The 54,746-nt window shown below is 39.5% G+C and overlaps 1 long non-coding RNA gene across 1 annotated transcript; it reads left to right on the top strand.

The window, feature by feature from the left end:
* The first annotated feature begins 15,568 nt into the window (after positions 1–15,568).
* LOC111609358 lies at positions 15,569–45,832 on the top strand. Its single transcript, XR_002753085.1, has 4 exons — positions 15,569–15,614; positions 16,456–16,545; positions 43,778–44,002; positions 44,344–45,832. It is a non-coding gene; the product is annotated as an uncharacterized LOC111609358 (long non-coding RNA).
* The last annotated feature ends 8,914 nt before the right edge of the window (positions 45,833–54,746 follow it).

The following is a 54,746-nucleotide window of genomic DNA, read 5'->3' as shown; positions in this document are numbered from 1 at the left end:
TGGGTAGAAAGAATGCGTGATGACTGAAGAGGAGACACGTTGGCTGCCGTCCAGCTTATTGTACGCCAGTCTGAAGCTGGCTGCCACGGCGGCTTTAACTCGCTGCATGGCAGACAGATGACAACTGCCGGCACGCCACTCAAGACCTCAGACGCATCCCTTCACCATGTCTGATGAATTAGGAATAGAATTATTGTTCTCAGTTTCCTTTGTTGCAAAGTCAAAGAATTGCCTTCTTCCCTGAATACAAAATTGTCCTCCTTTATTTTTATTTATGTATTTCTTTTAGTAGCGTTTTGGTTTCATACATGAGCACATGTGCATGCACGTGTGGATAAGTGTGAGGCACATACGTTAAGTTAGGAAGAGGCAGTGGTTTGGTGTGGTTGGATAACTCAGTCGCCATCAGACTGCAGCATCTGCCATCAGATGTCTTCTCACCGGGGATCCTGAATGGTGCTAGAGACGCGAGAATATCTGCTTTCACACTGCTGAACATGACATTTGATCGTGCATGTACACGCAAGAAGAAAGATGGTGGAACATGTGTGCACGTATGTTTACAGCGTGCAGACGTACATAGGCACACAGCTACACACTTCACAGAGGCTGTGTGAGAGCCAGAACGCGGAGCCCGAGGGGGCTGTTGTGTCTCAGTTGTTTGTGTTGTGTGCGCCGCCGTCCCGGTACATGTACGAGCGCACATTAAGCCACGCTCTCCCCTTTGCATTATTTGCTTTGACTGCTGTGGACAGTGGGTTACTGTCCAGGAGAGCAGAACAGCCGAGCAAAGAGAGGAAGTGCGAGCGGAAGAAAGGAAGCAGAGATCGAAGGAGACAGAAAGGGGATCATTGGTTCCATTTTTTCCCCTCCTTGTATTTATTCACACACCACTTTCGCTCTCCTTTCTGCTTCCTCTTTGATCCCTCTCTCCTCAAAACCTCTGCCCCCATGGGTCGCCAGCTGACAGACAGCGAGAGCAGGGTGCCGCCTCTCCTCTTATCCAGTCTGCTCTCACTTTTTTTTTTTTGTCCTGCCAATTGGGATAAGCACAGTTTTTGCAGCCGGGGGAGTCATTTGGGAACACCAGGTAAGTGAACAGAAGCCACACAGATGTTAATCTCACCTTGGCACCCCTTAGACAAGCAGCACACTCCCCCACCTCCTTCTAGATCTCTTTTTCCATCCTTCCTGCTCTAAGTCCCTGAAATCTTGTTGAAGACGGCCAAGCAGGAGTTGAGGTCTCTTGATTAAGTTTTTTTTTTTTTTATAATGTTGGAAGGGGGGCATTTTGTGGATGTGGTGCACCTTATTCTGGGCATGCAGGCGGGCAGGTGAGCTTCTCATCTCACGTTGCTCCTCACCTTCCCTTCTTGTCCAGAAATCCAGTTATCTGTGTCTATTACAGAAGAGTGTCTGACAGGCTGGATAAATCCTCACACTTCCAGACACGTTCTCAGGCCCTATCAGCTGGGGACAGGACCTCGAGCTCTGATGAGAAAACTGGTCCAGGGAAATTGAATTAGCTATTGTAGCAGGAGCCTTCATTGATTGCTATTAGAGTTGACCTGGAGCTAGGTGAAGGAGAGATGAGGAAGTGTTAAGCCTGTCTGAGAGAACAACCCTGGTCGGCCTGAAAACGGAGAGCTTAAATCGGGATAGATTTTTATTTTATTTTTTTTACAGTAAAATAACGTTCGGGATTTGATCATATTTTCCAGATGCAACAATAAAGCACCAAAAGAAAAATAGAAGGGCTGAAAATTTAGGGAGAAAAATAACAACAAAATGTAATCATCATCAGCACATTTTAATTTTTTTACTTTTTTTTACTTGTCATAAGTCATGTATCTCCTGTCCAAGTCAAGTTTCAAATCACTGTTAACGGAGATACAAATAAGTTAATCAAATTTATAACACCTATGACACTGCATTGCAGTAAGGTACAAATGAAGAATTATCTGTAATCCTGCTAAACATTTAAGTCAACATGGAAAACAGAAATAAAATGCAATAGATTATTTTGGAAACTTATAAAGCATGATATAAAATAGATTAAAGATCATAATGTGTATTTATCCTCGTACAACTGATAGAAGGACAATAACACGATGATGAATTTCTAAAAGAATCAAGTGCTTTTTCATTAAAACAACTCTACATACATTAAGAATGATTTTGCTCTCCTGTGTCTGAGTGAGAATTTTATGACTTTGGGAAATATTGTCCTCATTCTAAAATTGAAACTGTTGTTTTAAATGGTTAATCCTCTAAACACTAACCATGTAGCACAATAAACTACCTAAAATGAGGAAGGCTTAGTATTGTTAAACTTTGAAATTACCAGGGCGTTCTTTTATTCTGAAGAACTAGGCCACTTTGTTGTGACACACCCAGCTTAACAGTGAAAGTATATCAGAGTTAAGTTGAAAAAATATTTTGTTCTGAACTGAACAAAAGTCATTTCCTTTAAGATGGAGTTCAGGAGACATCAATGTGTTTATTTTTGTAGAATATACATCTAACATGAAGAATTGTTATTCGCTACCAATCTAAGAATGTCGCTGGCTAATTTCCATCATCCAGAAGCAGTCACAGATTGTTGAGTCTTTCTGCAGCAGTCCCTCCCAGCTGCAGTGAGAACATGACCCATCTACATCCAAATTGCAAATGAATCGTACATGCACGGAAGTATAGCTGGCTGATCTCAGCCTGGTTCACAGTCAGTTTGGGATTTAAATGTCAAATTCATTTTATCTAAAATAAATTACTGCATTGGATATTGACACTTTTTTTTACTGTCATTTAATGACTTCTAGCAACTTATGGGAGTGCCGATTTTTAATTTTTGTGGTTGGGAGTTGGCAAGGCTGAGTGTATGAAGGTGATTTAGAAAAAAAAAACTTAATACATTTTGAGAAGTCTGCGTAAAAGCATAAATAAACAATAAACTCCATGTCCCATGTGAACAATCTTCTCTGCTATGACATATCGTAACACATCATCTAATCCCTCCCCATCCGACATTGTCGCATCGCCCACACTATGCATGTAACTAAAATCTGTGTATTCAGATTACAATGGCCTTTCTTTTCCACAAGTGGCTTTGAGACGCAGCGGTGTTAGAAGTGGATAACAATGAGAGTCAAAAAGTCTATAAATGTGACAGGTCTTTTAGCTGCAGATGATGGATGGAGTCTGTGATGCCGACACTTCCTGTTTCTCTAGCTGCAGAAGCGCGGATGAAAGAGCTGCGGTGTGTTTTCAAACTGAGGAAGAACAATAGGTCAGAGGAAGAAAGCGTTCCCCCTGACCTGACCCCCTCCTTCTCCGGCTTCTGTTCAGTCTGAGGCCTGATGGTTCTGACACCACTGATCTGTTTCTGTCTCTGACTGACTTACACAAAGAAACAGATACCTGTGGGCATAATGGGCTACAGCAAGGATGCTGCATAAACACCTGCTTCATTTAGTCATCGGAGTATTTCAGAAGTACAGACAAGAAGACCAGCGTCATCGTAAGAGTCAAGAACGAATCAGGCGAGCCATCTGAATGACTCTTGAATCCGTACGTGACCACTTTCATGTAAGGTGTTGCCCATAAATAGACATAAAGGGAATTTATTTAAATGTGTTTTTAAATCTTATTTCCACATCCGATGTTTTAAACAAGATCGTGAACACAGAGGGGAACAAAGGCTAAACTACTGAGACAACCTCCGGAGATTAAATCATTTGTACAAACTTGTAGCTCTTGATGCCTTGTTTTTCTTGCTGCTTGAAGACGCAAATGTCTTCGCTACCAACGGCAACCACTGTGAAAGTCAGGAATCAAACACATACGGTGTTACTGTTATTGAAAAAAGACAATTAAAATATAATTGAAAACCCCTGTCTTTGTTGCACCTTTGTGTCACACCTCTTTGTAGCAAAACAAAACACATAATGTGAACCAGAGGAGCTCGAATGCTAACAAAAGCAGCTGGTAATATATTAGCTGAAAATTGATTTTGAATTAGTTTTTAACCTTGACTTAATAGCCACCAACAGAGTCACATATGGTGGGATTCTTTTTTAAATTTAGTTAATTAAGCATATCACAATCAACATTTTGTTTTTAAAAGAGATGCAAAACATTCTATAGAGTATTTCTCTAGAGAATGGATAAATGATGCCACTTTTTATTATTATTTAATTCACACTTAAGTTTGAAGAAACATTTTTGTTTGTATGAAAGCTAAATGTGTGTCTTTCTGCTTTTTAGCCTTAGAGGTCCATGATATTTTTTATTTTATTTTTCTTTCTGAGCAGAGGTGATTGATGACTTGATGGCTCCATTTTTTTTCCAACTATGACATGTCAGTCTTTCAAGAAAGGCTGTGAACATGTTCACGGCAGCATCTCTTCCTCCAGGAGAAGGACGTTTATTTTTGGCGCCATGTGCGACAATGCAGGGGAGTCGATGCTCCATGAGGACAACCTTTGATCATGTCTGAAAATAATAGACAGCTTGTTATGGAGGAGAAGCTGCACGGCACACAAGCATTGTGGTGTGCTTGAAGACAAAGAATCTTGCGTACGCCTGGCCACCCTCCAGAGTATAATTTCATGATTTGGCAGCTTTGAGTTCACTTCCGGAAGTTACTTGTTGGATCTGCGAGGCTCTGGAATGCTCTCCCAATTTTTGTTAATTGATTTGCCAAATCTCAGCTCACCCACTGAATTTTTGCTAATGGATTTGGCTGCCTTCGACTCGCCCTGTACTGACTGTTGGTGCTGTGGACCTCAAGGCCTGTGGATCATTTTCCAGAGCTTTGTTGCTAGACCTCCTGATCTACAGGCAGCCATCTGATCTACATCCCTGACCTCTGTAGCCTTCTGGCTTCCAGAACTTTCTGTTTCATTGGTCTGTGCTTCACCGTAACAGTCCATCTGTCCATGATCCCCTCTGTCTTTAAGTCTTCAGTATGGCTCTTCCCTTTCTGCCTTAAAACTGTGGACTTTTAACACTAGTTCCCAGGCGGGGAAAGTCTGCTACAGCCTTTACTAGACAGTCAATCAAAAACTCAAGGTGGGACAAGACATCGGCTGTGAGTGTTTCGTTTTTTAAATTTTTCTTGCAAACGTTTTTTGTAATTACACAACACTATAAACAGAAATGAAAGACAGCAGTGGCCATCATACATATTAACAACTAACTACTGTCACATAGAGAAACAGTTATGACTACTTAAAAATAGTCCTAAATGATGAAGTCAAATATTTTTAGATGAAAGCCAACGTTGGAAGTAATCCTAAAGCCAACAAACAATCTCAGATAAAGAAACTTTAAAAAAAGAAAAACAATTGCATCTTATTCATTTCATGTGAAAGTTTAACAGAAGTGTAATCTCTCCAAATACTGAGAATATCTTCCGTTACCGCTACCTGCTGGCGTGTTTTGTTCCTTCAGTCTGTCACCCTTGCATGATTTTCCACCATATGTTTGGTGCATTCAGGTGCCTTTAGTTGGTCTGATAAATCCTGCAGGCTGTGATCTCTCTGCAGGTCCAGTTGTTAAATGTGTGATACTCAATCTCTCAGTTGTAAAACAAAAATCTGCTGAAACATGTATGAGTGTGAACTCCAACTCTTTTCAAAATCTGTTGAGAATGAGAAAGTTTTGTTGTGGGTCCCGAGCTTTAGTGCATCAACCCACTTCTTCCTGTTGTTCATCGCAAATTCACCTGTTACCAACACTGTTGTGTGAAGATCCTGCTGCCTTCAATTTCTGTTCTTGTCAGTGCTGCCTTCGCCGATCTCTGTTCTAGTCGGTGGTAAGCTGGACTTAGAGTTCTGCATTAAAACCTGCTCTGTGAAAATCTCCCCACCTCCCTTCATTTGACACCATATTTTAATGCGGTGGAGCATGTCTGACTTAAAATCTGACGCAGTGATGAAAGTAGCGTAGATTACAACCACCCATCGACCAGTAGAGCATGTGGTTACCAGGGAGACTGAACGTAAGCTGAAAGATGACCAAGGAGTCAAACTGATTTCTTAGGCAAGTCCTCCTGCTGCTTGGGATTCAAGAGATGTGACAGGTGCTGCTGCCTTCCCAAGAATCTCCTACATCTAAAGGAAGATGTTAACTCATCAAACATCCTCACAAGAGTAAAGCTATTTTGTCTCATCGAAAATTATAACATACATGAAATGGAAAATAATAATAAGTTAGAGTTTGAGCCCTTCTTATGTTTAAAAATTGAGAAGATATGGAGAAAAATAAGAATTATATTGACATGAAGTCTGTTAGCATACAAAGAACAGTGCTGTTCTATTTACATTCCCATGTGATCACAAAATAAAAATTAAAGACACAGAAATGTTTTTCTTTCTTTGTGTTGGCAACGGCTGACCCTTGTTCTCATTGACGCTGTAACACTTACACTAACTAGGTTTGTTTAAAGACGGTAAGCTTTTCCAATTGGTTTACCAAATCCTTAGGTTTCCCAAAAATGGAAATCTACTTTTTACCCTTTTGACAACAACCTGTAGATTAATTGTGACTGCACAACCCCAGCCTCCTTGTTTTCCAGCGTGGAACCTCACATTTGCTCCGACACGTTCAGCGGCGGCTTTACACCCTCCATAGGTGTGGCCCAAGAAATATCCCATACTGTTATAGCCTCAAGCTCTTCGAGTGAGACTTTCTGTGTGCACGTTAGTGTACACCGGCAACCTCGCTCTTTTATTCAACGATAGCGCTTTCATCCTCTGTGAGACGGCCGCAGGATCTTGCCCTGTGAGCCCCAGAGATGGAGTCTGGTGTTTACGTGCGTTAGGCTTCCCACCCTCTGAGCTGACCCTCCCCTTGTACACACATTGAAGAGGAGGTGTGGATCTGGTGGGTGGTTCACTTTTTTGTAATTATTACTTATACAGGCAAAGGGGTTTAGGAGAGAATTACTATTTATATTTGTAGCCGTGTCATAATAAGTCCATTTACAGCAGTCTGTCTTACTTTTTTGTTGCTAGGTTTAAAGGAAAATGGTGTTGAAAAGATCCCTATTGATGTTTTTTTTTTTTTTTAAGAATGAAAGGGCTCAGACCAGTCAATACAAACAAAGCAGCAAGAAACAGATACAGATAATGTATAAACAGTAACAGATATTACAGTAACAGGAAATACTCATTCTTTAAAGAAAGATTACAAATGTCAATTATTTAAATAATGTATGTGATTAAAATTATTTTTTATGGCTTAAGATCTACAATCTATGAATTATTTATCAGAAAGAAATATTTAAAAGCACAAAAGCAAATGCAAAAATAATTTTGGACCCCTCGCTTAAAGCTGTGATTTGTTAAAACACTCATTATATCCTGACAGTGTAATGTGAGACCGATGATGTGTGAAAAAATCTAGCCACTCTGGCTCCACTCAGTGATACTTCTGCTACCTGCAGAAATGCACAGCTCCCGCTCAGGAACAATCAATCAGAGCCTGTGTCAATCATGCTCATGTACACGCTGCTCACATCCTCCCCCACACAGAGCTTTACGTAACTCTTGAGTTGACTCATTCCATCATGACGCTGCCACCATCATGTATGTGGTATGCCAGTATATCAGGGTTTACAATTTACAATCACAAATTCCTTTTCTTGCAATCCACAAATATGCACTGGCCTATTATCAAAAAATAAACAAAAAAACTACCGCTTCCTCTGCAAAAAAAAAAAAAAAAACTGTTTAAGTTTGAGGTCTTAACATGAGAAAAGTCTGTGTAAAGGGGTGTGAATATTTTTGGAATCTAGTTTTATTCATTCATTATGATTTTTTTCCATGTGTTCATGTATGGACACCTCAACCACACACGCACATGTTCTATGTCTGCTAGGTGGACATGCACGTGCCTTAAAGAGTGGTGGGTCGTATCGGTAGCAGAGGCCGGAGTTGACCTCTAGTGAGTGTGTAGATTTATTCTAATCAGTACTCTGCTTCTGACAGGTTAACTGCAGCCCTCTGACCCGGGGAGCTCTCCGGGTGTCACCGTCCTTGTGTTCCCTGTCTGCTTTTATCGGCAGCAAAAGAAAATGTAAATTAAACGCAGCATAAAAATAGATGATGGGAGCTTGTTCCTCTCATCTCTTTATTCACCCCCCTCCCCATCTCATCTCTCCCTCCTTCCTCTACTGCTTTCTTTTTTTTCCTCTTTGCAGCTGCATACTCAAAATGAGATAAATAAGATTTGCATTTTGTGTTACATGGTGCCATACTGCTCAAACAACGGCAACTGTGGATGCACAAGGATCAAGGAGATTCCAAAATCCAAAATCTTTCATCCGCACATCACAATGGAGATCAACAGAAAAAGCTCTGTTTTTCTTTAAACCTGTTTCTCCTGGTTATAAAAGGTAGCGGTGCGTCTGTTGTTGTGCCTTTCCGAGATGAGCGGAGGGGCATACTTGAATTAGACAGCACTGTTATGCCTCCATCAGTGCAATTTTCCAGCAATGCCCCTAAAAGCCCTCACACACTTCATCAGTATTATTGTAATTCTTTAGCTCTAGGTTATTTGGCAGCTGCTGAGCCCCACTGGTAAATCCCATTCGTGATGCCGTCCCTTTCACCGCAGCCAGAGCTCCATTGATTTTTTTTTCCTTTTCTCTCCTCTCGGCTCGCCCAATTCATTTCGGATTGCTCGATACGAAACATTTTAATTTCTGCTCGCACCTCCACTCGGATAACAGTCAGAGGTTTCCTGCTTTCTTCATTTCTGTGAAACATCTCTCTTTTTTCCTTTAACCAGTCAGTATCAGAAGAGCTTGAGTTTCCCCCCCCCCTTTCAGTTGCCTAAATTTGGCTACCTTATTGATTTCTTAAAAGTTGCAGAGAAAACAGTGCCAACAGAAAATCAGGAAAAACTGGCCATTTATGTAGTCCTAGAGTTTTAGAAAAATAAAAGTGTAAAACAAAATTTGGCATTGACGTCTTGTGTTTAGTCCAATTTTTCTGTTTAAATGTGTGCATATATGCAGGTGTATAATCAGCTCTATTCCCTCTATGGTTGGGCACGGGCCATTATAGGAGCTATGTGCAGTCTGATGGAACCTATTGACGTCTGAGTACAGAGGCCCTGCTTAATTAGTATAATACACCCACTGCTTTGGTCTCTGCAGGATCCTGAAAATGGTGCTTCTTTGCATTTGCCATGCAATTTCTTTGGGAAGTTTCTTGTTATAGAATCAACATCAGATTCGTCATTGGGGATAAGACTTGTTTGCTTTGAGAATCTTCATAACGAACTGAATTTTACTCCTTATGCTTGCAAAAGTTTTGTCTCGTGTGTGTCTTACTGAATCTGTGTCACTTTGTGGTTTCCACACACATCTGGCACCCTCACAGTTTGGCATGACAGACATTTTGGACTGTGTCATTGATTTGGAATCGAGCTCTGCACTCCTTGTCCTTCACTTAGTGTCAAAATCGATGATGCCTGCCTCTGACCATGCATTAAAATCTGCTCACCCCTCCTTCCCGACATGGACACACACCCACATCCAATATGTCTTTCTATCTTCACAAGGACTTTGCACTGACTTCCACTTATTTTTCATTTGCTTCTATAGCCTAGTCCCAACCTTTACTATAAATCTGGCTATTATCAGTACATTTCCAATAATAAACTTCATCACAGTCCTAAAACTAACCCTAAACCCAAAAACAGGCTCAGCCAAAAGACTTGTGGGAGAGACTAGAGCAAGGCACTGCTATAACAATAGTCGATAATAATTACAACATTGAAAGCAAAGTACTTAGTCTATAAACTCAGAGCAGGGTATACTTCTTGACAAAGGTTAAGTCTCTCATTGTTTATAGAGTAAAAGCTTGCACAACCTTTACTGCCATCTGTTGTGGAAGCAGCGTCAGAGAACGTGACTTAAAAAGTTAAACAAACTGAAGACTGGTTCTGTTCTGTGGGTTACTTTGATGCTTCTGGAAATAATCATGTGGAGAAGGATGCTTCATAAAATGACAAATATAATGGATCAAAACCCTGTAACCTACTGTATGTTTACTCCATCACAGACTTATTCAGTTCTTTGTAAGATCTATTGTAAAACTTCTACAGAAGATTCTTCCTGCCCACAGTCATCACTCATGCAATCATGCAATGACACTTTGAAGAAACTTGGATAGTTTGAGTTACTTTTACTTTGGAATCAATGAAATGAATTGGACTGGATCACACCACTAAATACCAAGGTTTCTGACCTTCGGTCGATGAATCAGTGACCATATTTTAAATATTCCAATGTTAACCAGACAGAATAATCAACCTACAACCTTAATTTTCTACCGCCACGTAAGACTTGGTTGTCTCTGTGGTGAAAGCAGGCTTGTATGTGTACAAAAATGTAAAAGTCTTTAAAATCACAACAGGATATTAGAAATTTTTGTCCTGGCTCAAGCATCAAATAATGTAAAAAAATGTTTTGCACAATTTATTCATATGAAAAAGTATTGAAATCAAAAGCGCAAAGAGAATTTTTAAATGTCAATGCGTAGAGAATACCAGAGAAAATTAAACAAATAAAAGATGTGAGATATGTTATACTAAGTGTTATCACTTAGCCATATTGTGTATCACAAGAACAGTATGCTGTACAGTGCTTGGCAAGAACTGCATGCATTGTTTTCTTGTGTCACCCTTGGTTCCATTATGTCTTTCAGTCCAGTTTGGAGTGTTGTTGTTGAGGTTACGGTTATCAAAAATAAAAGCACATCTATTGAGACCACAGTGTTTTCTTCATAAAACGGAAGCCATTATTTCCCACAAACAAAGCAACATACAGAAAAGGCAACAATAAGGGAGAAAAATTGAAGTTAGGAGCAAGGTCAGGTGGACAGAGACAGAGCATGGACAAACAAATGAGGATAGCCTCTCATATCTGATCTCCTGTTGCGCCCAGTTGAATAGATCCAGCATAGATGTCAAAAGACAAGATTATCTGCCACTTGTACACATATCTGTCACCACAGTACTTTGACGAAAAAAATTTGCCAAGGTGAATATTCTGAAGGGCAGAGGGCTAAAGGTGTATGCTGGACCGGTAAGACTTAAGTGAAAATCAATACCGAGAGCTGTTGAGAGCAAAACAGTGCAGGTGTCTCCATGCAGTGCAGTTTTAACCAGGAAGGTTTGTGGTAATTACGCTGTACTATAATCACAGAGCAGTTGGATAGGTCAGCATTTTTGTGTCTTCAGACCCATTAAATATTTTCAGGCTTTGCCATTTTATAACCACAGAGTATTTTAGTGGGATTTTTATCTGACAGACCAACACACAGTGGAGCAGAATTGTAAAAAAAAAAAATAATAATAGAAAAAACGACCAAATTTGGGATATGCATAACAATCTGCTGACAGATTATCCTATCTGAGATGTAGATTTTCTGTAGCTCCTCCTCTTGGTTCTCTCTCTGATCAATGCTCACCTTGCCTGGCCAGTCAGTTTAGCTTGACGGCCTTTGTGGGTTTGCAGTTGTGCCATACCGTTTCCATTTTTAGATGGTCAATTTGGTGGTGCTCCATGAGTTGCTTAAAGCTTGTGATATTCTTGTAGAATATATCCCTATTTTAAAAATCTCTAAAGCATAATTGTGATATGGTCACAATTCCTTCTTGGAGACGATACACCCTATTGTCACAACCACTTTCATTTCTTCTGAGATGAAATAAAATATTAAAATAAGAAAACAGATGTGTTTTCTTTCTCTAGAACATTCAAGGTTGTAGAGAACCTTGAATGTAATAGAAATCAAGTTAAACATAGTATGTCACTTCTGTTTGTAGGTATAATGCCTCCACTGACAGGAAGGTCATAAGACGATTTAAAGGGACCACAACAAACCCGTTTTAAATTATTGCTGATCATTTAGAGCTTCTGAAAGATTTTTGTGACTCATTGTTTCTACCAAAGACAATCTACCAAATCTAGACAATCTAGCAAAGCTAACAATAACTGTGTCTTGAGGTTTATTTTTCAGTTTACTTCAAAGAACTATGAACTGTTAAATGTCTTAAATGTTTTCAATTAACTTTTTATGACAAAAAAAAATTACAATTTAGTGTAAACATAATGTTCTTCTTGCTGTTGGGTTTCAGAATTGTTATTGTACACGGTGGTTAACACATACTGGTTTTAGATACCCTCCATAGAAATGAATTCAAATATTATGCATGTTTAAGTTACATCTTCTGCTTTATGATTGGTTTTCTTCAACCACACACAAAAAAATCAGATTAAAATGCTTCTTTTTTTTTATTTTTTTTTTTGGCACCCTGATTTGTTTCCTTCACCGGCCAAGCAGAACAGCTATTGCTCTCTCACTCAGTAATGAAGACCCCGGGCAGGGTGGATGGGCCTCGGGGCAAACGTACACAAACACACCAGCATGCAAACATGAGGGTAGTGATGGAGAGAGTGCTCTGAATAAACAGAGCTCAAATGTTTGGTTTGGTAACGTGGAGGCAAAAGGGATGAAAATCAAGGCATTTTGGATTTCATCACCATTCTAAATTCGATGCCATGTTCTTGAAACGGTGTGGTAAAGCAGCACTGCTGAAATTTTATGGTTGCATCGTCTAAGAGAAATCCAAGCGTATGATTAGGCCTTGATAGGTTTGGGTAAGGCCGAAGGGAGACTGTGGGTGGGATAGGCAGGTTTGGTTTCAGGGGATTTTCTAATAGGCATTCCCTTGGTGAAAAGCTTCTTCAACCCACACACGCACACACAGTTTCTTCACTGTAAATGCTCTTTCACCTTTATCCTTACACTCATTTGGTGATTTCTGTGAGTGATACTGCTTCGTAGAGGAGAATAGCAGTGGGAATGGATTATGATTATAAAAGATAGGTCGTGCGTTGGCACCACACCTCCGCTGTTCAGCGTTTATCTGGCAAAGCGCTCCCCAGGAGGCTCCTGTGTCCTTTTTGCCCACACTAGTGTAGGCAGAAAGGTTATTTTCTTTTCCTCGTATTTCTGTAGGTGACGTACTATACTACAAGACAAGATGATGCACGATACTGGGTTCTTCCAAGAGATGGATGGCATTTTTGGCTCTTTTATGGAGAAAATTAAAAATTAAACTTTGTACAATCTCCTGTTTTGTGGATAATGACTAATGTCTGGCACAAGACTTTTGTTGACTCACCAAACACATGTCCCCATCACTTATTTAGGTTTGACAAAACCCTGGCTATGTTTTCTAAATTCATTATCTTAAAGCTAATTTCACAGTTGCCTCATTCCAAATAATGTTGAAATAAATACTCCCTTTTTGGGTTTTTGTTTTCGAAGATTCATTTTTTGGTTTATGTTCATGTTTAACCTCTCTATTCCAGATTGAAAAAAAAAAAGAAAAACAAAACAGAAATAGCACCAGGACTGCACGCCAACGTTAGCTACGTCAGCTGCTAATTGTTAGCCAGCGATGGTTGTTTCATGGTAACAGCAAAATTTATGTTGTCTGCCTGCAGTAACCTTTTCGTCTTATCTACCAGCTACACCCCTCCAATGCCTTTCACAAGTAGAGATGATATTCGGTCTTCATTTGCTGAATCTGACATGTAATCAGACAAAAACATAATAACTACTTCCTGCCTTACTTCAAACTAAGAGTCTCAATAATTGAACCACTGTCTCAAGCCACCTGTAAAGAGTCTTAGCAGAGGACTAAGCTCGAATAGACATGGAGGTATATAAACACCTTCACATACAGAGGTTGTAGTATTATATTAACCTAAAATAACAACTAGACAATACTTCTCAGGGGAGGGTTTAGAAAAGTCATGATTCCATGCCACGTGACCTCAGTCCCTACTTAGTCCACCGTTCACAACCCAGCAATATCTTACATTCGGTTGACTCCTTCTGCACAGATTCTGAATCACAGTGAAATTATTTTTTTTTCTCTGATAAAAAAAATCCAAGTGTAAAACTTTGGTATGGTCAGGTAATCGCCATCAATTTGAAAAAATAATAATAGCAAAATACCTTTTTTGTCCTTTCTGTCCATCATATAATTAGTTGCACATTTCAGATATTTGATAGGACTTTCTTCATTAATAATTCATACTTGCTAAATTCATAAAACATCATCTTGTCCCCAGCAAGTAACATTTGATATTACATCTAAGGCCCAGAGCAGAGATGTTTGCCAGAATCCCATCAAATGAAATTTCTAAAAATACTGACTAGCATGTTCTCCCTCAAAGGCTCTCAGTGGCCCTTTAAGAAGGACCGGAGGAGGAGAAGTCCCCTGCTATCTATTTTCTTTGGCACCGCAGCTCTTTTCTGAACGTTTTTCATTTGATTCCTTGCCTCTGCTTTTTGGGGTTTTTTTTCTTTTCCCCCTCATCTCTCTGCTTCTTTTCCAACGCCTGCTCATGATGTCAATTTAATTCAATCTAAAGGACATAAAGCGAGCGGCATCTTTTAATGTCTTTTGGAAAGGCACTTGTAACACATTAAATTTACTTTCACCTTTTCAGCTGGGATTTTAAGGGGCGAGAAAGAAAGATCAATTATTGGCGGAATTTGAAGTTTCATTAAAATCACTTCTCTCTGCCTGTGTCCTTGCGTCGTTTTAAGTGGGCCATCTGTCTAAACATCTCTCAGGGTTATTTTCCCTTTTTTTCTGATCATTTCCTCGCCTTATTCATGAACCCTAGGAGTCCAGCTTTGTAGTAGTGTTGGAGCTGGAGCAGCCTCCCCCTGCTGAATACAGCTCTGGGCCTCAGCCTGCGCAAGACTCCCCCCTCTGCCCACTAAGGCACCCCCACCCATACCCCCTTCACCACAAACTCTTCCAAATAGCCTCCCCTTTCCTTTTGCGTCCCTTCATAAGGGCCCACAGAATGTCTGAACTTGCTACACGCAAATGACCCGCCTCATTGTGGCTGGTTCTCCTCGCCCTCCGTCTCTCTCGCTCTCTTCCCCTCTTTGCCTCTCTCTGACCCACCTACTGTTTCAGATCCCCCTGTCTCTTCCCTCCTTCCCTGCTTCTCCTCCTTATTGCAGATTTGTATGCAGGCTGTGACCTAGGTGGCTACAAAGCACAGCAGATTATTCTTGATCATTCCTCTGCCCCCCATGAAGCCAGTTATGAGAAAAAGATCCCTTAATGATGCTCTGACTATTAACAGTGTTTTATGTCCAAATGTCTGCCCCATTCTTCTAACAAACTGGTACAATATAGACACAAGAAACTTGAGGAGTGACTAGACATACATAGGCTTCTGTGATTAAGCTTGTAATTGGATATTACAGGCTTCACACTGAATAAAGCATTCGCTGATGATGCACTTTTGGATTCTTTGACCAAAAGGTCAGAAAGCAAATAAATAACATATATAAAGAATTTCTGCATTTGTGCTCTGCTGTAGACATATGAAAGACTGAGATTAGACTTGACTGCTGTCTCCTGTCACTGTGCCAGTATTGTGTCTGTAGTGGGTCCATCCAGGCCCCCACATCTCCCATCTCATCCCGGGCTCATCCCTCTGTCTGTAGGAAGACAAGTCGCAGCGCCAGTCTGGCTCACAGCCAGTGTGGAAGCTCTGGGTAAGTCCCTGTGCCAAGCTGGGATTAGACTGAGATGTTAATCATTGGAGAGCATATTGAAAAAAAAAAATACAACAAAAAAAAACATCATTATACTTTCCATTTTCAAGCCTTTGACTTTAAAGTTGTAGCAAAAAAGGTTCCCTCTTAAGATCTGCTGAAGCTTCTCCTTTTCCTACACTTCCTACCCTTTGAACTTTTCCACATCAAAGGTTCCTGTCATTGTATCTTAGCGAGCTTGTTTGTGATAGGCAGCGTAAAATAATTGTAGGAATAATATACAAGGTTCTGAAAGATTTTTACAAACTGAAATTTTTAACTTTTTTGTAGAACCAACTTTTTACTGAAATTAAAGCTATGCCATCTTTTGTCAATCTCTCTGCTAGCGTTGTACATATAGAGAGTTGCTGAATAGATCATGGTCTACTGGATTGGATGGAAAGTTTGCTAAGTCTCTTTTCAACGTTTTAACTTATTTTATGTGTGAACTTTGACTAGAACTTTTTTTACATAAAATTGCTGTAATCTGAAAGGTTTACTGAGTTCTATCAATGTTTCAATAAATGACTGAAGAAAGGCATAATGCTGCCACTAACATGTGCTGTGTTAGTGTGCTGCCCAGCATCAAGCTTTCCAAGTAGGTCGAAAAGTTCAGTTTAGAGGACAACGGATTAGAGCAACTTCTTCGTCCAATCATTTGTTGTGGCTCACACATACTTTGAGATAAACTACAAACTAGACCTGCTAGAGCCCTCTGTCAGCCATTACTTTTTTTACCCCACTTTTCTACTCAAACCAGATTTGAGGAAATCACAACTAACAGTTTCCCTGTTTCCCTTAGGTGTGTTTCTCTGCAGCTCCTCCAGAGTTACTCTATCCCTCCTGGCTCTCCTTGCTTGTTTGGGCCATTTCAGTGGATGCCCATGTCTTGGTAAGCTTGCGGTTCTTCTATGTTCCTTCCATTTTCAGAAGATAACCCTGCTTCAAACTTTTCCACATCTTCGTTCCTGTTCATGCTGTATTTCCGTGGTCTTCATGAACTGTTTATTCTCCACTGTCCGCTACAAACATTTAAAACTTTCACAGAGCAGCTGAATATTGATTCAGTTACACTCAAGTAGTTCATGTGTGTGTCCACCTATTTATTATTTAGGTGACTCTTGAAAGCAATAGGTTACATATTTTTTCCATTTATAGAGTATCAGACTACCCTATAAAATGTTTCTACATTTGTAAAAAAAAAAAAAAAAACAATGTAAAAACTGAAAACATATGTTTTTCCTCAAGTCCACAGCTATGCACTTCTTTGTGTTGCTATGTCACATAAAATCCAAAATAACTACACTGAGGTTTGTGAGTATAATATGATAAAATGCAGAAAGGTTCTGAGGGTATGAATAATTTTGCAGAAGACAGTAGCTTATTTTGAATGGGGTTTGGTAAGGAGAAGATTTTGCCCTTTCAATTTGAGTCTCTTTTGCTACTCACTGTTTCAGCTTATTGTGTCATAAGTAATTCTAGCTGACTTCAAAGGAGTTCAGGGCCACATTTATAAGGTTGTGGGAAGCGCTGTGAATGTCAACCAATGCAAACAACCTCTCTCATATGGGAACATTAGAGATGGCCTCTTGTGAAAACGGTTCGTTTCCATTTTTGCCATCCTTCAGACTTCAATGTGACCTAAATCTGGCAAATATAACCTTATAACGCAGGAACTCGATGCCAAACCTGACCTCCCTAAAGGTTGTGTGGATGATGTGTGTGCTTTTGTTTTCATGCACTGAAATGCTTGTGAGGCACACATTTAATCGGTTTTTGTCGAGATGAGTGGGAGATACCAAAATGGCAAAGGGACCGATACAGACATAGATCAGGTTTCTACTTTTTTTTTCAAAATAACCAAAGCAATATATCAGTATTACACAAAATCTGCAGCTTTTCAATTTTGACTAAGCTCATTTGTGAGAGATGAGTGTAGGAGAATAGATGACTATAAAAAATTTGCCTAGGGTACACGTCTTTGCTTTTACAACTCTAAAGCAGAAAAAACATAAACATTTAATTGAAAAAAAAATAAGTTGTTATATAGAGTGAGACCAATGTCAGTGAAGGCATAGATGTCCACACTCTTCTATGCTATAATTCCCACATTCCAACACATTCAAAGTAAGTTCCCTCAATTTTTTACCTGGTGATCCAATTTATTTTTTACATATAAATAGTCATAATAGAAAAATGTTAAGACACAACAAAGAATTCAAAAGAAAAATTGAAAAGCAGACAAAACATTTCAGCATAGCAAACATGCACGCTGCATCTGTGTGTTTATGTCAAATTTGCAGTGCGGCGCAGAATTAGAACATTTTTTCTCTCTTGACAGCCGTGAAATGATCTCTCTGCTTCCAGTAACAGAGAGAAGTTGCATCTGTGCTGTGCATCTGTCATAACTTTGGGCATAACATCTGTCATTGCACAAGGCTTTTAAAATAATGCATTCTTAAAGTGTATTGTCTGAACAGAGGGAATATTCTGTGTCCAAAAAGCAATGGATGGACTCATATTTATATACACGAAAATATGAGTTTATCAGGGTATAATAATCTTAAGAACAAATATGGTTTCAAGGTATCACAGAATTTCACAAAGCTTATATTTTACAATTTTTCCCCAAACTTTTTTTTTTCACCAACTACTACAATAATACAATATATTGAATATTACAGTTCAAATTTACACACACTAAGCATCCAAAAAGCCACTTAATGTAGTAGCTGTTTTAATAGTAGTTTTATACCGTTTTGCTCGTTATTAAGGTGACCAGTTCAAGATGGTTCTGTAAGTTTGGATGCAACTGGATATGAAAGGGAACTGTTCTGTTTCTTGCAAAATGCTTTAGCAAGACATTTTAATATAAATGGTTGCCATACAAATAAACTGAATTAAAGTGAGGCCAGTTTAGGGTGTAGTGACCCAGGATGAACGATGTACTCTGCAATATAGTCTAAAGTTTCAATCGCAGTGGAAATGCATCATGACTACAGGGCAGATAAAATTTCACTCTCACCCTGATTTGTTTTTTAAACTCCAGTGTTATTTTACTACCTTCTGGGCCTCCCATCTGAAGCTGCGACCCAACCCCGGATAAAGAGGAAGAAAATGGATGGATGGATGGATGTTATTTTAGTTTAGAGCATTATTTTGTAATACATTGCTTATGTTCTGTGTATAGATCACGTGACAAGAGCATGCCAAAATATTTTTTTTTCAGTTTATCATCGCTGTTCTGTTTCGCCCCTCTACATCCGTGATTCTTACTCCTAATGAAGCCATCAGTCAGTAACAGCCAATGACAGCAGTTCTCTGTGTTATTAGTATACACGTGGGAAATTGGCAGCTTTCTAATTAAGTGGATCAGAATTAATCAAGCAACCAGTCAGAGTGACTCTGTGTCAGTATAAGCAGCTATTACCAAGAGAACACTTGCCGTCTATGCACATTAAAGCACACTCACATGTATTTAAAAGACGGATTCAGCCGTCCAACTGTTATGTGTAAACCCCATCATACAATCAATTAAGCATTTAATACATTTATCAAAGCTGTTGTTGTGTTTTATTTTTTTATCTTTTTTTTTGTTCGTTTTTTTCAGTGAAGTTACTTTCCTTCTCATCCTGGCTCAAGATTTATTTAACCTTAGCCTCTCATTAATTTGTTTTTAGTGGGTTTTTTACTCTAATGGCAACTTCATCTGATTCTTAAGCTGTTTGGCATTTTAACTGCAGCATTTCTGCTTTTTTGGCTTCCACTAACCTTTTGGAGGCAAGCCTGTCCTACCTTTGGTATTTATCCATGTATTTGGGTTTTGCAAGCGAGGTAGACAAATAAACTTTCTATCTGTGCCTTCACATGCACAGTATATTTATACCTGCAGTGTGTGTCATGGTAGGAAAAAAAGAATGCTACAGTCTAGACAGGCTGATGAGTGAGTGTGTGTACGTGTGTGTTTTTCCTTTAAAATTGTAGCAGCATAGTTGTCCTCTTCATCTCGATTTACTGTGGTGTCCTCCCCCAGCTGACCTTTTAATGTAAATGCTTGTTTTAAGATGCCATGTTGTATCAGTGGAGAGAAGCTGCAGGGACGCAGCTCTAGTGTTTCTGGGAATGAGGGAGACAATTCACAGGTGGGGAGAAGCCAACAAAGTGACCTCTTGAACCTTTAACCTTTTAATGAAGCTTTTATTACTGACAACCACATTCACTTTGGATTGTTTTGAGATATATGCTGTACTTATATATCTCATGTTCTCTCTTTTGTACTCAGTTTCGGTTTTGTATATATTTTTTTTCACTATTATATTATCTTTTCTGTCTTATCATATGCATTGTGTGTTTGGTAAAGATTTGTGTTTGTTCGATCCAAGATTTGCTTTCATCAGGAAGATATCATTATCACAAACTGGGTGAAAATATAGTTAATGTTCAAGATTAATCATGAACAAAAACAATAAGAGACCCAACCAGTATGTTTGAACAACATATTTCTAAATGTATCTAGGTCAGTCTATGAAGTGTACTTCTAGGGAGATTCAATTGTTATAATTTTTTCATGAAGTTAAAAAAACTGAACAGTTCTGAAAAAAAAATCATCAAGTAAATCAGATGAAGATAACCTGATCAAAATCCTGTTTTTAAGATATGATTTTATTTATTATGGAGAAAAAATATCTAAAACCCTTCTAGGCAATTGGCAAAAAGTAATCAGCAGATATATTTTTTAAATGTATTGTTATATCACAGATTTTATGCCACAGACAATTACAACTTTCTCCACACCTTTACATTTGTGACTGTTGGACAAATTATAGAAACAGTACCACAAATGAAAGATTTCAAGCAAAAAGTTGAGTAAATTATTGTTATTAATGGAAACTAATCCAAGGAGAATTTCTGAGTAAGATTAACAACATATTCCAATTAACTACTGTTAATTAGTTAATTGGAATATTAACTAATACTAATATTAACTAATATTCCAATTAGTTAATATTCCCAAAACCTATTTTGGGAAATAGGTTTTGGGAAACCCAAATAGATTTAATAGTGAGCTGGATGTCTACCTGAACAACTAGAGGAATGCAACAAGTCCTCTATTTATACTGTCATTTCATGAAGCTTTTTAGGCCTTGTTATTCTTTAAGGCTGAGTAACTAGTAGATTGAGCAGAAAAATACTATCCTGTTATCTACACTGTCCCACAATGCATTCTGACTATGAGCTGTCTGTTTAGCCTGTGGCTGTCTGGCACACTGACCCCCACAAGTGAGTGTATTGTGTCTACGTGTGTGTGAATTGCTTTGCCTCGACAATGTGTGTGTGGTGCGGGTGTGCGCGTTTGCGTGCGTGTGCCATCCCTCCTCTACACCAACATCAACTCATGCCTTGGTTGCTATAAATAATTCATTGGCCATTTGAGGCCCCCGGAGCAGAAGAGCACTTGTGAGACCCTTTAGTGATGGCCTTTAGTTACTCCTTACAAATACCCACTTAAGCAGTTCTCACACACAAGAATACGCTCCTCTCAAAACACAGCAAAGCTGCCACTTTAACTGTCACAGCGGATCAATAGGACGCCTAAACTCGACATTATCCTCTTATGTCAAAGCTGAGATTTTTCTTTTCCTTTTGACAGCTGACAACACAATGTAGAGGAACTGATGTTTTTATGCTTCACACAGCTGTTTATCACTTGACTTATGCTTGTCAAGGAACCTAAAGGGAAAGGAGAAGATGCCCTGATTGCAAAAGTGCCTGGATTTAGCAAAGCATGGGGAATTTTAGCGCCATTCTGTTGTGTGCCACGAGTTTGTGCATTTATTGCAGCTTGCAATTAAAAAGAACCACAGGAAAGAAACGTAACTGAGAATAACATGGAAAGAGAGAAAGAGGGGGACAAAAAGGGAGGTGTTGGGGGGTCAGACTAGCATCTTGACTCCTGAGGAGAGGAAGCGAAATGTCCAGTAGCACCTGCCTCATTATCGTCTGCCCCCCCTTGGTCTGACGTAACCCCGGTAACCCTCAAGAATATACATTATCTGCAGGCCATACCTATGGGCCATGCGAACACATTTGTACAAGTTTTTGACGATTAACTAATTCAGAAGTGAGCTTCATTATTCTCCCCCCTTAATTGAGATAACAATGCAAATTCCCTTCATTAACTGTGACATGGACAATTTCTCGCGGGCTCCGCAGGGACACCATTATATTCAGAGCCCACAGAGCAGGTTGGAAGGTGTCATCAGATATTCAAATGGTGTGCTTGTTTAATTGCAGTAAATGTAGCATGTCCGGACGGCTCAGTGGAGGACATTTAAAGTGCGTGCCTGTTCCTCTATTGCTGTTGGTTTTCAGGTGCGTATTAGCGCGTCATTGTTTGGTAATAGAGGCATTTGAGAAGTAGTTATGATAGGAGTCAGTTCAAGGTGTGAACGCGTCTGTATGCGTGAAGGTGTAGGGCCAATCCCCCACTTGAGGCAGCTGTTTCCAGGCCCTTGTGCGATCCCGTGGGGCTCCTGAGGGAGTGTGTTGTTGGACTCTTGTCTTTTATGGCAGCAGCAGTAAACATGACAGGCTGTTTGGAGACCATCTGTTTCCTATGGCTGCCGCATGGTAACAGGGAGCTCAACCTGAGATCCGCTCGGTGTCTGTCTCATAGGTAACAGTCCTGTCTTTGGGCTTTTACAAGGGAATTCTGACAGGCAGAGGGATGGCACGCAAATGAGACAGAATGAAAATATGAAGGGCCCCAAAGAGCTGAACTTGCCATCTGCATGTGCTGCCCAGCGTCTTACAGCACCCAAAGGACCTACAGGTACACTGCCTTCTGATTTGGCCTCATTGTATGACCTCCTAAAACATCATATTGGGGTGACATAGAAGGTGCTAAAATTGTATTTCTAGTAGATGTCAATGGGCAATTTGTTGGTATATTTAACACAAGATGCTCTTTATTTGGTGAGACAGCAACTAAAATTTTGAAGAAGTCGAAGATCCATATAAATAACCTACTAGCGAGTGTCACTATACCTCCATGGTTCTCAAACTCTGACAATGACAAACTCAGCGGTACTGACAAGAAGTGTTGGTACACATAAGTTAAAAAAACAGCTGCAAAAGATGAATTGTTCAAGCACACTGAACTCTTCTTCAAACAGAAAACACTCAAACTAAAATTGCAGTGGAAGATATTTATGAATCTCAAAATAAACAATTGTAAAAATAACAAACCACCATATTTCACTAGCAAGTCAAAAAAACCAGTGAGCTAATGACTATTAGCCACAAGCTAATATCAGCGTTTTTCTTTACTTTTTACTCCGAAGCAACATATTTGCTAAGCATGTGTTTGCGAGCTTTAATATAATGCAAAACCTCAGAAGCACATATAAACAATTCAGTACCGCTAACTACCACTGCATTTTAAACAATCAGCAGCCTTGTTGAGTTTTGTGGGTGGGGCTTTTGACATCTTTGCAATTTTCTAAACTCAGATCGCTCTGACTGTTGTTTACCCTGTGAAGGCCAAGACACGCTAGATATGCTTCGACATTTGACCCAACTAGAAGACGTTAAAGTTAATGTGGCCTTGCGGACCACTAACGATTGCATGTGATTGAATCTCCAACTAGCTGGTCTATCTATCTAGATAGACCAAGATAGACTAGTTGGTTGGAACTACTCAGCAATTTGAGAAAAAAATTTGCCACAAACTTTGGAAGAAAATTCAAACTAAAAAAAAAAGGGCGATCTTTTTAGAGCAGCAACTGTGGCTTTGAGTTTACCCTCTGACTGGCACAAGGGGTACATACTTCATACATACTCGCAAATCTGATGCTTCGGACCATCAAGTCGGAGTCTGTATGTCAGGAAAAAATTGAATCGGACTATGAAGAGTAAGTATCTTGGCCTTGAAACCCAATACTCTAAGATACACAACAGAACCCCAAAAATGAGAACAACCCATGAACCACATAATTTCTAAAGTGTTGGTGTTGCTCATTTTACTCAAACATGAAGATATCCACTGTACAAGCACACACTGAAACACCTGATGCCATTATGCTGCAACAGTATTAAGGAAAGCATTCACAGAGTGTGACAGACTGAGTCAAGTTCTTCTGACACTCTCTGCCAGCAAACGCTGCTGTTTCAAGTGCACATTTCCCTCTACACATTCTCTTGCCAAATTAAGAAGAGGAGTGGAAGAGATTGTCGCACTCATCTTAACACATGAGTCACTAATATGTCTCGGATGCCGTAATTAGTTACCTTCACTCATTAATTTGGGCCCTTATACGGCATTTAAATCCAAACAGCCAAGATAGCTTTGAGGTGTGACACTGACTGATTTGCAGGTCTTGTACCTTTGAGGTCTTCTTGTTGTCGTAACATCACAGATGGACATGCATTGATGGTCCGCTGTCCTTTGTTAGAAAAACACCAGTCACCCATGTGCTCCCGGCTGTAGCCTGACACTGTTTTCATTTAAATAATCTTAAAGGTGTATCTGTTGAGATGTGGCTGGCTTTTTTCCCATCCTGGCCTAATTATTCTTTTAAAGTCATTTACTTCTCCATCATTACCCTGCTTGAATGAGCCAATCCTGAAAGGCCTTGAACCTTTTTCTCCTTCCGCCTTGTCATTTCACTCTCCCCAAACGTACTCAACCATTAAAGAGTCGCTGCAGTCCGCCACTCATTATTGCTCAGTGCATTTACATTGAATAGGTCATTGGGACCCAACTAAGTGGAACTAATGTGGGACAGAATAGTTGAGGGTTTAGCTTCAGTGTTACACAAACCCTCTGCTCTGTAATAAGGACTCTCTTATTACTGTTAAGTAGGAAGGAGAATACCTCACTGATCTGAGCCATGTCTCGGAAAGAAGAAAAAGGGGGGGGGTTGCTTGCTGTTTGCTTTAGGGTTATCTGTTTTGTTGGTCGTTTCATAGGTCCAAAATAGACCTAGTGTTTAGATCACAATAAAAAGAAACCTGTAGTATAGCTAGTGTTACATGAATTACTCTTCTTGTTTATTTTAATGCTTTTATTTCAGCTGAATTGCTGTGATGCATACAGTCCAGTAATTATTCAGGGACAAGGATGCAGAAGGCATTGCCATATGGTGGACGTCTCTTCTGCATCCTGACGCGGAGAAGACTCAACAACAGGCCACAGGGTCACTTCCTGACATCAGCAACAGAGTGCCAGTATGGCCAGCGATTACAGCGCCTTGGAAAATAATTCATATCAGATGAACATTGTCACACTCTGTCACACTACAGCCACAAACTCCTACAGTATTTGAAAGGGATTGTGCGTGATAAACCAGTATAACGCAGGACATGGCTGTGAAGTGAGGAGTTCTTGTAAGAGCAAAATTCGAAGTTTGCACTTCATGCAAAACAGATTGTGAGAACTAACACTTCACATGACCCTGAAATACCGCACTTTTCAGATTTGCCACTTCTCAAAACAATTTCGCTTCCACTTTACAATTATGCGCTACTTTGTGTTAGTCCATCACATAACATCTAACCGGAAAACATCGAAGTTTCTGTTTGTAACCTGATAAAATGCGAAAAAGCTTAAATCATCCAGAGGATTTTGTGAAGCACAATATTACCAAAAAAACAGCCTGTCCATGGTAGTCTGCAAACTGCACGATTCATCAAATTTTCCGCAGTAAGGAAGCTGTTGTAAATGTGTGAAGAAATACAGCCACTGCTTTTTCCCGCTGACAATAAAGTCTGCCATCCTACACAACATGTGTCATGTCTCCAGATAAAGTAAACGAGAAGTAATTTTGGATCTTGTTTCTATTTCGTAGGCTCATCTGTGGGTGCGAGCAGGGAGGGAATGATAGCTGATACGTAAACCTCTGGCTCAACATGGTGGGCGGGAGCACCCAAGCTACTTAACTTTTATTAACACACTGTAGTGAAGCATGTGTGTTTGCCCGTCTTTGTGTTTCTCCCATTTGTAGAGACCGACACAATCGACTGCTTCTATCAATTAAGACTGACTTCCACTTCATGTTACATGGCCGACAAAACAGATCTTTCGGAGTCAGTTAGGTGGTCATTTCTGCGAGCATCGGAGGAAAGGAGTGGGAGGAACTGGTGATAAACAAGGGGTAGACCTATGTGAATACACTTCGGCTGGCTTTAGCTGTAAGAAGTAAGACAGATCGAATATTGAGTGAGTGAAAGAAGGGCCTCACAGCATCAAAGGCACGGTTTGAGAGGCACCAGGAGAGATTAAAGGGAGCCTTGAAGAAATGTGTGAAGGAGACCAAACTGTGGATGTTCTATCCAAACCGAACAGGCGATAACATTCAATACTAAACTCCTCCTCTTCAAAGTCACATCTATCTGAGCACATTGCTGCTTTTCCACACTTTGGCTGCCAGATCTTGACCTTGAATAGGAAAGCACCGAAAGCACAGAGAGGCAAAACACCTGCTAAAAGGAGAAGGTGCTTGATTTTTTGAATGATCAGCATCTTCAAAAATCAGAGTAATTTCTCCTTGATTCATTTACATCAACTTTACACCCCTTAAAAAACCCACAGTAGTATTTAATCTATTATCTACAACTTTAATGCACAATTCTGAAATTTTAGCAAATTCCTTTAAAACAAAGTGTTGATATAAAGGACACAATTGCACGTAAACAAAGTTAAGTAGTAACCCAAACCCCTGCTGCTTCTGGCCCAATCAGCCTGCCCTATTCTGGCCCAGCTTGTGTGCCTGCATGCCTGCCTGAGCTTGGCTAGGTTTGAAAAGTCATGCTTGTGGGTGGATGCTACTCATAAATATGTATTTGGCTTAAGCCGAGCAGTCCCACTGCTCTCGACTCCGCTGTGCTCGCCCAAACCTTATGCTCTTCTCAACCGTCAGACATCCGCAAGTTACGGATGCAACTTCCTGGGGCATATTCATGAAAAGCCGAACAAAAGAATGATTGATGCTAGGATTTCTGATACAGGTTGCCGCTACAGGGGGGTTGAATGCTAAGATGGCAACAGGATGTTTGTAGAGACAAAATCCATATTTATTCTGTGGTTCGAACAGCATATTTTTTTTTTTTTTATATCTAGCTTTTAGGCTGTTCTTTCATCCAAACCTAATTTTATCTACCTTCAAACATGACCGAGGCAATTATGATGTTTCTTATTGACTTTACTTGTGTTTTTTTTTATTTTTTCCTCTTTGCATTTGTTTAAGTTGGTGACTCTGGCTTTCTTATAAAGGTATGCTCATACCAAGTAAAAAATATGTTCACTGAAAAGCATTGAAAAAAAAAAAAAAAACTAAAAGGGATTCATTTCATGCTTTTTCAGTTACTTAGTGTGACTTTATTGAACGTAGTGTAATAACAGAATAAGCAAAGTTATAAATATAAACAAATACAAACAAAAGAAGAACTGCAATAAAGTATATTTGCACATTCAAAGGAGTGGATAGAAGTATGAACTTATTTTCACACCCACTCCTATTATATCTGCAGCATCAACCAATACGTTACTATTTACATTAACTTTGTTTTACCAGTCTTTCTTAGTTGGTCTTTTTTATATCCATATCTATAACCAGTAGAGTGATTCATTATTGCATGTAATTATAAGCGCATATTGTTTTTAACATGTAGAAAATTTTAAATAGATGTTCAGAATTCATCTAATTCTAGAAATTAAATGAAGTGCATTTTTAATTCTACAAATTCTATAAATTCAACCTGCATACAGATGCACGGTGAATTTTAAATTTGTGGTTACAAATTTTAAATAATTTGTGGTAACAAATTACTTAAAATTTTTAAATTCACATTTTTCTCTTAAATTATAAAGTCCTTCCTTTTCTAAGAAGAGCTTTTGACTGTTTCCAGGTAATTAATTATTTTTGGCTTTAAACAATATAACAGTTTTCACTTTATCAGCAAATTGTAACAGTATAGATTTTATGAATAGTGCATTTGTATGATTACTCTTATTTCTCATTTTTGCAATGTTATCAATGATTGTAGTGAAATTCTGTAGTTGTTGCCCCATAACTCTGCACAATAACTCAGTTTATACCTCATTAACTTTTTTATATTCTATCACATTAGAACTTTACATTTCTGTTCTTTTTCTTATTAAGATTTCACATGAAAGACCAACACAGTGGTTAGTAATGTAGATATGGAATGAGACACTACACATGTATAAACACATAAGATTTGCCGTCAATGAAAATTGATTCACTGGATTGGGATTGAGCCTTTGGCTACAGCTGTAAATCTTTTAGGCTGAGACTCTATCATCTTTGCACATCTCAAGACTAAGATTTTGCCCCATAATTCTGTGCAAAATAGCTCAAGTTCAATCAGAATTAATTCTCCTACCTAACTTTTAGATCTCTGCAGCTCCCCAGAGTAATCTTAGGCTTCTTGGCTGTTTTTCCAATGAGGTGGACCTCCACGTATTGGCACTTTTACACTTGTGCCATACATTTTCCATTGAGGAGTGCTATGAGGCCTCAGAGGCCTTTACAGAACAGCTGGATTTGTACAGACTAAATTTCATATACATAAACTTCTGAGGGGCCACCGCAATAAAAATGACTGAATAACAATACATACAAATGTCTCGTTGCATTTCACACTTTTGAAATGCACAATGCAAAGCAATGTGTACCTACCTGAATAACTGTTTTTACTGGTGGGACTCAAACAATTTTTTTATGAATGGGATGGCAACTGGTTCTCAAAATATAATGCATTTTGCAAAATCAAAGCCAGATATGTGGGCATTGAATAAGAAAAAGTTCTTTCGGGAGTATTGTCAGAATGCATGCCCTATCTCATTGCTCATTGGGGTAGCATAATGACAATCTGCAGGCTGAAAGCCAAACCAGTCCTTTCAATCTTTCCTCTATAGGGATTGTCCACTCAACTCTGCCAGCCAACTACTGCAGAGCAAGTGCTGCAGTAACCTTGACAGGACCTGACCGCTTCAATTACAATTGTGATTTCTGGATTCATTGCTGATTTTTAAAATTTTATTTATTTCCTTAAAACATTGTTGCCACAAATTCCAATGCAGTTTTAAAACATTTAACTAATATTCCTACATCATACCTTACATGATGTATGGTATGATGAGCTTCATGATCTGCTCAGTCTCCCTGAAAAACCAAGATGTCATCCTTTAATTCTACGGATAATATCATTCCCTTTCCCATTCATACTGTAAGACCCATCCTCTTTAGGTCTTGCCCAGTGAAAACTGCTGCCCAAGGTAGACTGTCCACCCTGTGCCCTGGCTGTCAGCTTTCCAGGCAGGCTACGTTGACAAGGGGAGGCCACTCGGGCTGTCTGTCATGGGGTTATTCTCGGGGCGGAGACGGTTCAGCTGATTCGCTGACACCGGCTGGTGCGCGCAGGGGCTGGAAGGGCGGGCGTTTGGCGGGGATTTACAACGTGTGTATGTGTGTGCTTTTGGCGGGGAGCTACTAGGGGTTAGCCCTGCCAGATGACAGGTATGAGTTAGGCGGGGAAAGAGTAAGAAGGCAAAAAAAAAAACACAGCAATACGAGGCCACGCACCAAAACACACCTAGATCTGTTCACTCATGTTGAAGGACAATAAGGAAGTTTCCAGACCCTTGACGCACAGCTGGAAATAAATGTTCTGAAGAAAAGTATGACAAGGTAACAGGACAAGGTAATAACATTTTAAACATCTGTTTTAGAGTTAGGAAAAAAGAGAGCTATTGAAAAAGTTAAATCACAATTAGCCTTTTTATTGCTTCTCGGAATAAATCTAAAGTTTATAACACTTTTCTGACACAAGAATGGTCGTTTGAGTCACTCCCTCAATATTAGATATGCACCTCCGAACATGGATCACAAGTCACTTCAAGCTCGTCTTTACCGAAGGCTTTGAAATCACAACAAATTAATTTCTTGACAAAAAAAAAAAGAAATGGATACAGTGACCAATTTTGCTTCAAAAATTATTTGTATAATTATTCGCTGTAAAAGTAAACTAGTGAAGAGAACAGATTTTTCCACATACAACTTTTTGCCCCAGAATTTTTATTAAAAGGGAATCTGTGATCACAGTTCTCTGACTCTTTTATGTAATTGTATATTCTGTCTTTCTTCCTTTGGTCCCAAGCAGAAAATATAAGAAGCATTTTGTTACTCCTATCAATTCTAGATTTTTTTTTGTTTGTTTGTTTTTGTAGAAGCTGGCAAGGTAAAATGCACTGGCATTTTATCTTTTTTTTGCTCATGTTAAACAGTTTTAATAAATTAAGACATGACAGAATAAATTCCACTGTCCATTTTATGTTTTTGGGACTGAAGTGGGTAAAATACTCACATATTCCACAAAAGACTGGCCAGGTTCCCCCACATAAAGTTAGGCATGATCAGCTACTATCCAAACAGTCCCGTGCCAATTTTGTGGATAATGCAAGTTCTACTTCTGCTTTTCTTTTCTTCTGGAGGCCAAATACATGTCTCTCAAGTTCCCATATGTAGCTCCCGTTGTATTGTGCAGCTAAATATGTGCATGATTGCATTGTATCTCAGCGCTCGACTTGAGATGGACTGGAGAAACGTTCTTTATGTTCCTTACCTTAAACACCAGTTGGCATGTGCTTTAGTCAAACTTTCTTTGATTAGAGCAAAAACTTTGTTTAAAGTCCAAACTCCAGCAAGTATTTAACTAAAACATGAGCTTTGTTAAAACTCTTTATTTATAGCTTTTTGTCCTGTAAAGCTATTGTGGTCTTAGCTTGACATAGGGTATGACTCTACGCCTGCCTGGTTCAGTTAATGGGAACCTATGAATATGCTAATCTGACCCCACTAACACCTCCACCTGCCAGCAGTTGTGGAAAGTCTCCTTTGGCTCTGCAACGCTGCCTCTGCTATACGTACATGCTGTGAAGCTGGTTTCCTCTTCTCCTTTTTGTCTCCTCCCCTTTCATGTGAAGTGTGTGCTACCACACAGGAGACTGAATCAGTAATAAAATGTAAAATATTGTATATTTTTGTATTTTAGTTCAGGACTGGAGGCCACTACAGTCAGAACTGGGATTATCTGATTATTGAATTAGACTATATTAAGAGGAATTGCAAGTATGTTTGCATTTAACATTGTCTAAAAAACAGCAAATAAAAGATACTGATTTGGAAAATATTAAACAATATGAGATCATATGAAATTCAGGAAAAATACAATATTTTACTTTATGTGAAACTTTTTAAAATACATTTCAGGACTGGCCCAACTATGCAGGCCTGAATGTGGCAAGGGAAACTGAACCACCTTAAGGAAATCACTGTTAATTTCTGACTCAACAGTGGTCAAATCATTTTGGATATCTGTTTCCCCCCCTTAACATACAAAGGCATGCCCATGTTCAGTTTTTCCATTATATTTTCCGGGGGTGAGGGTTGAGGGGTTAAAAACGTGAAATCCAAATTTGAAAAGAGCCTTTCATATTTACTTAGATTATCTTTGAAATTTGTTTGTTGATCTGAAACATTTAAATGAGAAAAAAAAAAAGACAGAGCATACTTGTAAAGGAGATGAGATCTTTTCTCAGCATCGTGAGGAGCAAACTGTAGGTTATTCCTAGACAAATTCCTACTTGTGTTCTGAGGATCAGATGTCCGTTATTATAGCAATGTAATGTTTGTACCATCTTATGATGATTCCTGAGGAATCCTATGGCACTTTTCAGACTCCTTTGGGAGACTGGCTGGCTTCATACAATGTGCCGGTATATTTTTTTTCACTCTGTTGTTTTAGATTTTATGAGTGTAATACTCTACCCCCGGTGAAAATGCATTTTCTGTGTGTTAGATTGGGATAATCCCTTGATCTCCGTAAGAAGGTTTCAGCAACATGCCAATGCTGACTTTAGCCACGGGAGCCAGGGCGACCCAGGCGCCAAGGGAACTCCACTCCACTCATGCAGTGCCAGCACTTAAACAAACGGCGTCGGCTTTCAAAGACAAAAAGGGAGACATGGTTCCACTGGACTCTCGGTCATGTACATAGGTTTTTATAAGTCAGTAAGTAAAGACATACACACATTTCCCCACACAGAAAAAATACTCAGGTAGCTGTTCGGGATGAAGGCCTTCTAAATTTGTCAAGCCCCTTTAAGTTTTTTTCATATTACATCAAACACTACAATTGGGATTTGATGTGACTGACCAACATGTCGTGCATCTCATTTGATCAGGGCATCTTCTTTTAAATGTTTGCTGTGTCACTTGAATGACTTGTGGAAATTTTCTTTCAACAATGGCTTTATCCTTGTCACTCGTCCATAAAAGCTAGACTTCTTAAATGTCAACAGAAACGCTCACCTGAGATGTGGATCTATGCATCTCCTCCAGAGAGAGCCCCACACTTTTCTGCAGACAGTCTCCTCTCAGTCCTTCACAACAGAGCTGTATTTTTACTGAGATTAAATTACACACATTTTTTAAAATGTAATATTTGTTTGGAAAATATCAAAATTAATTGCTCTGTATCTCACATCTTGTTCTAAAGGAGACGCTTGCACTAGCACTATGTGATCATTGCTGAGCTCTCACACACACTTTGTGCTCAGAATCATTGTCTCTTCTTACCTTGGACCTCTATTATCATCTAGAGAGCTTCTCAAACCTATTTTAGATAAATGACAATTGACTCCCTTTTTCTGTAATAGAAACAGCATCCTGAAACTGCAAATGAGACAGAGTTCAGACATTAGTATTCTGTTAATTTGACCCTAGGCGCCTCTGTGCAATCAGATCTGAGGCAAAGCACTTAGCCTATGGTAAGGATTAATGACGGCCATCTAAAACAATTTGGGAACCAATCAGTTGAACTGAGGAGGGTAAATCTAATATGATAATTTATCTGCATCAACTCGACTTGCCTGGCAGGGAGGAGTATGCTAATTACGCGACCCTTACCTAGTGACTGGATGCACACAGCTGGGTGTGCCGGCTCTGGCTCTGCTATTAGGGAACTTTGAGGGACTTTAGAGTTTGCTGAGGCAAATTCTCCTTGGAGGGTGATGGGAAGCGAACCCCGTCGCTTCACACTGAGTTCAGCCCTGCTCCCTTCTACCCCTCCATTTCAATTTCCATAATGTGCCCGCCTCCGATGACATGACAGCAAGGCGCAAATAAGTGCCTACGTCGGTATCAGATAGAGATGTAGTGGATAGCGGCTTTAATATGGTTGGAAGACCTCCCCAAGGGACCGTTTTTTGCTTTTTTTTGCCACTACAGAACATCAGTTACACAGTTACGACAATAGTCTCTTAATTGATTCGTTTAATTAGCCTGAGATGGAGCTAGCGCTGCGGCTTGTCATCCTTTATCATAGGGGGTCTCCTCTGCAGAAAGCACGACCGGTCTCTTACCCCAAACCAGTCAGACTTCTATTAAAGTGTAATTATATGTAAATGAAAACTGCTTCAAAACCCTTTGCATGTTGACCATGGAAACAAGAATGGTGTTTCTTCTTTGCTTTTAACTGATGAAAGCATAGTGAGGTGCATTTTGAAATAGATAGCCTAAGATTTTTTTGTTGTTGCTTTTTTTCTGGGAAGTTATTCAGGATTATTTCACTTTTTTTGGTGGAGAGGTAATCTAAAATGTTTTATGATTGCAGAGGGTACTCAGACAATCTGAGCCTACAAAAAAAGCTTCTGGATCTAGAGCCCTATAAGGGGGCATATAAGAGTTTCTGTTTAGTCTAATTCCTCTCCAGAATAACATGAACCCCTTTTAAATCCTATACAAGCACTCCCCCTCTCTTCAGCCTGTTGTTTACCAGAGGCCTTCTTGCTATGAAGTTGGAGCTGCACAGCAAAGAGTGTGAGCAGTGATTACAACTTCCTTCGGAGTGAATGGTGCAGATGTCGGCCCAGCCTTAGTGAAGCAGAACAATGCCCTCAAAGGCGTCCAAACACAATGGGTCTTTCTCGTCTGCCGGAGATGTCTCTCTATAGCAGCTCGCGGTGCGGGGATGCAAAGCAGGTGGCACTCAGAAAAAGAGACAGAGATGGCCTCGGCTCTTTCAAGTTTCCCCTGACTGAAAAGCATCAGCAGGGACGTGTGTGAAGGTGTCGGTGCAGATTGCTTCTGTGGTCAGTCTAGGCATTAGCGTTCGGAGGTGTCATTTAGCTGTGGATTAGCCGGGCACTCTGTTCACTGGGGATTTTCTCCCATTGATGGGCCATGGAGGAAAGCTTGGCATTGATGTTTGCGGGCGACTTTCTCTCTGATCTTTCAAAGCTTGGCTGGAGATTGAGAGCTCTTTCACTCATATAAGGAAGTTATAAAGTCCTACAGGCCCGCCCTTGCCTTGAACTGTGTATGTTGATCTTACGCCTCAGGTTTTTCTGATTTGAATATATATATATATATATATATATATATATATATATATATATATATATATATATATATATATATATATATATATATATATATATATATATATATATATTCTAATCCTTTAAAAGAAGGGTGCAACAATCCTGTTTGACGAGACCGGGCAATTCATGATATTGGTTTAACGAGAACAGCATCAGAGGAGAATTCAGAAATACCTTTGCAAAACCTATGAATCCAGTTTGTGAAAATAATAGTACACAAATCATAAACTGTGTTTTCAATAATTGTTGGTCCTAATGAGATAAAAGCACTGATTGGTCTCCCTTTTTATATTTTCACATACAAAAAATCTATTTATTTATTTATTTTTATCTCAAGCCATCTTTTAAAGAGGTCATATTCAGTGTGGACTTTAAGGTTTGAACAGTCTAGCAGAAATGGGAAGTCCTGCTATTATCAAAGATTCACCTCTCTTGGTTCCCATAACAATCACGCCTTCATGGCTGCCAAATGACATTTTGAGCCTTCTGTTTTACTGTAAGTTAGCAAAGCACATGTATTGCTAACTTATCAAATGTTTAAAAGAAGAAATTAACAAAGAACAAAACAAACAAAGTAGAGATGGGATTTGAAGGTATCTGGTACTTCTGCATCGAGTCTTTCCAAAGACTGGATGATTTTTAGATGAATGCATTTATTTTTATCTCCTGTGAGGTGTTACGTCCTGGCATTTCAAGGACACCATATGGAGAAGCTGGTTGCTTACATGTGCTGGGGCAGTTTCGCTCAACAAAAACGATATAAACAATCATAATTGCACGATTGACTTCATGAAATTAAGAATGCTTGTGGCATCAAGTAGGCAGGCCACATTATTGAAATAATAATAAATAATAATAAATAATGTGTCCTACAACTCTTAGGTGTGTCTCTGCTTCAACACACCTGAGCCAAATAATGAGGTCATTAGCAGGACTCTGCAGAACCTGACTGCATGCTGAGGAGGCAATTCAGCCATTTGATTCAGGTGTGTAAGACCAGGGACACATCTAAAACTTTCAGGACACCAGTCGTCGAGGCCTGGATTTGATGACCCCCCCCAATAGAGTGTCAGTCTTACCTCGCATATCTTTATTTATGAGACTCATATTACCAATATACACTCGTTATAATGATAATATTGTGCCGTTTTTTAGTAGTGTCTTGCTGCACCCATTATTAAGACAACAAACCCAAACCCAAAATGCACTACAAATAAAAAAGGTACTTTTTAATAGTATTTACAAAAAAGTAAATAAAATAGTTTTCTACTCATCTATGTTTCCCACTCCACATGTTTGTCTGTTTACCCAAAATAAAGGCACCCCGGTCTTACGGATTCACAGATTTAATTATGACAGCACAAATGTCCCACCGTGTGTTTACCACAAAGAGTCCCTCTCCATGGAGCTGAATAATTTGCTCAGTGCTTCCCCAACTGTGTGGCATTACTGCGGTTTGTCCTGGGCCCAGAGGAGAGCAGTGGGGACCAAATGAAGAAGAGTCACCTGGTGTCTCCTTCCAAGGTCTCACAGAGTTAACATGTAATGAATAAATTAATATCTAATGAAGGAAAGGGGTTGGAAAGGGTGGTGGGGGGGTGGCACTATTACACTCACCCACCATATCTGCCATCAGGGAAGACGGAGGTTGAATACACTAAAATGTTGACAAACACCATGAGAAGACAGAAAAAGTGGTGCTAAATACCTTGTGTGTCCTCCTACTGTGCTCATTTGAGCAGAAGTTAATGTCATCTGTACTTTTTTGTTTTGTCCCATTTGTGTCTCTCATCATTTTCTTAACTGTGTGATCTCATTACAGATTTTTGATTCCTGTAAGTGGAACTGCATTTAACAAATATGCATTTTAAATAGAGCACAGTCGTTGCTATTTGGATTTTTTTTTTTCTCCTCTAAGACAAATACCCTAATATTAATTATGAAAATCTGCAGGACTTCTTCCAAATTGTAAAATCAAATTGTAACATATGATCTTACAAAAACAATGCCTCTGTCTTGTTTTCACACGCTCAGTGCCGTTAGCAGCCAACATTAGCGATCTCTTTGTTACAGAAATATGTACAGTATGATGTCTGATGAATAATAGCCGTGAATCTGTGTGCCTACAGATATACCTTTCATGTTTCTTTTGTCATTGAAGGATTTAATGCGTCATTGGCACATGTGCAAGCCGAGCCCTGCTGCGCTGTTGCTAATGTCGCGGCCCCCCCGTGAGAGTACATTATCTCTGAGCCTTCCTATTATTCTGGAACAGTCTTTGACTTCTAATGTGCCTATCTGCACTTCCCTGGATATCGAGCGTTATTATGAAGCAAACTAACACTTCATTATTCTCCTATCTTGTCATTACAACAAGAAATACTCCATTAGTTAAAGCTCTCCAGTTTGGCCCCGTTAATTTATGTGAATGTCAGTTTGCTGTCCCACAAACACAAAGACTAAATTTATCTGCTGAGAGGGTTTCATGTCGAGGTTTTAACAAATACCCAGACGCTCGCAGGCAGAAAAAGACCCAGCATCAAAATGTGGACTTGGTTTGAAACAGTCTTATATCCACACAGCTCTTTGGGCTTTCAAAAGAGCTGTGATAAAAGACAAATAAAAGAAAACTTGTATTACTAATAAAAGAAAACCAAAATATCCAACATAACACAAACATATTAAGCTATCTTTGCTTAATTCTACAGTTTATTTGAAGTTTAATTTTACTAATTAACTATGTGATCAAACTGCAATATTGCTAAATGAATTAGTAGATGATATTTAAAATGAGGGGAAGTGGTCTGACAGATTTCAAAGGGTTAAAGGAAACAAATGAAATTGACCAATAAGCATCTATGTCTAATGTAAGCGATGCCATTAACGGGGTAAGATGGAACAACCGTTACCCAATATCTAATAGCTTTAGTATCTATAGGCATTCAATTAGATTTGCATGTTTGATAAATGAAGTGCATGTTAGCTAACAACTCAATGAAAATACCAGAGTTTTCTATTGACACAATAAAATAAAAAAGTGAAAAAGAGAATGATGGCACAGAACAAAACATTCCCATGCACTACTGTAGATCATTTTTCATGTATTGCTTGACATGTTGCACTAATTTTAATGGATAATTCTTTGTACAAGAATTATCCAAAATCTATGCCAAAGGTATTAAAAAAGAAAAAAAAATCTTCATAGTTTCTAGAATGATCAGGCAGAACGTGATGATACATTTTGACATGAACTTGTTCCACAGGAGAAAACCAAACAGTCTGCAAGTGCAACAAGATTCCATGATATTGAGTGTTAAAGTCAGCTCCTGTTCTCCACAGGAGACAAAAGAAGTGCATATACTGTAGCTTTATCTGAGACAGCACGGATAATACTCGGTTACAGTGCTCGGAGATGAAAATATTTTATACATATACATATTCTTGTAAAGCATGCAACAACAACTTCATTCAACCCACAGGAGGTATGTGATGTGATACGTTGAGCTGTAACAGCTGAAACATTGATATTTAGTTTAATTTTAGAGCCTTCTCTGTTTGTAATGCTTTATGTCCCACATGTTGCATCAAGGACAAAAATCATCATTGATATACTGATGTCCACATTCTACCTTTTTCATTATGTGCATTGTTTGTTGTTTTTTTTTTTTCACTTAAGAGAGGCAAATGCCTATTTTCCATCCCTGTGAATGCCATAAATCTGTTGCATCTACAAGGTCAGCCATTAAAATCCCACCAAAGACAACAAAATATGTCACTCTTTTTCCCTCATTCTGGTGTCATGTTTGTGTAATGACTTCACGCAGCTTTGAGTGATAAATTACACTAGCAGTCCATTCTTAGGCGAAGGGCAGTGCAAGGTCGCAACCTTATGGGCAGAGGAAACGGTAACGATAAGCGGGGGGTTATCCTTCTGCTGATTCTTGAGGATGGCCACCCCTGCGTCACCTGTCGGTATCTTACTGTCCATCTCGTACCAGGGAGGAGAGCGGCGAGAGCTCTTCTCCCTCAGCCTCCAAAGAGGAGAGGGTTTGGGCTCAGGAGAACAATAAAACAGTGTCAGTTTCTGCAGGAAAAAGGAGACAAAGTGAAAGAGGAAACAATTCATCCACAACAGGACACGAGAGCGTGGAGGAAGACCCGTCTTCAAAGATGCAGGGGTGGCTTTTCAGAATAGTTTAGAGGTGGCGCACTTCAAACGGCCCGGCGCAGCTCTCGTACTGAGCCGTTTTTCCTGCTATTCATGTGGTTTGGTTTTGGGTTGCTATAAGTAGCCCGCATCCTGTCCCTCTGTGGTCTCAGGTGGATACGTTTTGTTTTTGTTGCTGGGGCCAGGCCTTTAATGGCTCTCTGTACTTCCACTGCTACTGTTGGCAGGCCAACCGATTGGCTCGTTAGCAATACATATATCAAAAGTGAGAACTGCAAAACTCTTTTGACCTTATGGATGTGGCACCCCACTTGAATTTTGTAGAAATGTGTCTGACACATTGTCAGACCCAACCACCGCAGAAAAATGGAGAGAGACTTCAAAAAATTCCTGCTCCAGAGTCCTCTTCACCTCTGACTAAAACGATTCATCTTCCAACATGACAATAACTTGAAGCACACAGCAAACATAATGAAGTAATGTCAATGACTTCAGGAGTTGCCAGTCAACTTTGACTCTGTTTTACTAATTTGGTGACCAGATCAGCGTAAAGGTGCTTGGATATAAATGCGTATCCACATTTCACTGTTTTGTAAAAATACAAATTTTTGATAACCATGTACCATTTTCCTTTTCCTTTTAAGTCACACTTTGAGTTAGTCAGTCACTTATAATTTCAATTAAAAAAGACGGTGACGTTTGTGGTCTTATTGTGTCAAAATATGAAGGGGTATCACAACTTTCGCAAGGCGCTGCAAATAAAACCACTGGCAGTTTCTGATGCTAATCTCTTTACTTGCTCGTGAAAAGGTAATCAAGGTGGAGAGTGCGTGCAAGACTTGTGGTTTATTATAGTTTGCCAATCCTCTTATTTCTGTTTGAGAAAGCATCTGCTCTACAACCGTGCTAAGTGTCACTGTATCCGCCTTTTCCCCCTTGAACCTCCTGGATAAATATAGGCTTGAAGACGTGCCTCCCTGCAACATAAGCGGACCCTGCCCCATCCGTCTGTCTACCTCTGGCCTCTCCTTGCTTCCCCCCCTTTTTCAGAGCTTTTTTGTTGTGCCCTTTTGAAATATCTCATCCATGTTGATCAGTGGTGGTCTTCTTGTTACCTCTGCTCCTCTTACAACACCCAGATGCACACATGGCCCATTGTCTAAAGCACCAGCCTGATTGGCGTGCACTCACCGAAGGGGCTGGTAAGCAAGCCACTTAGAAGAGTAAATGACCTCTGTGGTGTAATTATGTACAGTTTGTGGTAACCTGGTGGTCTAAACTCGAGGTAGAACACCCCTCTGCTCTCTTTGGCCCACCTGCGCCTTTGTTAGTCACCCAAAAAAGTCTTTAGCTTTCTACTTCTCTTACTATTTTCCTCTTAACCATTTCCTCTTATGGGCTTTCAAATGTGTCTGGATGTCCTGTCCCTCGCCTATCTGTAGGTCAACCAGAGGCCCATTAATTATTTGGTGATTACAGAGGGATGGGGGAAAGTGGCAATGTTTGTCTAACATGCGGTAGGTCCTGTTCATGTAGTAACTCATGAACAGGACAAGACAAGTTTGTTCTTGTCATTGTTTTTCTTTTGACCCGTGACTTCAACTACCCTCAATAAATCAAGATGGTCATTTGAAAGCGTTCAAGCACATTTTAAAGCTAGTTTTATGTTGTGTTGGATGATGTAATCCCAGTTTTTCTTTGCCTTAAAAATCACGTTTTTAAACATGTTTACCCACGCCGAAGCCAAGAAGCAGTAAGGACCAATTCAAAGGGTGAAGTGGGGCACTGACAAATCCAGAGATGCTAACGAGTGCAAACATACACTCATATCCTGATTGTGCAGTTGGTAGTGTGGACAATGGGGGCGGAGAGAGGGAAATGTGCACGGCAGCTTTCCATTATGAGATCCTGTGTATTACTGTAATCCAGAGGGCCTCCTGCTCACTGTGGCGTGTGCCAGACTCCTGGGTGGGCAATCTCAGAGACAGTGGGGAGGCCCAGCTTATTTCTGGGCACATTTGGCATGGCCTACATGGCTGTTACAGGAACTAGAAGTGGAACAGAAGTCATAAAAAGAGGCTTTGATAGATTGGGGGAAACTTTTTAAGGCGTTAGAGGTGAAGGGTGCACCTGTACCATGTTTTGCTTTTTATTTTTCTGTTGAAAGTGATATATTGGCATAATGGACTAATATTCAAAATGTAAGAATGAAGACTTTCACATAACATGACTGTTCTGTACTTTCTGCCACTTATTTTTCTGCAGGGTTAGTTATTAGAGACTGTCACAGTGACAAAACCCACCTGCCCCTGAAGACCGCTTTTTGGAAACCTGCTAATCGTCTCAGGTTAGCAACCTGCCTCAGGAGTCTCAGAAAACCTTTCAATGTTCTGTCAAAGGGCTTATCCCTGCGCCACCAGAGAGCTCTGCTGTTCACTGAGATGGAGATGGTTGGTTTCCCTCTGGAAATATATCTTAAACCTGTTGAGGTGGCATGAACTGCAACTTGGTTCATGAGAATTAAATTTGGAACAAAAAAAAACATACATGCAAACAAAAAGAAAACATTTTTTATTATTATTATTGTTATTAACATCACCATTATGTTCCTTCTTATTTCCATTTTGTAGATTTAGCTACAAATAGATGCATGTTATCCAATGCATCAGAATGATGTTTTGTAGTAGATACTCTATTATGTACCGAAAATAAATGAAATGCTGAAAGGGCAAAAGAACCAACATCTAGCAACAAATTTGGGTAAATTATTAAATAAAATTAAACAAAATCTACTTACTGCGATCAAAAGATATTAATCACAACAACAAAGCATAGAAAATAAGCACAGTGAATAAAATATTTTGAAAATTGAGTCATAACGTGCAGTGAAACTAAACAACTAACTAAAGTCTGCTAAAAGCCAATCCAAAATTAATTGTTTGTTGTTGCCTTTCAAAAGCAGGTAACAAGTCAAATTGAATACAAGAAACACAGGGATAGTTATTGCTTATACATTAAAATATTTACTGACGCTATATAATTTGATGAGGTAGAACAAAGTAGTTGAAATCCAGTTCACAAATGAATGACTAGAATGTTTTCTTTTGAACTTAGAAAATACTGAAATCTTGACTTCAGTATCAGCATTATAAGCCTCACATGAATCCAAACTCTGATACAAACTCTGTTTGGATCAAAGGATATTGACTGCATTTCAACACAGCTTCACCTTAACAATAGATGTGTAACTTAAATGTGAATTGTATGATATACTCTGTGCTATTCGCATCTGTACAAAATGGAGTGGGAACCTCCCAGCACAGGGGAGCCTGATTGCCATAGTTACTGAAACAACAATGACGATCGTCCCAAGGTCACAACCCTCCACGACCTGGGTTCAGGGGGAGGTTGTCTGAGGTTTCCTGAAAATAATGGGTGGGAAATCTTCACTTCCCAGACCTCCCAGTAACCCTACAAAGTAGAAGATTTATGAGACACAACGAGGACTTCCCTGATTGGCTTTATGACTGGACTTCCACTTTGTTCTCTACTAACGCCATCAGAATGTCTTAAACCTTAAACTTTGACTCCAGAGTGAAGGTTTGACTCAGGATTACGGAGAGTTGGCAGGATGACTCAAGAGACAAAAAGGGTTATGAAAACTGAACACCACATTAGCACCGTGATGCTGTTTTACTATGCAGTGTCTGGCAGCGCACCTATGAGCTTTAAACTGAAATATACAGTGCTCGCTTGGATGAACAGCTGACTTTTACACTAATAGACACGCACACAGTCACAGGCAAGCACTGGCACTAGTGGAGACATGCATGGGTCACCTGGTAGGTCATGCCCCCCCACTGGTCAGCTCTGCTATAAGACTGCATTGATTATGTGCCTGTCTGCAAGCATGCATTCGACCATGTGTGTTTTGGAATCTGAACATGTGGACACATGTTTTTTGGTTCTTTTCGTGGGCATCTATGCAAGTGTGTATTAATCTATGGAACACATTTAAGGTGGAGAGATAATTAGGATGTTTAAATGGGTTTACGTTTCTCTTGATTATCCTCAGGACCAACAGTAGCTTCTGTTTTGAATTAATTTATAAATTAACTTTAGGATTATATTCCTGGTTTATAGTTAGAAATATTAGCATATAGCACATTTTTGAAGAGCACTAGTACACTAAAAATAGATTAGCCTTCCCAATTAGGAACTTAAGTGAACTAATTACAACCAGCTGACTCCAAACATGATACACAATCGATGACCACCTAAGAAAAAATACACTTTACTTTTTACAAGTGGAGAACAGAGAAGTGTGGCTAGCAGGATATTCAAGAACCTCTGAATAACATACCCCAACTATGACCAACTTTTACTGCGACTACAGCTGAAAGTCTCTACCAGCTTAAGGGCATGAAGAGGACGGAGCTGTTGCCCATTCATTTCAGCAAAACACCTCAAGCTCAGTTAGGCTGGAAGAAGAACATTTGCAATCATTTATTTTCAAGTTTTGACATTGTTTCTCAGCTGGATTTAGTTGTGTGCATCTATTGAGAGTACCTTCTTCCATTTGCAACTAACAAATACAGTAATTTTAACAAGCAAACAAATAATTTGGTAATGACTTTAACATTGACTTTCTTGTTGTCACTCTTCCATAAGAGTTAGTTTTAAGGACGGCACATTAAATTGTTGTCCTGTCAACAGACTCTTCTGCCTGAACTCTGCAGCTCCTCCAGAGTTACCTTATATGTCTTTGTTGTTTTTATGATTACCACTCTGTGAGCATACATAGCTATTTGTTGGTAGGTTTGCAGTTGTCCCAACATACAAACCTACCATTATATAACTGCTTACATACTGTTTTATATCACTAACTCAACTTCTCCCCAGTTTTATACTGGACCTGTTTGCGTTGTCTTTCAGCTATTGGTGAAGATGGTAGAGCTATATTTAAACTGAGATAAAAAATACAGAGGTGGACTCTGTTTTCTAACTAATGGACACTGACTGACTTGTTTTAAGAAGAAAATAGGGTTAAATACAGTTTTTCACCACACCTTTCAGACTTGTAAAAAACCATCTATCACTTGCACAGTATTAATCTAAATTAAATGCATAGAAGTTTGTGTTTGTAATGTGATAAAATAGGGGTGTACTTATTTGCAATTTACTGTATTAAAAATGAAGGTGAACTAAAAACCTACAATGCAAAAGGTTTTTCTAAAAGATTGCCCCCCTTTTTTTTCTTTACTAAGGAAACAAATTCAATGATTTGGAAAAAAAAAACAAAAAAAAACATATATCTTGTGTCTTTACTTTAGTTGTTAAGGAACCATCCCATCAGCGAGTGTATGAGGGAAAAGAAGTAAGGAGACAGCCGGAATATAATCTGTGAGCCAAATTCAGGAGAATAGACTGTTTATCATGGCGACCCTTCAGCTCTCATCTCTCGTGCTTCATATTTCATTTGTCTTTCAGCTGTGAAAGAGCGTTATGCAGCCCACAAGTGACCCACAAGTGCCCAAAAATGAATACAGTGTGCTAATAGCTGTGAGAAGACACCCTGGGAGCAACCATGAAATATGTGCAAGGACCCGTGACCACTGAGATAATAGCCCCTGACCAGACCACGGATTGTCTGTCCACTCTCTCCTCCGCCGCTCTCCCGCTCAGGTTTGGAGTGGCTCAGGTCCAGGACAGATGGTAAGTTGGGGCTTCTGTATCTTATGGCAGAGCAGGGGGTAGGACAAAGCCACATGGGCGATAGAAGGATCAACAAAATGTACCATCCTTCCAGTTAGATTGCAGTTCTCTATTTATTTATTTATTTATTTATTTATTTATTTATTTATTTATTTATTTATTTATTTATTCAAAAATTACACCTGGAGATCTGTAAAAAGGTACAGAGATGTCTATTTCTAATTGTGCACTTTAGTTCACATGCATGGCTTTAAAAAAAAAAAATAGGCCTAATAATAATAATCTGGATTAAAAGGGCATTCATCTACACACAGAAAATGTCCTCTATCTTGCTCATACAGGTTTACAGACAAGGCACTAAATACTAGCCACAGCAGGGCCGGTGCTGGCTATTTCCTAGCAGGGAGTTTTGTTTGTGGGAGCTTTTTGTGTTCATCTGACGAACCACATCCAGGGCAGAAAGAAGAGAAGATGGGGGCAGCTCTAATTAAAGCCCAAGGAAGAGTGTCATCTGCTGTGAACTCACAACCAGGGGGGCACAGCAAATCAATGGACAGCCAGCACTGTCATCACCATCAACAGCTCCCGATCAGAGCAATTGGAGGAGAACAAAAAGGAGCGAGAAAGACACTACCGGGGAAGCTTCTACCACCTGTGCAGAACCTAAGAGTGCTGAGGGGGAGAGAAAGAGGGAGCCGGGCACAGAGATCCATGAAAAACACAGACCGAAATTGTGACGCCATGGTTCAATCTATTGTGAAACACTGGAGATTTATCGTTTCTTAGTTAGGGTTAGCAATTTTGCAATCATCACCGTGGACATCTATTTTGATAAACAAAGGTGCAATTCTATGACCAGAATGATCTAAAGACCTTTTAAAAATATAGATTTCTTTTTCTCCCTCTTGCTTTTGCTATTGAATCTAGCGGCTACATAGAGAGAGAGAGTGCCAACGATAAACGTTTCTTGCAACAAGAAAAAGTGTTTCCAGCGCAAATTTAGAGTATTGAACTCTGCAAGTGGTATCAGTGCTCTCCTGTCTGTGTGAACTGTGCCTCCGGGCCAGAGAGTTGAGGTGCGCTGGATCAGATTCTTACACAAACATGGCCACATAGACGGCATGTTCTTGTGGCATTAGCATTCCAAATGTTTTTTCGAGACGAACGTGAATGCGACTATTTTTGTCTCATAACGCGCACTCTCAGATAGCCCCTTTTGAATAAATGAATTCTGACAAGGGGAATCTGCATACAAAAACACAGCAGGTTTTAAGGCAGCGGCTGGTCGACCAGCGAAGACCTCTGAAGTCCTCTCTGAATCTCTTCATTCATCGCCTGCTCCTTACAGGCCTGCGACTCTTTAAATGGCCGCCTGTGTTTGTGCTGTGTTCACACTGGCGGTTAGAGAGGCAGCGAGGCATACACCAACACATTAAGTCCTCTGTGTTTGTGGTTGGCACCTGCAAATCCTTTTACTTGCCTTAATGTCATGCAGAAATGTGTTGAATTTAAAATGTGTTCTTAAAGGAAGCTGGAGTGTGATTCTGTGAACAAAATAGGAAAAAGCAGCGTATTTGTTTTTGCCTTCAGGTAGGCACACATTTATTGGTCTTTGTGTCAGAAATTCAGACACCTGAACTGTTAGACCAAACCGTTTCTAAGAGCTCTAAACTTTCTACACTTTTATCTTGCAGGGTCAAAAACTATTTGATATGTGTTTTGTTTTGCTGTCAAGTTCTAGTCAATCCCAATGTGCTGAGTTAACCTAAAAACAGGGTTAGAGTGACCAGTGTGTCACACTGAGGCAGCCAAAGAGTGGCCTAAAATGACAATGAGCTAAACTTCAAAAAAGTAAATATATATATATATATATATATATATATATATATATACACACACACACGCATACACACACACACCCCACACACACCCACACACGTTATGTGTTACAATGTTTTCAATTAAGTATAGACAACAATCTTATAAATTGTCTAAATTATGATGACAAATTTTGTCATCTTTGTTGACAAATTTAATATAAATAGTAAAATTCTTACTTAACATCCCTTTATAGAAATTTGTAATAGTCCTATTCTTGTTCTCTTTTGTTAAAACTCCAAGATCTCATTTTGACATGAACACAGCTAAAACCAGGAATAAAGCTGTAATACAGTAGCAAGAGAAATATATGTGGAAGAAAATATAGTTTCTTAGGCGGACTGTATTGACTGCATGACCAGTTTGGTCAACATGATTGTTCAACACAACAAGCACAGGATTATTTTAGCTTCTTCACATGTAAAACATGAAGGTCGTCTAGAGTAAATCAAACTGACAATTGCCTTATTTTACCCTCTAATCATTTCCTATTTCACTGTGTGTGGAAGAACACTGAAATCTGATCAGGTCGTGGAGCCAGGTTGGTTTTGATGGTTCTTTTTCTCTGAAACACTGACTTCCTTTAAATCTCGACTAAAAACCGACTTGTTTAGAGTTGTATTTGAAACATAATCAATTACGAATTTAATGAAGGCACTTGACTTAATGTAAAGTTTTGATTGTTGATTCTATGGTGCATGACTTTGTGATTTTGTGTTTGTTATGATGTAAACCACTTTGAAATGCTCTGCTGCTGAAATGTGCTATACAAATAAAATTTGATTTGATTTGATTTGATTTGAAGGAAATCTTAATTTGAAAACTGTTTTATATTTACTCAAGATACTGTTGTTTGATATTAGAATAGGTTTGATAATGTAAAACATTTAAGTGTGACAAAAAAAAAAGTCCTGTCAATGTTTTTGTTACTTTGATCACTTGGTTTTCCATAGTGTGTGTATTGGGATGAACAACATAAACTTTCGATTGTGTTGGTGCATGGAAATTGTTACTTTTTAAATTATTATTATTTATGTATTTAATTTTGTATAAAAATCACCCAACCATCTCAGGATAAAAGTAAAATGCTTCATACACAATCTATTTATGCCCTGAATAGATAAAAAAATTATTAGCTGGATGATTTGATCAGAAAGTAAATTGGGCTGCCATCAGTAATAGCCATTCCTGAGTTTGGCAGGCTTCCTGGTCAACTTTCATCAGTTATTCATCAGATATTGTGTCTCCAGCTAATTCACATTTGTGGAAAAGTAATGGTGGCATGTTATTTATTTAAAGCGACCTTCATTTGTATACAAATTAAATGCAAGGCAGATACATAAAACTCTGACAGATATAAAGTCTTTTATCAAATGACATGAAGAAAAATGTCATAGCTTCACTGTTTGCTTAAGCCTGGGGCAGAAAAACTGATGATTTCTCATTTGGGATCATTCTCTGGGATCATTACTCCCTTGCATCTTGCTCTTAAATTCTTGGTGGACAAGGTCATAACGGAGAAAAGGGAGGATTTAAAAATACACGTTAGCCTCAGTTAAAAAGTCTCAATTGTCACATTTAAGTTCAAAGGCATTAAAAATGGCACTTTTATAAAACTCCGAGTCAGTTCATTGTGAAAATTTCATTTGAAAATGGTTGAGGAAGAATGCTTTATATGGGTTACTTGTAAAATCAAAAAATGCATCTGACTACAAAACAAATATTGAAAAACAGAGTGACACAAAACACATTTAAAATGTTGATGAAGCCTTAGAAATAAAATGAACAGGTTTACTTTGAGCATCCTAAAGATGCTCAACCTAAAAGCAGAATGATGTGGAATTCTGATCCATTCAGAAGAAAATTGAGCTCAATAATTATACAAACCCAATGTGTCCATTCAAAAAGACAAGGCAGAGAGTGCATTGGAAATTACAGGGTGCTTTGCTTTCTGAATCACAAAGTATTTGCTGCACAAATGAGATCTGTGTTTTAAAATGCTAATTTGCCAGAGCTGTCCAGATTGTTGCAAAGATTCCCCTTTACCAAATATGTGAACAAGCCACTGAACATGTTTCATTTCATTCAGAACCAACCTCACCTTTGATGAGACTCATAGAGTAACACTCAGGCCCATGCGGTGCTTGTGGGTAGATGGAGCAAACTTTCAAAGCAGAACCATCTCCATATGTTTGCAACGATAATCTTTCATCCACTATCCCTGACTTTGGTTCTCTCCCCTCTGCGCCTGTGGCAACAATTTTATTTCTGCATCAATTAGCACAGTGATTAATACAACAAGCAAACAGTTTAGAAGTAATGGGACACAATTAACATCTTTCCCCATCATAAAGGATATGCTAAACACTCACACCAGTGCTTTATCTGCCTGGAATAAAGATGTGTTTAGTAGCTAATTCATATGCTCTGGGATGGAAGCGGAGAGGGCCTGGCTTTGAGCTATGCCATCGCCACATTAATCTAATTATACTTAGCTGAAAATGAGTCTTGCAAATCGAGTCTGCGTGTGACACTCCTACACTCCACCCCCACCTTAACACATACACACACACGCACGCACCCACACAAGCCTATATTGTTCCCTAAATGGGAGAGTGAATGAGAATGCCTTTGCTTTTTCTATGCAAGTGCCAACCCCCTCTTCAAATGCCAATGTAGCGAGTGAAAGACGCCATTCACTTGCTTTGTATCCAAAACTTATTACCGACTTACTTTACTAGCAGCCCCTTTCTCCCTTTCCTCTTTTGGTGTTTTCTAATTACAAAATCATTGGTGCTGGGAGGGTGTGCATGGGTAAATAGAGCTGTAGGGGCCTGTCATGTGTGTAGTAGTGGAGAGAGGTCCTCGCAGCGCTCGGGGATGAGATGATTTGTTGTGATTGACAGCTACCTTGAGACTGGCCTGATGGAGTTGTCAAAGCTGTATGCTAACAGGCTGTTTCCTTACCACTGCAGATGTACTCTGCTCCGCTGTACTGCACACACACACACACGCACTCTCTCTCACGCACACGCCAGCACACGCACGGCCTTACTTAGCATCAGGCATATCATGGGAACCCAAATATTTAGTGGGACGACGGTTTTAAAATGCCATACGAGAAGAGGATGTCAAATTTCAAATCAAGTGTTCCTTTTGGGGTTACTCTAGAGTAAACAAGCACTTTGTACTGAGGGTTTCACACTGCCACCTCTTACATATCACTGGTTTGTTTTTTCTGCAAAGCGTAGACTGAGCCTTTTTTAAAGGGTGCCTTCTTGGGCTAACACTGGGTGTGTGAATACAATGGCAATCCTACATCTGGGAACTCAGTGGGAAAACTATCCCATTTCTCACTTGTGCTGTCAGAAGAGGGTGTTCATTTTTACAAGGTGGATAGTGTTACTGCAAAATGAAGTTGTGCAAAATTCCCTGTGAAAATCGGGTTATGAGCATCAGCTGTGATTTTGACTGGTACTATTCATCACACGGCTCCACTGAGAGTTGGTGGAGCCATGTTTGTTTATAGTGGGCTTTATCCCTTCCAACTAACAGTGTAACAAAATGTCCAACTCACAAGACAAGATGATATTTTAGGAGTAATTCCAGAAAACTAATAATCTTTATTGTTTTAATATCAAAAATATAGAGAAGCTTTTAAAAACCACACGCTGTGTGTTAGATCTGTAGTCAGTGTGCAATAATTTAGTCAGAATTTTAATATTTGTTACATTGGTTTTATGCGTTTGAAATGCTAATTCCTCGATTGTAGAAATAGGAGAAAGAGTTCAAATATTGGTTTTCCAAAAATAAAATAAAGGTTTTAAAAATCAAAAATTGTGTTTTAAAGAGTTTCTGCTCAATGTAACATACAAGTATAAACTACAAGAACCGAAAAAAATTGTTTCTCTCTTGGGCTGTAAGAAAGTAACAATGATATTATCTTGCAGTTCTCACTAATTGTACTGAACATGTCATCTTTGCAAAACTTAATCATCTAGGTTACACAACTTGGTTGATTGGTCAGAATAATGAAGTAGGCATGGCTAACACATGGAAGTGATGATTTTGCACACTGCTTGTGTGAACTTTAGACTATTTTAGCACTTTTTTGAGTTTTTTGTGTAGTGTCCTAATCAGAACAATCTTTATTTTTGTTGTTACCACCCTGAGTAAACAAACATATTTCTTGATTCTTGTTAAGTGTCTTATTTCAGTCCAAGTTCGACAAATGTAAATATTTTTGCAAATATTGTACATTTTGAATTGGATTTGGTCAAATGTAGTCGAAACAAAAAAATAACGGCAACTTTGAAACAGCAAATACGGTTAGCTTTAGCATTATTAGCAGCTAATGGTTAACCACCACCAGTATTAAATGCATGCTTACAAATCATCCTTATTTTGTCTGTCAGTTTTTATTTTTTCTTCTTGATACCTCAGACACTGTCAAACATTTTTTAAATATTATGACATCTTTGATATTTTTGTGCCAAATGTTGTTATCAAACTAGAAAAGAAATCTTTAGGAGTCAATTCAGTCAGGTCAACAGAAGAACTACTTCCTCTGCAGCCTAAAAACAAGAGTTTCAAAAATGGATACTGGTCATCACAGTCAAACCGCTTACCTTAATATCTGGAATATAAACTCTAATTATACTAGTAGTTTTAAACCTTTGAATAACAAGAGATGTTCACGTAGACTAAATTTGATGCAGTATGTTCAGTCCTGAAATTCCCCAGTCTTAATTTAATGTGCAGACACTGCCAGTAGATCTGTTGAACATCATCAAAAGGAACGGCTCTTGTTCTGTGACGGGGCCTCAGCTTCAGCGGGGTATAGAATGACCAACCTCACTCTGCACTTGGTGACCGGATTTCTCCTCTGGCCCCCCAAGTCCTTTCTTCTTCCTTTTTCCCTCCTTTTCCCCAATGCCTCGTTCTCCGTGCTCTTATTCATCTCGTGGAACAAAAGCTAAGTGTTTAGCTTCAAGCCAGATCAAGGGCCCCGGCTTCTTCCTCCCAGGAAAAGGTGGAATAACAAACATGGCCGTCGCCGAAATCAGCCGTACCTTCTGTCGACTCCAGACTCCCACATCTGTGCCGCACCTCTCTCTGTCTCCCACACAGCTGCTGCGGAGGCTGGGGAGGCTTCAGCCCACTGCCTCCGGGCTCCCATTGCCTGCAGGTCCCACGGGATCCAGCTGACTGGCACCCAGACTGCCAAGCAGATGATGGATCCTGCCATGAGAATCAAAAGTGACAAGGCGAGGTGAGGCTGCAGGAGTGGCCACCGCTGAACCTGAGGACGAGGGGCAGATGCGGTCACCTGCCTCAGCTCTGTGTATGCGAGTGTGGGCGTGTGTGTGCGTGTGTGTGTGTGGATTTACATAAGTGTTTACGTGCAGATATGCTCATTTCTGTGTAAACACATGCCTTTGAATGGCCATGTCTGTGGGTGGTTATTTTGGCACATCAAATCCTTTTTTTTTTTTTTTCTTTTTTTTAAGCTTTTCACTCCCATCAAATTCTCCATCTGGACCCAAAGACTTTCATTAGCTGTTTGATGCTCCATTTTACTTTGAGAGCTGACAAAATATCAACACTGTCAGCACGTAATATTTGTCATGTCCGTGTTGGACCTTCTGAAAACTCTGACAGATGCTAAACAACACATGTTGAGGCTGAGAATCATTTGCAGAGGAAGAAGCAAATGAAAAGAAATTATATTTTTAAACATTGCGTTAAGGGTTTAATCACAGGTGAGTCCACAACATCTCTTATCTGTTAGTTTCCATCATTCAAAAAAGAAAAGACTAAAAGAGACAAACTGCAACTTTCACTGGGACAAGCATATTGTTTTGTCATTTCTGGCACGACCAGCTTGATCTTGTGATACCAGCTGGATGAAAGCTTCATTCTTGCCCCGCGGCGTCCCGCTGTGGCATTGCCTCAACCAGACACAGTGATGGTAAGTGACTGCTGTAATTGTTCTGCTTGTAGCTCTTGCCATTCAGCCATCCAAACTGCCTCCTACCCCCTGGTCATGCCACATTCCCCACATGGGCCATCCTTGGTATGGAGCCCCGACATACAGAGAATCAGCATAATGGTTTGCCGTCAACGCAGAATTTCTTCAAGAATTGCCAACCGTCAATGTGAGTTACATAAATCTAAACTGGCACACTGAATAGTGATGCTTGCAAGAGATGCACAGACAAAGTCATCTGCTGACTGAAAACAAAAAGTATTAACCTGGACCTGCCTTGACTGATGAAGGGGACGCAAAAGAAATTGTCATTTTGATTGGTGAATACAAGGTTGCCCTGACAATAACCTTCGTCAGTGAGGAAGTTGATACCTGAAGGAAAGATACTCCAAGTTAGAAATGTATAAGTAGCATCAGTGACGTGTTTAAAAATTAAGCCAGAGGAAGCTGAACACGTCTGAGAAGCTATTATAAAGGAAACTGTATTCGGCCTGCATCAATAAAGAGTTACACTTTAGTGTACTAGCCATTTTAGGGCAGCAGAGTGGAACAGTTGTTAGTACTGTTACCTTGTAGCAAAAACAGTCCTGGGTTTCATCAGGAAACTTTCTGCAAAGATTTTGCATGTTCTCCCTGCACATGGATAGATTCTAACTTTCAACTCAGATTTAACTCTCAGAGTCCAAATTTAGGAGTTATATGTCCTGTGTTGGCTGTAGCTGGCCTTGCAACCGGACCATTGTCCAACACTAAGCCCTCCTAATTCTGTATGGATAAGAGGCTAAAGAATGTAGATGGATTGCCATTTGCCTGGTATTGCCATTTTGCACTTTTAGTTGTTTTAAGCCAGAGTTTTTCAAACATTAAAAAGAGCCGTTTACCACAGAGGGTCACTTTATACCCGCCTACTGAACATTTAAAGTTTAATCAAGCTGTTGGCTAACACGACTTGCGAAAGGCTGGTTATAATGTCAAGTCCAAATCATTTTGTCGTTTTTGTAAATAGTGAAACATTTTTACAGCTTCTGATTGCTTTTACACACTGTGAAGGCACTTCTGCTACTAACATAAATAATTAATGACTGCTCATGGTAGGAAGGCTAGTAAACAATACTTTTAACACTGGTAATTATAGTTCACAAAGATAAACAGAAATTGGCGAACATCTGCATTGGCAGGTCCAAGGTTTGCAAAACCAGAGATTGGAAATCAACCACAGATCTCTGGGCACAGCTCTCTCGTCATTATCAAGGCTCCTAAAAACATTTATGCAGTCTCTTTCTGGAAACAATGTCCCAGATTTATTCTTTGGTTCAAAGCCATTTTTGTTGACGGCACAAATTTGTACACTCCAGCCGGATAGAAGTCGAACTACTTCACTGGACGAAGAGCAGATTTTTGAAAAAAAATCCACGTTTGCTTCTGCAAACAGAATAAAACTAACTGCATTTCCCCACGCAAGTGTGTACTTAGCAGCTACTGTATTTTTTTTCCATCGTCATCTCTTGGAGAGATTATGCATGCTCTCAGATGCTCCGGTTGCCTCTTCTGGCGTTGTTGACTATGCCAGAACCACCCCTCCTGCACCCCCTCCCAACCCTTACCCTACGAGGCACACAAACACACTCATAAGCATGCACATGCACATGCACACACACTTAAGCATGCTCAAGAAGACCAACAGAGGAGAGGGGGTGGAACATGAGGAGGGGATAGCTTACTGTACTGTACATCAAATATTAAATTGTTTACTATGGCAAATAGACTCATCTTGGCCCAGTCTGTTTGAAGTGACAGTTGTGGGTAAAGAGGATCAGCTCCGTTCATGTAGCGGGGACACTTCTACTGTAACTGAGGGACTCATTTGCCATTCCCTCACTTGTGTCTCCCTTTCAACACACTCTCGCTGGAAAGGCTCTCACTCTGCATTAGTCAGGACTGACTCTGATTTCTTTGCTTTTTCTGAGTTAATGTTGGAACCCCGTAGCGGTCTCCGTCCATTTGCTTATGTAACAAATGTCATACAGTGAAGGGAGGGAAAAGGGGGAAGAGAAGAAGCAGTGGAGAACTCTCAAGGAGTGTTCAGCTGTTCCTCACAGCTATGAGAAAGCTGGAAGAATACCAATGGACCGTTATCATGTCTTTGTATCTTACAGCCTGCGAAGCCGCATGAACTGAAACGTAATCTCTAGGGATCGGAGATGCTTTCACCTAGCCACAACGCACTGGTCAACTCTGTAAACCGGGTGAATAATTCATATATTGTCTTCTGGAATCTGATATCAGGCATCACTGTGCAAGTAAGAAGAAGTAAATAAAAAAGAATAAAAACATAAACAAAGCACCAGGTGAACATGTGAAGACATGAAAAAACATAAATGAGCAGCCAGGCAGGTCGGCATCTCAGCCAGAGGTATGTTGCCATCTTCTGGTTTTAAAGCCAAACTTCAAGACCAGTAGCAATTTATACCTAAAGCTCCAAGGTGCTTCCTCTGTCTTTTATATTTGTCCCTTTAATACAGAGGAACTCTGGCTTTTCTATAAGAGCGTTGGATTCATTTTTTTTAAACCACCTAGCGTGAATTTCTGGACAAGTGTTTCGCTGAAACTAAGTTGAAGTGTTGAGAAGTGAAAATGCATGCATTTGAACAAATCTTATAGAAAGCTAGGCTTACTGAAAGTAAAATTTTACACAGGAGGCTCTGCATTGATGCATTGTCACAAGTCGGTTTCTGAATTTAGATGCCTCTCTTGTTCGTCTCATTTGCATGTATGATTATCCACATATGCCCTCCTGCTCCTCTGCTGCTCTAAATATGATCTGTGCAGTGGCAGGGTGTTAATTGGCTTGGCCCGGCAGTGTGTCCGTGCATCGGC

The sequence above is a fragment of the Xiphophorus maculatus genome, chromosome 7 (assembly GCF_002775205.1).
Source record: "Xiphophorus maculatus strain JP 163 A chromosome 7, X_maculatus-5.0-male, whole genome shotgun sequence".
NCBI lineage: Eukaryota > Metazoa > Chordata > Actinopteri > Cyprinodontiformes > Poeciliidae > Xiphophorus > Xiphophorus maculatus.
Note: the sequence above shows the minus strand (reverse complement) of the source record. Positions and strands in the feature narration are given on the sequence as shown.